Below are 72,089 nucleotides of genomic sequence, written 5' to 3' on the forward strand. Positions count from 1 at the left end.
CTTTGAGCATATAGAACAGAAATTATGTCTGTTACTGAGAAGCAGTTTGATGAAGTGGAGAGTGGATAGATTTTCTTTTGCCTGTGGTTATAATTAGTAAGTTGAGCAGGTCACTTATACTAAGTTTGATCATCTGTAGGATGGAGATTGTTGTGAAAATCAAATGAGCCAACACATGTGAAGTGTGTCTGGTATGGAATACCACTTCTGTTTACTACCTCTTTATATATGTTGTGCAGAGTGGTCCCAAACTGAGGTCTCATGAATTATCACAGTGAGTGTCATAAAATGTGAAGTATTAACATGAAGCATTAGCCTGATCATATACTCATACAAATATAAGTCCTTTGTTTAAATCTAGTGATGTCAAACTTAGCACAACGTGTTCTTTGTTTCCCTGAAGTTAAAATTGACTGAGAAGGTTAAAGATTTAATTTTTTTCCTTAAATTTCTTTTACTTAGTTAACTTGCAAATCTGGACATAATTTACAACAAAGTTGAACTCCGCTCAGTGAGCTTCAGAAACTAAATTGCCTCAGAGAGGAAGCACATGTGGAATGGGAGGTGACCACAGGAACAAATATGGGGAATTATGAGAGGCAGGCTTTTCTGTATCCTGAGCAACTTTAGGAGAGGAAGGTAGTTGTCAAAGGAAACCAGCGGGGCCCCAGAAGAAGCGATTCTGGAGAAAAAGGAAAGGGCTGATGGAGATTTACAAAAGAATAAAACTTTCCCTAATATTAACAGCAACAACCTTGAAGCCATACAACCATCTTTAGAGTGAACAGGTAGAGAGAAAAGTGCATGGTTAGAGCAATCATTTTGAACTGATACTGGATTTTTTCCTTGGGTATAGTGGCCAACTGGGGCTGCGATCAGCTTAATTATACCTACATCAAAAGGCGTAGCACAAAGGAAACAGGTGTATCTGAGAAAAATCTACCGTAAGTAGTTGCTCTGATGGAGCGGAATCTGAGAATTCTAGGTTTCCCCTGTGAAATTAAGTGGCTTACAAATTCTCCTGGCTCTTTCAAATGTAGCAAGGCTTTTAAAGAAAGTGGACAAAGGAGCTATTTTCTTCTTTGTTGCTATTATCCAAATTGAAATCTTCTGAAGCCTGTCTTAGGCACCCTGCTTCTGAGATGAGGCTCTGTACTTGGAACGCTTGGTACATGTGGACAGCAAGAAAGAATTCACAGAAGGGCAGTCAGAATGACTGAATGATATGACATTAAGAGGAGTGATGAGTAAGTTTGGCTGGACAGTGAGAAAGAGAAGGATAAGCATTTTGTTCTATATTTGGAAAGCAATAAACAGCAAGGGCCAAAGGGAATTATTTGCTGCGTTACTTGGGGCATAATGAAGCATAACGAGGTAAAATGAAAGTAAGGAGAATTTAGTGAGTATTTGAAATGCCTCCTGCCAGGAGCAACTACAGTTTAGCCTTAGAACAGGCCTCATTTAGCACAATGGGCTTTCTCTAGGATTGAATGCCATCCGCCACCCTGTAGAATCCTTTCTTCTAAAGAGGCACTGTGAGCACTTTTATTAGAGATTTAAGATTATTTTAGGCTACAACTAAAAATAATGTTGCAAGAAGCAATTCACCATTGCTTTGCATATTCAATAGTTTAAAACTGCTTGCTTTTTCTTCTTCATTAACAAACATTGCTTTGGTTTGGATACCCACAAAACCAGAGGTTGAAACAAGGATTTAGGTGCATATAGTTTATTTGGGAAGTGAGTTCAGGAAAGACTCCCTTCAAGAAGAGGAAGGGAGGGAGGAGAGTGAGATGGGAGAAGGAAAAGCCAATAAGCTGCATTATAAATGTTCTCGCCACTGTAGACAGTGGGGGCTTAACTCACAGAAGGCCTCCCAGAATTCTCTCTTTTAGGTATAGGAGGCAGGAGCATTTATTCACTGGCTCCCATTGCCATTGGTTGAGGGTTACTATCCAAGATGTTTACTTCCCAGCACTTCCAGGGCCTGGCTTCCCACAGATTTGTCAAAGGATCTGATCTTTGAAGAAAAGCAAAGGTTTCACGTGGTGGGAGTTTGTCAAGGTACATGGAACTGTCCAGCACAGATGTGGCTAAAATCAGGGGTGGTCCAAGGAGATGGGACTCAAGGCACCAGCAACATCTACTACAAGCCAGATTTACCTCTGTAAGCACCTAACTCATTGGCTTCAGACTTAGCTAGAAGGAGGGCAGAGCACTTTAATATGGCAACTTTGACTCTGCACTGTCAGAGATGGTGCCCTTCTTCAAAGCCTACATTTTTTCCATCCTTGCATCATCTGCATATTCTTTATTATGCCCCCTTGGGACTTCATTAACTTCCAGACCCTTTTCTTCAATTTTATGCAGAAATTATAATTTTCTATGTTGCCATTAACTTTTTCATACTTGTCTCATCCAATGCAATGCTAAACAAGCAGCCACTCCATGATTGTTTGTGCAACTGTGTACCTAGTAAAGTGATTTGCATTCAGTTTATATTCAATAAATGTGGGTTGATTTGTTTTTCATTTCTATCATTTTTTTTAAATGGAAAAGGCAATATGTTCCCATGATAAAAATTCAAGCAATGCAAAAGTTTATACAATGGAAGTCCATTCTTCCTCTTACCCTGGACTTCCAAGCTTTCTTCCTTGATATAGTACTTGTTAATAGTTCTGTATTGATTCCAGAAGTTGGATATGCAATCATACTTATATATCCATTAAAAATGCAAATGTGATTATGTTGTATACATGATCTGTACCTTACTTTTCATTGAATATGTCAAAAATGGTTCAGTAACAGCACATACAGACCTACCTCATTCATTTTAATGGCTATCTGGTATTCCACTGTACAGATGTGCTATTCATCAATCTGATTTTTCTCCTTTCCAAAATATTTCTACTACTATAATAATCATAACATAGTTAATATTTTTCCCGCTTTATTAACCAGGATAAACTCAGTTATACTGTGATGTATTCATTTTCTATTATAATAACAAATTACCACAAACTTAGCAGCTTAAAACAAGACAAATTTATTATCTCTCAGCTTCTGTGGGTCAGAATTACGGGTATGGGTTTGGTGGGTCCTGTGTTCAGAGCCTTACAATTCTGAAAATCGAGATGTCTGCTGGGGCTGCAGTCCCACCTGAGGCTTGAGGTTCCTTTCCAAGCTCACTGGCTGTTGGCAGAGATTGTTTCCTTGCAGCTGTATGACTGAGATCCTTATTTTCTTGCTAGTTGTCGGCTGGGGACTTCTTTCAGCTCCTAGAAACTGCCCTTGTCCATAAGCAATTAATAACATGACTGTTTGCTTCTTCTAGCCAGTAGGAATGTCTGCTTCTGCTGCTGTTTCTTTTTTAAAGGGCTCACCTAATTAGGTCAAGCTCACCCAGAACAAGTTCCCTTTTGATTAACTCAAAGCCAACTGATAAAGGATCTCAATATCTGTATTTTATTTTATTTTTTGCATATCATGAGAGGGATATCCTACCATATTCACAGGTCTTGCTCACACTCAAGAGGATAGGATCATGAAGGCCATTTAAAGAGTCTGCCTATCAAGTGTAGTAAGCCCCTCCAAAATATCATTGGTTTAAAACAATGAAGGCTTGTTTTGCACTTAAGCTGCATGTCCATCATGGCATCTCAAAGGACTTTTGCTCATTCATTGTCATCATGCAGGGACCTATACAGATGGAACACTTGCCCTTTGAACATTACTGTCAGCCATTGCAGTGGGAAAAAAGAGATCTGGAGGCTCTTGCCTTGTTCTTTGGTCAGAATTACATGACCCCCACCCAACCACATGATGACCAGGAAGTGCAATACCACGATATGCCTGAGAAACTGAAATATCCTGCCAACCATTTTTATTATTTATATACCTAGGTTGTCACAGGTGGACTAATTTGATTCTCAAATAGCTTCCTCAGAAAGGTTCTCTCAAGTATTCACATTTGACAGCCATTGCACTCCTTTTTGAGACCTCTCATGATTAACTAGTGGTAGATTTCAAAGGGTAGCTATAAGGAAGGTAAAATATTTTGAGTCTTTCTTCAAAGAGTAACCTGTTTTTATATGTGAAAGTGTCATGTTTGAGAAAGTTGTCAGTTGGAGGCTGTATGACAGCTTTGAGTTTCTCAGCAATAGGCTCACTATGTGAGTTTCTGCTGTGTAGTAATTGACCTTGTCAGCATCCAAATCTCCAGGGAGGAGATAGGTGATCAGAGAGCAAAAGAAGGTAGCAGATAGGAGACATGATGAGCAGGCAGCAAAAATCTGTCAGTAATAACAGAGGCTGGGTGGGGGTTATCTTCTCTGAATTACTTTACAATATTTTGCTAGCTTCCTTTGCAGAATCAGAATCTTAGAAAGATCCTTGAAGTCCAACATTCTGTTTACTCTGTGATATCTTTTCAAAGTAGACCTCTGGTCTCTGTGTGAACGTATCCAAAAACAGGGACCTCAGTAACCCCTGAGGCGACGTATTTCTTCTGTGTAAGTAAAAATTTCAATTACATGCAGATGTAGAAAGTACAGTACAAGTAATCTCTGAGTACTCAACATCTAGCTTAAGCAATGATGAATGTTTTGCTCTTCTCCCATCCACATTTTCTTATTTTTCTAATTTAAAACAAATCCTATACATCAATCTATTTAACTCATATATACTCCAGTGAGTGTGTCTAGTATGTAAAGACTTCTTTTACCCATTACTTATCAACCATTTAACTTTTAGGTAACTCTGCTTATGAGAAACTTCTTCCTTGAACATTGTGCTGAAAGTTGGCTTCCTATAAATTTGGCTCATTGATCCTGATTTGTCTTTTTGGAACAATGCAGAATAACCAGTCTATCTTTCATAAGACTGTCTTGTAATCAGCAAATATTTAAATTCTATTTCTGTGGATTATGGTACCTGCCTTTCCTCCCTGCCCATCCTAAAACTTTTGTCATCAAACATAATATATTTTATTTAACCATCAGGACTATGATGAAATTACTATCTTAGCAAGGCTTTTCTGAACACATTCCAAATGACCAAGGTCTGTCTTAAAATGAGATAGCAGAACACAATCATGTAGAGATGGTCTGACCACTGAAAGGTGCAGTACTGTCTCCCTTGATCTGGATATGCATGCAGGGTACATTTTTTTAATAGGAGCACTGCTGACTCATATTAAGCCTTTAGTCATCTGAAACAACTCGGTATTTTTTACATACATTTTTATAAAAGGTCTTCTTTTTATAGGTATGGAATTGGTTTTGCTGAATCTAAATGCAGGCTTAACATTTCTATCCTGTTTGAATTTGATCTTACTAGTTTCTGCTTGTCTCAGTTCTTTCATTCAACAAATTAGCCATTTCTCTTGGTTTTATGCCATATCTAAACTTAATAAGCCTGACTTCTAGATCTATGCGTAGTTGGTAGAGAGGCAGGGGAATGGGGTGAAAAGAAGCCTGGGTTGGAGTCAGACACCCTGGGAAAAATCCTGACTCTATGCACTAGCTGTGTATCTTGGGTGGATGCCCTTACCTTTTTCACCCTCAATTCCTCATCTTTTCAGTGGAGGATATAATAATACCTACTTCATAGAGTTTTTGTGAGGAATAAATCATTAACATATAAAGTGCTTAAAATTCTTAACCCTAGCCAAGAGTAAGGTTTAATATATGTTACCTATTATTATTAATTAGACATGTTAACAGAGCTGAGTCAAGGGTACAACTCGGAGGCCATGGACCAACACTATTTGGGAAGAGTCGTTCAACCAGCTAAGAATTCACCTAAATGTTTTGTTATCTAAATGTTTCTGTCTTTTATATAAGGTTGCCATATAAGACTTTGTAAAAATGCCTGTTGATGTCAAGATACACTATTTTTTTAGCCTTTTGATTAATTTTCACCTCAGTTAATTATTGCTTAACCGATATACGAGCCATAATAAAAAATCGAGTCAGTTTACTTCCTTTTTTTGAAAATGAGATTGTAAGCATCATATTGGTCCTGAAATAAACACAAATATCTCTTCAATCACTACCCTAGGCCCGAGGGCAGCACTGGGGCATGGAGTGGGGGAGAGGATGGTTGCTTTGAGAGTTTACACAGAAATATCCTGATATCAGTTGAGAGAAATTAGTTGGTAAAACCGTGGCTTAGGTGAGTTCATAAGCTGAAGTTGGTGATATTGGGGAGGGGAAAATTTCCCCCTATCCCTTTTGATTCTTCTGGCTGATCTAATAATTACATTGCCACAAGGCATATTAACAAGAGAAGAATAAAACAAATTTAATTTTGTACACATGGAGGCCTCATAGGACCCAAAGAAGTGACCAAAGCAGGCAGCTTTTATACATTTTAGACAAAGAAACAATATATTTGTGAATTGACAAGACAAAGGGGTTTGAGCTTGGGATAGTAAATTAGTAAAGGAGGTTTGTTTATACAGCCTTCTTGGCCTTGAATTTCCTATCTCTGATGATAAAGATGTCTCTTTACTTCCTGGTCCAGGGAGGGTGGCTTTCACATAGGAGATTTATTTCCTGCTTTCAGGAAGAGAAAGGAGGGTCAGACTGTCCTTCTTGCATTGGCTGTTTCTTAAGTAACTTTAATTCAAAGTATTCAGTAATATGCCAGAGTGGCATATTTGGGGGCAGCCTGCCCTGACCCGCATCAGTGAGTTTCTCTGAAAAGCAGTGCTCATCCCAAACTAAGAAAGTAATATCCTAAGACAGATGGTTTTAAAAAGAACAGTATAGTGTGGATGAAAATTGTTGCCTATCATATCAGTAAACAAAGGATGTTGCAGGCTTCAGGCCATCAGCCACTGCAGCCACGTCCCCCACCCACTGTGCACCCTGAGGGGATTCAGATGCAGAAAAACAGGATACTGGCCCTAGATAGCTAAGGTGCATATCAAAGGAATGCTTTCAATGAGCCCAGACTCTTGCATCTTCCCATTCACGGAATAGTGCTAAATTCATTAACTTGAGATGTTTGTTTTTTCTTTAATTAGCAGTAATCTTTTGATGCTCTGACTACCTTCTTTTCACTGCAGAAACTCCTGTACATCCTGGCTCCTCCCTTACCTCTTAGGAGAAGTCCCTCAGAGCTATCTGAGAGGCTGCCTCCCAGGCTTAAGTCCTTAGCAAGTCTGCCGAATAAAACGTAATTCTCAACTTGTAGGTTGTGCATCTTTTTCAGTTGGCAATAGGATGCATGGAAGTAAATCTGTAGAACATGTTCAATGGAAAGAAGAATCCAGACTATCCCAGAAAAGTAAGACTGCTAAAGGTTATCCCTACTTCCTTTGAGAAGAAGAAGTGTACATCTATACCAGAACTCCAGTGATATACTTTGCAGTTGGATAAGATTAGGTGTCTGTCGTCTGTTTCCACAGAATACCAAAAGACCTGAGTGGCTTTTCACAAAGTAGGGAGGATAACCATATAATAACCATCGTAAATATTGCAGTGGTTTGACTTAAAAGAGAGGCCAAATAGTATGCCAGAATTCACTTTTGGGAGAAACTGGGGGTGAGGAGAAGCTGGTAACTGATAATTAAGAGAGATGATTTTTTTTTTTTTTTTTTTTCGGTCCCGGGCCTCTCAACTCCGGAAGCACAAGCTCAGCGGCCATGGCTCCCGGGCCCAGCCGCTCCGCAGCATGTGGGATCTTCCCGGACCGGGGCACGAACCCGTGTCCCCTGCATCGGCAGGCGGACTCTCAACCACTGCGCCACCAGGGAAGCCTGAGAGACGATTTTTATTTTGCATAGACAGGTATCATAAAGTCCAGTTAGAGGGGTGTTTGGCTGCCAACTGATAAAGACACACTATATCTACTAAAAGATTTCGAAAAGAAAAACAAATGGTGAGCCCTACAATTATGCTATTCTGTTTCTGTGCTTTTCTTCCCCCCCACTGATGAGGTTTGAAATGTAAAGCTGGGTTTAAATGGACATACTGTTCCACTGGTAAAATCACATTGGAATAGAGTAACACATTAGAATACAATACATTGGAGATGAGAACAGAAATTATTAAGAGTGTAACATTTAGGATCCAGACAATTAAAAAAACCAAAGAACAATTACGGTGTATAGCCCTCTGCATTTCAGTGAGTTTTGGTGATGGCTTGGCTTTGGAGAACATCGATTCCACTGAACCTCTTTTCTTGCAAATATCTGTAGAACCTAGAGAGAATCTGCCTTATTATGACTATAAGGAAATCAAAGAGGCAGCTGCTTATACTGAATGTCCTCTTACAGGGGCAACTCTTTGTAGTATGGCCAGAGCAAGGCAGCACCATGAGCTTACTCATTTGTACACTGGACATAGAATGATAAATGGAGTGACCAAATTGAAAATTATTTCAACCCTACAGTAATTATTAAAATTACAGGAAATAACTGAAATGACAATATTAATTTTTAAGTATTTCTATTAAACATTATTTAAAAGAGATTAATGATTCTTGTAATCATGGCAGGTAATAGATCTAGTTTATGTATAATGAGATGCATATAGTTCTTATAGGTTAGTAAAGGAGTACCCATTTTCAGTTAACTTTTATAACATTTTAAATTTAGGGAGCTCTCTAGGTATTGATGTATATAGCTAAATAAAGTATGAATTCTCCTTTGCTGCTTAAGACAACTTTCTGGTGCAGAGTGGCAGAACCTTTTCATGAATTAACAGTGCTTATTCCAGTTGCTATGCAGTTTAAGAACAACTCTTATTTTCTAATACATTTCTCATTTCCCATGATTTCAAAAATTGCCATCAGACATTCTATAATTCTAGTTTTCAGTACCCTGTGTGATTTCACTCATTAGAACCCAGGGACTTTGTTTCATTATTATCACTCAAATGCAGTAGGTGAAAATAGCACTACACCAGGCTGGAGCCAGGAGTCTAGTTTTACCCAAGCATTGCCATGTACTTGTGACTGAGCAAGAAACTAAATTGCATTTTTTTAAAATGTGTAAACCAAAAACATTGGACTGTATGATTTTTTTGAGGCTCCTTTCAGTATCAAAATTCAATTCTAGTCTTTGCTTTTTTTTAATAGTATTTATTCTACCCTTTCCAAACTGACAATTATTATTCTTAATGGTATAAAAGGAAGCAAAATAGTTGAATATTTCTATTTCTTTTCTGTCATCAGGCAGTGTTATACCATCTGCTTTAAGATTTAGGCCAACCTCTGCTTATTTTTTTCTCTTTGCCCTAAGTCTAGCTTTAAAAACAAGGTCTTTCTGGGGCTGCCGAAACTTGTGCTAAGCCTTGCTCATAGAGTTTATGAAATCAGACAGAACCAAGGCTTGGATCTCAGTTCTGCTTTGTGCTAGTTGTGTGAAATTGGCAAGGCTATTGAATTCTCTAAAATTCAGTTTCCTCATTATTATACTGGGTTAACAGTGTTTATCTCATGCGATTGTTGTGGGATTACATGAAAAAAAAACATAAAAAGTGCTTAGAACAATACCTGGCCCAAAGAAAGCCTGCGAGAAATGTCATTTTCTTATTTTTGCTTCTTGGTGCCATCATCATTATCATCATCATCATTTTTATTATCACTTGGGAAGTTATTTTTGAAATATTATTCTGGTTTTTCATTGCTTCTTTCTACTAAAAAGCAACATCAACAATACCTCATATGTGTAGATAATTTCACAGTTTACAAGGTATTTTTACATGTCTTATCTGATCTTTACAATAATGCTCTGAGTTGAGAAGGATTAGTTTCTCCACATTACAGATCAGAGTCTCAGAGAGGTTTAATAACTTGTCCAAAGGATGAACCCAGGGGACTTGTGATCTTTACTTCCCTAGCCCCATAGTCCCTAGTACAGGAAGTGACTAAGGTAACCCACATGGTACTAGCAGGACGGTGATAAACAACATCAGGTGGCCTTGTGACAGAGTCATCTGCAATGAACATCAGCACTGAAAAGTTTAAAGCTTCTTTAAAGAAAACTTTACATGATTTGAGAGAACACTGCTATTTTATTATAGAGTGTGAATGTCTTGAAATAGAAACAGTATAAGGGTTTTTTTTTTCCCTTGTATACATTGGCTTGTAAACAAGGTTTATCTCTCAAAATTTATTTTTAATTTTGAATATCATAAGCATGCTACTTTTTAAAAAGACAGTATGGAATGTGGGGTTCTAGAGGCATTCAGAAGGGGGTCCTGAGGTGGATGTTGGGAGCAGTGAGTGGTCATTGGACATAGAAACGGTCTCTAGTTGTGCCTGGGTGTATTTGCTGGAGGACACAGACCAGTGTAACAAGTCACACTGATTCATTTGTCGCATTTCCCTCCTTATTTGTCTTCCTCCAATCAGGAGGAAAACAGCTGTTCTTGTCCTCTAGGGCACTTTACTGTGGGAAGGTTTCCACCAATTTGAAGAAAATGGAAAAAACAAGGACAGCAAAGTGAGCTTTTCATAATGCTAATTTTATGCTTCAATTTAAAAAAAATTTTTAGTTAAGAATTTCCTGTTGTTTTCCTATTAAAAAATGTCCTCTTCTGAATGATAGCAAATAGTAGTTGGCAGTTGATTTTAATTTGCTAATCAGGCCAAATAAAAAGTTGGTAAATACACATTGGCTTTTGAAATTGTATTGGTTTGTGGAATGCGAAGTCTGAGGTGGGAGACATCCCTGGCCGAAGGCACCTAAGACCAGATTTCTGTGTGGAAGCTCTTGGTCACTGGCTTGGCCAGCTCCCTCCACTGACCCAGCTCCCCTTGTGCTGAGCTCTGAATAAACATCCATCTCAGTGAATGAAATGTGATTTAGTTGAGTTCCTCTTGAAAGGCTGTCTGAGGGACTGTGAGATGTGACTGCTTTGACTGACGCCCCCATTTTCTCTCTCTCAAAATAAGTCAGATTGACAGGATTCAAAGGAGACATGAAATTAGTTCTTATTGGCTGATTTAGCAACAAAGCCAGGAAGCAGAATCTGCTAAGTGGAAAATATTCTAAGACTAGGAATGAGAGATTGTGAGTATAAGGCAAGTCTTAACTAGCTGAGGAAGTCTCTCCGTTCCTGCAGCTGATAAGCTACTTTTGTAACTGGATGAAATGTTGGTCCCAGTGAGGACCCCTTTGGCGCAGACACTTTCAGACTGACTGCCAGGTGCAAGAGCAGATAGCATTCAGCCATTACTCATGCACGCACCCTTCATAAAAGAGTTTTCCCAGTAGCTACTGAGGCATCAGCCATTCAGGAAGAATTCAGTGATAGTTTCTGCTTAATAACACGATAACCACTTCCATTACATAGTTATTTCAGACTTTAAAACAAAAATCAGGTGAGATAAAACTGTCTGAAAGGGAATATCCAGGTTCTTCTCTTCCATTTCCTTATGGTACTGCCGCTGGGCCAGGCTGAGTCTCTGATATTGCCAGTGCTACTCTGAAGATCTACAGAATGAGGAATAGGGATGTTCTCTTTATATTAATACAGATTAATTGGGGGGGGGGGAATCTGCCCTAATTTTCCCTGCTGCAGTTGAGCCCTTTTTCATTAAAGGAAAATAACTTAGACCTGCTTTCTCCTCTGGTAACTGGAATGGAGAGGATGAGGTGGAAAGAAGGTTTCAGGAATTACCACAGGGAAGTGAACTGGTGTCTATTCTGTCCCACTCCATTCCATATTGTAGGCATTTGCCCTCCCACCCCATCACTTAATAATGAAGTCAGGCAGTACAGCAAGGCCTCAGACAGAAGGCCCATTAGGCATGCCTGTGATTAAAGTTGATTAGCTAGAAGTCCAACATGAGTGGTGAATCAAATCCAATTTGCATGAACTACGAGGTACTTCATTAAGGCTAATCATTTTCTTCTGTCCTTTGGTAATAAATCATCCTTATGTGGGGTTCAGTTAGATCAAGCTTGAGGATTTTGCCTTTAGATTCCTCTGTTAGCTATGCTCTTTGGCTTCATTTTCTAGGATGGTACCTGTCTGGAGCCCCGCCTCAGAGCTTCATCCTTGAAAAAACTTCCTAGAAATTTAAGCAATGATTCATTTAGGTCCACGTGCCAGCACACAAGACTCACATGAAATGGTGTGCGTCTTTTAAAGCACCAGTAGAACAAATCATACTTATTTAAACTGATGAAGTACTCAGGCCACATAGTGCCCTGTGTTGAGCCCACTGATCATTAAATAATTTTACAAACCCTTCTTGAAATGAGTCTATTTAAATCCAGCAAAATTGACCACATTTAACCTTCCAGAGCTCATGTGTAGATCATTCTTTCTTTGCAGTCTCTTGGAGAATGATGAGATGCTGCTTGTTTTGCCCCAAAGAATTATTTCTGCATATCTCCTGTCATTTGTATACTCTGTTCTCTGTGCCTGAAGCACCCTTCCCATCCCCTCTCACAGTCCTCTGTGCTTGTGTCTGTTGAAACATTCATCACACTGCAATACAATTTCTTTTTTACTTATTTATCTCTTCTACTCCTTGGAAACAGGAATTTCATGCCTAGCCCACAGCTGATAATAAATATATATTGAATAAAATGTTGTGAATTATGAGATGGTAGCTATAATGGACTATTATGCAGCCCCTTAAAAGAATGATGTTGATCTCTGTATATTGGCAAGTAAAGATGCCCATATATTTCATAATATAGTTACTGAAAAAAAGAAAGCTAAAAAACATTATGCATAGGATGATGCCATTTTTATTTAAAAAAAGTGCTTATGCGTGTATCCATAGAAAAGGTAAAAGTGTAAATATGCAGGGGCAGGATCTGGGATGTAAAGGTAGGGCTTTTACTTTTACCTTTATAAATTTCTATGTTCTAATTTTACTTTTAACTATAATTTTCCATATTTTAATTTGTTAGACTGAGTCTGTATTACTATTATAAGTTAAAAGCCTAATAAATAGCTTTAAAAACTATAAATTACAGATTCTGGTTGCAAATTTTTATTTTGAAAAATACTATGTTATTTCTAGGGTTGCTTTAACAAATTACCACAAACTGGGTTGTTTAGTACAACAGAAATTTATTCTTTCATGGTTCTGGAGGTTAGAAGTCTGAAGCCACGCTCCCTCCAAAGGTTCTAGAAAAGAATCCTTCTTTACCTCTTCTAGCTTCTGGTAGTTGGCCGCAATCCTTGGCATTCCTTGGCTTTTGCACACATCACTCCAGTTTCTGCCTCTGTTTTCACATAGCCTTCTCCCCTGTGTGTCTCCATGTTTTCACATAGCCTTCTTAAAAGGACACCAGTCAGTGTAATTTAGGGTCCACGCTAATCCAGTATGACCTTACCTTAACTAATTACATCTGTAAAGATCCTATTTCTAGATAAGGTCATGTTCTGAGCTTCTGGGTGGACTTGAATTTGCAGCCGGGAGGAATAAATTTTCCCCAGTACAAACATTAAACAGCACTTACTAACAAGGGCCAGAACCAACAAGCTTTATGTGTCAGAATGTCTCTTCTGCAGACAGTTTTCTGAGCGTATCTTACCATTACAATTTGCATACCTCATTGGACTGGCACAGGATGGGAGCACCGGGTGATGTTACTGCTACTACAGGTTTGGAGAACCTAACAACCCTTGAGCTCATCCCTCCTCTAGCCTGAGACCCGAATTCACTTCACTCTACCCCTCCAGTTCTGGGATGAAGCAGCTTTTAGTTCCTCTTCTAATCTCTAGCTTTACTTTTGGTCTTAGGTTTTGTTTAATTTGCAAATTCAATTCCCTTATTTCTTACTTTTTTCTTCTTCTTTTAAGATTATTGTCTACTGTGTACAAGGCTCTGTAGGGTACACAAAATGGATTTCCTTGTAGTTTGTTAATACTTACATAATGTTAATGTTACCAACCAGGGTTCTTGGCCTTCCCCAGTCAATAGAAATTGACTAGAGGCCAGACAAGAAATTCAGTCAAGGCTTTATTGGGGCCCCTGCTGCAGCAGGGGGGAGCAAGAACAAACAACAGGCTCCCTTGCTTGCTTGCTCCCCAAGGGGAACCTTTTTCTTATATGGGGTGAGGGTAGGGATGCGTCCAGGGGTTGGGCCAGAGGGGTGGCTTAGGTGTTTTCCCCACCCCTTAGGTGGTGTTGTGTGGAGGGGACATATGTAGTACCCTGCTTTTGCTCCTGGCACCCTGTTTTTGCTCCAGGCTCCTCAAAAGTGACAGTTGGGTTTTTTGGTCTCTTTGTATCTTTTGGGTCCAGAATTTGCTTCAGCTGCCCATGCACACAGTTATTTTTAGTCCCATACAGTTTCTCTGTATTTTGTTGCTCGAGGAGAGGTATGTCCAGGTGCAAGCATTGTAGCGCTGCAGCAAAGGGTGCCAGGTCCCAGCCTGTCTCATTAATACTGTACTTACTGATTGAAAGATACACATCAACCTTTGTAAAATTGAGGTTCTTCGTATAGTTCAGGCATGGCATAGTTCAGCTGACAGCATTTAAAATTTCTTAGTGGTAAATAAATTACACATCTTACAGTTAATGTCTTCAGATTCAATGATATATGGTAGCAAAAGAAATTTGGGCAAATCTTCCTGCCATTACACTAGATAAGCACATGTTGTGAGTGATTGTGGGTTAAGAAATAGGAACCTATAGTTCTTTATTTTAATATAGTTTTTAAAATAAAATGTTTATTATTGTTACTATTTTTTAAATTGAGGTAAAATTGACATATAACATTTTATTAGTTTTAGATGTACAACATAATGATTCAATCTTTGTATCTATTGTGAAATGATAGCCCCTATAGGTCTAGTTAACATCCATCACCACATAGTTATAAATTATTTTGTGTGATGAGAAGTTTCAATATATATTGTCATAGCAACTTCCACATATGCAATACAGTAGTATTAACTATAGTCACCATGCTATACATTATATCTCCATGACTTATTTATTTTATAACTGGAAATTTGTACCTTTTGATCCACTTTACCCATTTTGCTCACTCCCCACTCCCTGCTTCTGTCAGTCACCAATCTGTTCATTTTTTTAAATTTGTTGTTGTTGTTTTGTTTTTAGATTTCACATGTAAATGAAATCATATGGTATTTGTCTTTCTCTGCCTGATATATTTCACTTAGCCCAATGCCCAAGGTCTATCCATTTTGTTGCAAACGGCAAGACTACATTCTTTTTATGGCTGAATAATTTTCCATTGTATATATACACCACATTTTCTTTATCCACTCATCTATCAGTGGACACTTAGGTTGTTTCTATATCTTGGCTATTGTAAATAATGCAGTGACCATGGACTTGCATATATCTGTTCTAATTAGTGTTTTTATTTTCTTCAGATAAATACCAAGGTGTGGAATTGCTGGATCATATGATAGTTCTATTTTTAATTTTTTGAGGAATCTCCATACTGTTTTCCATAGTGGCTGCACCAGCTACATTCCTACCAGTGGTGTGCTAGTGTTTCTTTTTTCCACATCCTCACCAACACTTGTTATTTCTAGTTCCCTCATTTCTTATATTCATTCCAGAAATATGATTTAACACCTACTATTTGCAAGGGATAGAACATATCTAAATGCTCTTATAGAAACAGTATTAGTACTTACATTTACCAAGCAGGAGGTCTGGATATCATTAAAAATTCTATAAGCCAAAAATATATGTGAACCAGGACAGGAGGCAAGCTATGGTCAATAGTGTACAAAGTTATCAACACTGTACCTTTCCCATTGGCAAGTTTCTTCCAATGAACTGGGTTCTCGAATTTTTTACTAGTGAAACCACAGTCTTTTAGGTGGAAAATTCATTGGTATCAACTTAGTATTTAGCTTTTTCCCAAGCCTGCAATCAGTTATCAATACTTACTGTTCATGGTGTTTGTACCAAGTATCCTTTTTGTAGTGTAGATTTCTGTCCCTCCCCCAAAGGGCTAAAATATCATATGGAGAAGGGAAAGAAAATGCAAGAGGAATTCTAATTCATGAGTTTTTTCTTTTATATAGTATTGGTACAGAAATAAGCCCAGCTAAAATTGATAATTCACCAGCTAAAAGAAAATGGTTTTATGTGGCAGACCTACTGCCCCAGAAAACAAGTAATTAAAGGACCTCTTAAAATAGCCATGAAATTGACATTCTGTGGGAGCCCATGTGTTCATTACTGTTCTTTTTAGTGAGGCTCCTCCCTGGGCACTATTCTGAGACCTGAGGTCTGTTGGCAAAATGAGCAAATCACCTAAGGACTTTGCATCCTCTTCTGGGGAAAGGGTTAGTGTATTTCTGGTGTAGGCAAGATAGTTATATCATGTCAGGTGGAAGTATGACCTTGTTATTGTTTTTATTTGGAGATTCAGTATGATTTGAGGAGATCTGTATGGGTGCCAAGTTGACAAGCGGTGGACTTGTGATGCTTAATTTTATGTGTCAACTTTGTTAGGCCATGGTAACCAAATATTCGACCAAACGTTAGTCTAGATGTTTCGGTGAAAATATTCTGTAGATGACATTAACATTTAAATTGGTAGACATTGAGTAAAGCAGACTGCCCTCCATAATGTGAGCAGACCTCATCTAATCAGTTGAAGATCTTAGTAGAAAAAGAACTGAAATCCCTGAAAGAAGAGGGAATTCTGCCAGCAGATGGCCTTCAGACTTGAAGTGCGATGTCGACTCTTTCCTGTGTCTCCAGCGTGCTGGCCCACCCTGCAGAGTTTGGACTTGTCAGTCTCCACGATCACATGAGCCAATTCCTTAAATAAATTATCTATCTATCTTTCCATCTACTTACTGAATCTATTATCTATCCATCCTATTTGTTCATTTTCTCTGTGATGATTCTTTGGCTAGGGAAAGTTGGGGGCGAACTTCTACTGAGGAGAAAATGGGTCTTCCTCTAGATTCCAAAGCTAATGCTAACAGAATGCCACATTTCCCTCAGTTTCCCCAAATGTGAGCCATTTATTGGTGTTAGTAATGAAACTTCGGTTGTGAGTACAAAGTTTACATTACACTTGCTTAAATGTCCTAGTGTTTAGACGCAGAGGGCTTATCATCATAATGTAAACAAGAAACAAATATGATGGCCCATGTCTTCTTTCCCCAAAGGTAAGACAGCATTACTACCTCAGAAAAAGGAAGCTTTGGACCAAAACCAATGGGGGAAGGAGACAGAGAGTGGCTGGCTGTATTCCAATAGGTCTTCTGCCTTTCTTTTTTTTTTAATTTAATTTTATTTTTTATTGGTGTATAGTTGTTTTACAATGTGTTAGTTTCTACTGTACAGCAAAGTGGAGTTCCTTGTGCTATACAGCATGTTCTCATTAGTTATCTATTTTATATATATTAGTGTATATATGTCAATCCCAATATCGCAATTCATCCTGTCCTCCCTTCCCCTGCTTGGTGTCCATATGTTTCTTCTCCACATCTGTGTCTCTGTTTCTGCCTTGCAAACCGGTTCATCTGTGCCATTTTACTAGATTCCACATATATGTGTTAATTAATATACGATATTTGTTTTTCTCTTTCTGACTTACTTCACTCTGTATGACAGTCTCTAGGTCCATCCACATCTCTACAAATGACCCAATTTCATTCCTCTTTATGGTTCCTTTAATATTCCATTGTATATATGTGCCACATCTTCTTTATCCATTCCTCTGTCGATGGACACTTAGGTTGCTTCCCTGTCCTGGCTATTGTAAACAGTGCTACAGTGAACACTGCGGTACATGTGTCTTTTTTGAATTATGGTTTTCTCAGGGTATATGCCCAGTAGTGGGATTGCTGGGTGATATGGTAGTTCTATTTTGTTTTTTAAGGAACCTCCATACTGTTCTCCATAGTGGCTGTATCAGTTTCCATTCCCATCAACAGTGCAAGAGGGTTCCCTTTTCTCCACACTCTCTCCAGCATTTATTGTTTGTAGATTTTCTGATGATGGCCATTCTAACCGGTATGAGGTGATACCTCATTGTAGTTTTGATTTGCCTTTCTCTAATAATTAGTGATGTTGAGGAGCTTTTCATGTGTTTGTTGGCTATCTGTATGTCTTCTTTGGAGAAACGTCCATTTAGGTCTTCTGCCTATTTTTTGATTGGGTTGTTTGTTTTCTTGATATTGAGCTGCATGAGCTGTTTGTATATTTTGGAGACTAATCTTTTGTCCTTTGATTCATTTGTAAATATTTTCTCCTATTCTGAGGATTGTCTTTTCATCTTGTTTATGGTTTCCTTTGCGGTGCAAAAGCTTTTAAGTTTCATTAGGTCCCATTTGTTTATATTTGTTTTTATTTCCATTACTCTAGGAGGTGGGTCAGAAAGGATCTTGCTGTGATTTATGTCAAAGAGTGTTCTTCCTATGTTTTCCTCTAAGAGTTTGATAGTGTCCAGCCTTACATTTAGGTCTTTAATCCATTTTGAGTTAATTTTTGTGTATGGTGTTAGGCAGTGTTCTAATTTCATTCTTTTACATGTAGCTGTCCAGTTTTCCCAGCACCACTTATTGAAGAGGCTGTCTTTTCTCCATTGTATATTCTTGTCTCCTTTATCAAAAATAAGGTGCCCATATGTGCAAAGGTTAATCTCTGGGCTTTCTATCCTATTCCATTGATCTGTTTTTGTGCCAGTACCATATTGTCTTGATTACTGTAGCTTTGTAGTATAGTGTGAAGTCACTTGCCTCCTTGCCTCCTTGCCTCCTTTGTCATAGATTAGTTGACCATTGGTGCGTGAGTTTATCTCTGAGCTTTCTGTCCTGTTCCATTGATCTATATTTCTGTTTTTGTGCCAGTATCATATTGTCTTGATTATTGTAGCTTTGTAGTATAGTCTGTATTCAGGGAGCCTGATTCCTCCAGCTCCGCTTTTCTTTTTCTCAAGATTGTTTTGGCTATTCGGGTCTTTTGTGTCTCCATACAAATATTAAGATTTTTTTTTTTCTAGTTCTGTGAAAAATGCAGGTCTTCTGTCTTTGCTCACACAGTCCTTCTCACCTGGTTTGGCTCAAGCCAAATATATGATGCTTTCTAAACTTGAATGGATTTTTCTTTCTATGCCAGATGCCCCTTAGAGACTGCTCATCTTTCTACCCCCTTTCATAGCAAAACTTCTTGAGTCAGTGTCTCCACATTCTCACCTCACTTTCTTCCATACCTGACTCCATTCAGACTTTTGTCCTTATCACATTGCAGAGACTACCCTAGTCGAGGCCCTTCGTGACCTCCACATTGCCCTCTAGCTTTGTTCAAGATTATCTCTGTGTCTTTGATTTTCTGTGATTTGAATATGGTATGCCTAGGGGAGTGTGTATGCATATGTATATATGTGGTATTTATCCTGCTTGGTATTCTCTGAGCTTCCTGGATTTGTGGTTTGTTATCATTAATTCTGGAATTCTTAGCCAATATTACTTCGGGTATTTATCCTGCTGTTTTTCTTTTCCTCCTGATATTTCAATTATTACATGTTACACCTTTTGAAATTATCCTACAGTTTTGGATGTTACATTCTTTTTTCTTTTTTATCCTCTTTTCTCTTTATATTTCAGTTTTGTAAGTTTCTATTGACCTATCTTCAAGCTCACTGATTCTTTTTTCAGCTGTGTCCAGTCTACTAATGAACCCATCAAAAGCATGCTTCATTTCTGTTACAGTGTTTTGTTTTGTTTTGTTTAACATCTTTATTGGAGTATAATTGCTTCACAATAGTCTGTTAGTTTCTGCTTTATAACAAAGTGAATCAGCCATACATGTACATACATCCCCATATCTCCTCCCTCTTGTATCTCCCTCCCACCCTCCCTATCCCACCCCTCTAGGTGGTCACAAAGCACCAAGCTGATCTCCCTGTGCCATGTGGCTGCCTCCCACTATCTATCTGTTTTACATTTAGTAGTGTATATATGTCCATGCCACTCTCTCACTTCATCCCAGCTTACCCATCCCCCTCCCTGTGTCCTCAAGTACATTCTGTACGTCTGCGTTTTTATTCCTGTCCTGCCCCTAGGTTCTTCAGAACCTTTTTTTTTTTTTTTCTTTAGATTCCCTATATATGTGTTAGCATACGGTATTTGTGTTTCTCTTTCTGACTTACTTCACTCTGTATGACAGACTCTGGGTCCATCCACCTCACTACAAATAACTCAATTTCATTTCTTTTTGTGGCTGAGTAATATTCCATTGTAAATATGTGCCACATCTTCTTTATCCATTCATCTGTTGATGGACACTTAGGTTGCTTCCATGTTCTGGCTATTGTAAATAGAGCTGAAATGAACATTGTGGTACATGATTCTTTTTGAATTATGGTTTTCTCAGGGTATATGCCCAGTAGTGGGATTGCTGGGTCATATGGTAGTTCTATTTGTAGTTTTTTAAGGAACCTCCATACTGTTCTCCATAATGGCTGTATCAATTTACATTCCCACCAACAGTGCAAGAGGATTCCCTTTTCTCCACACCCTCTCCAGCATTTATTGTTTGTAGATTTTTTGATGATGGCCATTCTGACTGGTATGAGTTGATGTTTCAGTGTTTCTGGTTTCTAGCAGTTCCTTTTGATTCTTTCTTAGTTTCCACCTCCCTGTTTATATTACCCATTTGTTCTTGCATGTTGTCTGCTTTTTCCATTAGTGCACTTAGCATATTAATCATAGTTATTTAAAATTCCAGACCAAGCCTGATAAAACCAACATCTGTGTCATACTGGAGTCTGATTCTGATGCTTGCTTTGTCTCTTCACACTGTGTTCTTTCTTACCTTGTATTTTTGTTGTTGAAAGCCGGACATGATGTATTGAGTAATAGGAAATGAGGTACGTAGACTTTAGTGTAAATTTTTATGTTAATTTGGCTAGCGGTTGGACTGTGTTTAATGTCATAGCTATAGATACCACAGGCTTCAATTCCTCTCGTATCTTAGTTTTGGTCTCCCCTGTTGTTCTTGGGTTTCACTAAAAATTTCTTCTTAAACAGACCTGAATTCACTATTATTGTACTAAAACCCTGTTGGTGTGGTGGTAAGGAATGCAGGAGGGGTAGCATTTTATAGTCTTATTATTAAATTTCAGTCTTTTAGTGGCCCTGTGTCTCTGGGCTATGACCCTCATGTGTGTTTCTTAGTTTCCCTCTCCCAACCTTCGAATGAGATGAAGGCTAGAAGGGGAGAAATGCCCTTTTTCCAGATGGGATAAAGCTCTGGAAAGTAGATCTTTGTTATGGAGAGCAATTCTGACGTATTTCACAAGGATTATGATTGCCTATCCCTCGCTATAGCCACAAGGTGATCTTTTTTGGCTCTTCACTGGTCGGAAGAAACTGGTTAGGTTCCTGGAGGTGAAATTCATGAACGTGTAAGGGTCCCCTAAGACCCTGCAGTCCCAGGATTCTCTCACTCTCAAGCTAGTCCATTTTCAGTCTCCAGCAATTCATCAAAATTACCACTTAAATGTTTCTACCAGTTTATGGCCCCAGTGCTTCTGCTTCAGATCTCAGCTGTGGCTCTCCAGAATCTGGCATGGTGGCTTGCCCTGAAACCTCAGTTCTCTGATGTTTCCAAGAAAAGTCACTGATTATCAGTTTGTTTAACATTTTCTTTTCCTAAGGATGGAAGTGATGATTTCCAAGCTTTTAACATGTTGAATCCCAAACTGGAAGTCTAGGTATCCTTTACAGTACCTAGCACTGTGCTAAACAGGAATTGGCACACCATGTCTTGGCTTGTGTTTTCACCAATGCTACTCAGCCCATTTCCCCAGCACTTCCACAGCTGCACAGGGCACTCTTTTTGCCAGGGGAAACTAGTTGGAGCTTTAGCATGTGTGTTTTAATGGCTGCCAATCCTTTAAATATAGGCACTAATTTCATACTTAGAGTGAGTGATGGATGACAGCAGAGATCAAGTGGGGTTGTCCCACTCAGCTTCCTGTTTTCTTCTCCCAGACATGTATATTTGCATTATTGCCAAAAAAAGAACAATAAATCCAAAAAAAATCCACACTTCTCTGTTGGGCTGGAGCCTTGGCCTACTCAGGAAGGGTCATTTCTGGTGTCTCAGGTGTATAGGATCTTCCCTGAGGCTTGATTTCTGAGATTTAGAGACACTCTGAAGACTTTAATTTTCTTATTTATGGTTTTGCTTTTTGCTGTGTGGGAATACATTTCTCTCACCCTTTCTTTCTTTATTTCCTTCCTTCCTTTTTTCCTTCCCTCCCTCCCTCCTTCCTTTTCCTTTTCAATATTAGTACTTAGCATGTTTATGTTAAGTTAAATGTTTTCCTCATTAATGTTAGCTTTTAGCAGAAAAGGAAAATTTAGCTGAAGACAATTGCCTGGTGAATCTTTTCAATACTGATTTGAAATGCAAATTAATATAAGCAATTACCAGATACTATACATAGTCTTAAAATGGAAGGCTTTAAATGACATTTTCCTGGCAATCTGTATAAATCTCAAAGATTAGGCATTCTCTTTATTCAACAAACTAAATATGCATCCAAAGCCCAATTTGAAGTTGCCATCCCATAATCATTCTTAATTGTAGCCAGCTCTGAAATAAAGATGACCTCATCAAATAAGTTACCTAAAGAATTACTCCCTATTTGGGAATGTATGTTTGGAAAGAGAGATACCTTATGTATTGGGGTTGGGTGCTGATGGCCTCAGAGGATGAAGACCAAGATGATATTTTAGGGAGATGGATTTTTTTTCTCAGTCAGAAGGAATTGAGTCTTCTCTGTGTTGAACACTTAATATTCATTCGTTATTCAATGAATATTCATTGGGTAGTACCATGTTTTGGCCATATATTTTAATTGCTGGGGATGCAATGGGAATAGGACAGACAAGGTCCCTTCTCTCATGAGTCATATCCTGGTTGGAAAATAAAATTAATCTAGAGAATGATAAGTACCCTGATGTAGGACTGAGAATGGCTGGGTGGGTGGGTGAGGAGAGGGTGCCCATAAGATAGGGTGGAACAAGCAAGACCGTTTTGAAAAGGTGACATTTGCATTGAGCTATTAAAGAGCCAGCCAACCACTCATTTTGTAATTTTCACAACTTGAGGAAAAGGTAACTTTAGTTCAACTGGTATAGGCAAAGAAATGAATTGCTTAACTAGGTTAAGTCATTTCTCTAAAGTTACACAGACTTCAAATCCTATTCCATTTGTCTCCAAAGCTGCCCACCCACCACAGCCCACAGGTCATTGCTCACCAGCTGCCTCAGTCTTGGGTAGAAACAAGAATTTTGTTTACCTGATCTAGGACTTTAGGTTTTCATGGAACAGAGAATTTTCTAATAAAACTAACCCCCAGTCATCTATTCTCTCAGTAAGAATATTAAAAATCAAAGAAGACAGCCACTTAATTTTCATAAAAAAAGATATTTTAATACCAAAAAAGTTAAAAGGATATTGTCTGACATTAAAGGACATGACTTTGAATTGAATAAATTAGCTTTATGAAAGACACATTATTTTGTCTCTGTTTTTACTTATTTCACAGAGAATCACTAGAACCACAACATAAGAAGACTCATTTGAGAACCGATAGACTCAATGACCTGCAGGTTTACCTCCAACCTTGAGAATCTTAGGTTGATGCAAACTTCCTAATCTTGATGTGTGGAGGGGCAATGCAGGGAGATGCTCTGCCCTGAGGATATAAACTTTCTTTTAATTCAATCAGTCCAGCAAAGGGCAGGCAGGTCATCTAGACCTAAGTATTTCCAATTTGAGTGTTGTCCTTTGAAATGTTTATCTGTTTAGGAAAGAGGACATGATGCATTCTCTGTTCATTAAAAAGTTCAAACACAACTTAAAGTTCTTTACAAAATAATACACAAACTGTTTTTCCGTAGGCAGTTGCTTACAATGGCTTGAATAAATTAGGAGATTAGATTCGTTGCTTTTCCTATTAATTAAATATATGGTTAGAGATGACCATTTGGACTTCTATTAATATCAGTAGAAGTGTGTATATATGTATGTATGTGTGTGTTTGTTTGTGTGTATCTTTGTCATGAATATTCAAGTATTGATCAATTTATGATAGTGATATATCTGTATTTCTTTTCCTAACCGTGAAACATAAGCACAAATAGGAAATGTAAAAGAATAAATACTATTTTAAATTATATGAAAACATAATGATAATTACAGAGGCAATAATTGTATACAAGAGCAGCAATAGCATCCTTGAGGCCGTTTCTACAGTGTTTCAAGTACCTAATTATATCAGTTTTATCAGAGTTCATCTCATAGAGAGATGAGGTAAGAAGTGTTGGGCTCAAGGATCAATTGAAATTTCAGTTCTGTACATGAGTAAAAATAGCAAATACACAAGCTGTTTGAATGCCTGGCTCTTCTCTTCTTTTGTCAATATAACTGTTATTACCTTCGCACTGTTTTATCTCCCTCTCTTAGGCTTAATAGCATGAGCTAAAAGCAGTTGATTTCAGAAAGCAATTGAAGGGATGAAGAGAAATACAAATTATTAAAAATGTACCAGATACAAGTGAATGCATTCTACAATATTAACAAAGTCCAAAAAGGCTTAGAATTAGTTTGAAGCTTTTCCTCTGATAGCTGTTTAATATGTATATTTTTAATTTCAAAAGAAGTCAAGGATGGTAGAAGGAAGGAGAAGTAGGAAACATATAAAAAAGCTAAATCACCTGTAATACCACTACCAGGGTCAGCACTGTTTGTGTTTTCCTGAAATCCTTCTGGTCTTTAAGATGTATATATTTATTATGTATTTATTAAATATGTAATTATTAAAACAATTATAATGTGTACATAATTTTCTACCCTTTCATTAACTAATATTATGAGGCATTTTCATAATAAGAAATATTTTTCATACACGTGCTTTGTATGATGGCCTAATATTTTATCACATAGAAATATTAAACTTTTTCTAGTTACTCTGCCACTCTTGGGCACTAAGGTTGTTTTCAGTTCTTCCTTCTTAAAAATAATGCTGCAATGAACATGATCAAATATGAATCTGTTTGCAATTTTGAAATACTTCCTTAGATTAGATTTCCATAAGTAGAATTGCTATGTTAAAGAATGCAAACCCTGCTTAGAGTCTTTACAGCAGAAATGTAGAAACAATCTACCAGTGTGGTTTAATAATTCCCACTTCACTGTACCTTCACCCCTACTGGTATTATCTCTGAAAAAAATGAGTTTGATAACTTGATAGATTAAAAAAACTCATTATATTAATTTGAATTTCTTTCCTTTTTTTCTTTTTTAGTGAGATTCATTTGTGCATTTCTTCACTAAAATTTCTACAAAGCATCATGTTGGCAGGACTGGCTTCAGTGGAGTGTGACCTGTACAGTTGCGTGAGACTCCAAAGCTCAGAAAGGTATTGTGCTTGGTTTAATGCTCTGCTGTCGCCATCTTGGAATTTTATCTTTGAACTTATGTTTTGTAAGTGAAGTTTGATGGGACAATGCAATGAATATATGTATGAGCAGAGCAGAAGAAATATATGCAATAGGCGTGTCCACTCTTCCTCATCACTCCATTCGCCCAGAGTTTGTGATGTTCCATGAGTACAGCATTCTGGAGGACCCAGGATGCATACAAGTTCAGGGAGACTCAAAGTGAGTACAAGGTAAGCATGATACATCTATAATTGAGTAAGTAGGGGGAGGTGACAGCTCCAAGCGGCCATGCTTTATGTTTGTGCCAGAACTTGCTTCCAATGAAGAAAGAAGGTAATTTTTTTTTTTTTTGCGGTACATGGGCCTCTCACAGTCGTGACCTCTCCCGTTGTGGAGCACAGGCTCCGGACACGCAGGCTCAGTGGCCATGGCTCACGGGCCCAGCCGCTCCGCGGCATGTGGGATCTTCCCGGACCGGGGCACGAACCCGTGTCCCCTGCATCGGCAGGTGGACTCTCAACCACTGTGCCACCAGGCAAGCCCAGAAGGTAATATTTTTCTGAGAAACGTGAACAACCAAGAAACCCTATCATATCCTTTTTCACTCATGTTACTTTCTTGTATTAGCCAACCACTTGCACTGAAAATAATGCCATAGAAGGAAAGAAAAAGATAAACCAACCTATAGTTCCTCTTCCCTTTAGTCCTTTCTTGCTCGTGATGAGGAAGAGAATATTGTGACCAAAAGCAGGAGAGTAAACAGAACCCTGGAGTGAAACCGTGAATGTAGAGTGTTGTTCGTCCGGTGGTCATAAGAACTGTTTCTGATTCTCCTGCCTGATGGGAATGAAGAAGAACATCTGTGAGCTCAGTTGGGGCATACCACCTGATACCACATCTGGTGCATTATCTGCAGTTGAGGCTTCTACTTAATTGTCACACACTGTGATCCAGACTGGTATTTGCAGGGGACAGACTAGTGAATTAAAGGGGAACAAAATGGGACCATCACCCCTGCATCCCTTAAGTCTTTGAGGGCGATGCTGATGTCTGCTGTTCTACTGAGGGTGCAATATATTTTTTATTTACTATCTTAGTTGCGACCAGGGAGTGGCAATTTCAGGGGTTTCTGCTTTGCCTTCACTAGTATAGTGGTTTTATTCATTAGGCTCAAAAGAGCCTACATTAGGGTCATGTCAGTGTCTGAGATGGCTAGTCCAATTATACATTTGGAAACTGGGAAAATACCACTGGATGTGTCTGTGGACTTAGTGGACTCACCGTAGATGACGTTAGTCCAGAAATCCATTTATTGCTCAATTTCCATATACCCCTACTCTAATAGGGAGGCCGTAATGGAGCTTTGAGCCCTCACATGTTAGTGCCTGGGTTTGGTATTTATGGATGTGGGAATATGGGAAGTATTCTCTCCTCCTCAATTTTCTAGAAGTTTGTGTAATATTGATATCATTTCTTCCTTAATTGTTTGATAGAATTTGCCAGTGAAACAACTGGTGAATGAATGAATTTAATTTCTTTAATTGATATGGGGTTATTCAGATAATGTGAAAGAGCTGAATGTCCCCTTTCTCCAGTGTACAGCCAACCAAGTAAATGGTCATAGGTCTGTTTGGCAGAAAGTCTGGGGGAGTCACTGCTTTGTATATTGGCTATGATGTTGCAGGGCCTTCAAGGGGAACCAGCTTTCTTTCAGTAGATTTGTTCTGGGTCAAAGAGCTGGCTTAGGTCTGGAAATGGGGAAAGGGCTCGTGACTTTTCTAGGAGGCCTGATCTCAGCCTTCTCCTCATCCTTTCTTAATCTCTGTTGATTATATTATGCAATACGCTTGTTGGATATTTGACTATCTTGCCTTTAGGGATACATAAGAAGTGAGTATGAGCGATATCCATAGGTCCCTTTGAGTCAGGCTTTCTTGGCTACCATTCCAACTTGTTCCCCATTTTGAATAATTACTTCTTCCTTGTCAATGATGGTTAAATGCTACCTTTTGGCTTTTCCTACTTTGGATTCCCTACTGTTGCTGAGGCGCCCAGTTCTGCAACAGTTTCTCTGACGATTAGTACTGGTCTCCAGAGAACCACCACACTTGAACTTTGACTTTTCAGTGATGCTGGTGACCCCTCACCTGAGCGTTCCTTATTGCCTTGGCAAGGGGAATGTTCCCTGGCTGTTTTCAGAAATGTAGTCAACTGGTGGATTTTATGACCTTATATGATAGTTCTATTCTATCCACTACTCTGAACCTGTTAATTTCTTCCTCCACAGACTGTCACAGAAATTCTGGCATACGTTTAAAGTGGGCCATCACCTTTTTCAAGATTTTAAGAGCCATCCCACAAGTGTATATAAGCCAACTCAAGAATCCCTTCCCATGGTATTAAACTGAGAAACAGGAAGAGAGTTGCACTAGTAAAAAAAAATTCTCCCTCAACCAACTTTATATTCTTCATCCCCGGTAGATCTACTCCTGGTACCAATGGTCTTTGGTAAGGTTTCTAGAAGCTTGAGATTTTTGTGGAAGTTATTTATAGAGGGAGTATTCTCTAGAGAAACCTGTAAGGGAATGAAGGAAGCATAATAGAGCAGAAGTCAAGCAAACATATGTTGCAAGAGAAATCTAGCCTTGGCCTCTTCCCACGGGGAGCTCTGGAGTGTGAATGTTGCTGCAGAAGTTGTCCTTCCCAAAGGCAAGGGGGTCTTTTTTACACCCTTACATCAGGTAGCCATCCTGATCCACAGGGTAAGGTGTAACCTCTTAGTTGCAGCAGGTGGGCTCCTTAGTTGTGACATGTGAACTCTTAGTTGCGGCATGCATGTGGGATCTAGTTCCCTGACAAGGCCCAGGCCCCCTGCATTGGGAGCCCCGAGTCTTAACCACCACACCACCAGGGAAGTCCGCTTCATAGGCTTCTGATACCCACCTACTATAGTTGGCACATATGATGAACCAACTCTCCATTCCATCTTAAGGTGTTCATAGGCTGCACATGCATGGAGCTACAAAGGGGTTAAACCTTTGGTGCAGAGCTATTCAATTCTTCATGCACCAAGTTGGAGTAAGGCAGAATAATATATGGTTGATGCCTCTTTAACAAAGAGTTGAACTTTGTGTCAGTCAAAATCTATGAGGAGGGAATAATGGCACATGTGCCATAAATTTGCAATTCTGGAGTTAAAGTATAAGCTCTTAGAGGGTGAGATTGTGCTTTATACATCTTTGTACCCTCTGTAGCTAGCACAGGACCCTGAATAAAGCAGATGCATAATAAATATTTGTTGATTGATTGTTTTGGCTACCTAACAATTTATGCAAATGAAGGAGCTAGTGTCAGTGAAAATTGTTGAACACTTAACACTGTGTGTGTGTGTGTGTGTGTGTGTGTGTGTGTGTGTGTGTGTATGGACAGGTACATTCCAGGTTAGCTTATGCTATTAATGAATAGCTTGGGGCTGGGCTATTTGCCACAATCAAAATTAAAAACTTAGAACTCTTGACACCTCTCATCAATTTGATCTTTTGGCTTTCTTCTTTGAGAACATTCTTTGACATTACAGGGTGAAATCAGAGCTGGAGAATGTGCAGCTAAAGGTTAACTCTGTCCTCAAAATATCATCTTTGGGGCTTCCCTGGTGGTGCAGTGGTTGAGAGTCCCCGCCTGCAGGGGACACGGGTTCGTGCCCTGGTCTGGGAAGATCCCACATGCCACGGAGCGGCTGGGCCCGTGAGCCATGGCCGCTGAGCCTGCGTGTCTGGAACCTGTGCTCCACAATGGGAGAGGCCACAGCAGTGAGAGGCCCTGCAAAAAAAAAAAAAAAAATCATCTTTGTAGTAGTAAAATAAAGCACTGATACTGAGGTCCTTATGCTTTTGTCCTGGTCTTTCTATAAAATATAAGGCCCATGTATTTTCTTTAGAAATCCCTTTTTGTCGTTATTCAATCTTATCTCCTTGCATGAATTACTCATTAGAATTTAGCTTCTTCCAGAGCCCCAGTAACATATTTTGGTTCCTGGAATGTTATTAAGAGTGATATTTTGTGGTCAGCAATAATCACTATTACTGTCTATTAATAGGTCCTGCTTGAGTCAAGGGAATTTTTTGTTGTTGTTGTTATTGGTATTGGTATTGGAGTGGGAAGGTGAATACCTCCAGGATTTGCATGTTTAGTCCTTGACCAAATCAATGATATAAAATCGGATTTTAGTGGGTTCAAAGGAGAATGTAATCTCGGTTTATTTATTGGAGAGCAGGTGTCTAGGGCCAAAGGACATTGCTATAGGATTAAGAATGTTGTTTATGTTACAATGACATTTGCTATGTTTTTAATGCTTTCCCAAAATGATTTCTTCTCAAGCAAAAAATGCTGAGAAGAATTCAAAAGGCTTGAATACTAGAGTGCCTGAGGGAAAATCCAAAACAACACCACAATCTCTCCCTCTCTCTCTCTCTCTCTCTCTCTCTCTCACACACACACACACACACACACTGTGTGTGTGTGTGTGTGTGTGTGTGTGTGTGTATGGACAGGTACATTCCAGGTTAGCTTATGCTATTAATGAATAGCATGGGGCTGGGCTATTTGCCACAATCAAAATTAAAAACTTAGAACTCTTGACACCTCTCATCAATTTGATCTTTCCAATTTCCTCAAGCTAATGAGGGTGATGGTTTTATTTGACACTAAAATATTTAGGAAATGCCTTAATCTAACAATGTGACAAGATAAATTGGGTTTAAATAGAAAATGAACATGGTCCTTTAATAGAAGCAAATGTATTTCTAAGGCAAACACAGTTGGTCTTGTTCCCCTGTGTGTTTCTATATGAGTGCCCTGTAATAATTAATGTTTTAAGAGCATAAAATAAGGAAGAAAATTTGAGCTCTAAAGCCTTAAGGAATTTTATGTTTCTGTGAAGTATTTCGTTATGTTACTCATCACTTGATTTGAATGTGAACTAATTTCAGTTCTCTAAAGCAAGGTATTTGCTAGCCTCAGTAGGGTGGATTGAGCATATAAAAATTATTAAGAAAAGCCATAAGCAGTGCAATTTGCAACTGTGAAGATTTGTGCAATGCATCTATAATATACCCACATATTGCTATCATCTAATTATCTTTTGGTGGCTAAAACCCAATGTTTGTCCTTGGGAACAAACTTGTAGTATAACCTTTGTCTAGGTCTGTAGACCTAGACCTTGAGTGTTCAGACTTAGCTGACGGTTCATACTGAGTATGTCAGTTCATACTGAGCTGACAACAATTCAAGATACTTAGGTTTGGGAGATAAGAATGTCAATTCATTTCTTTAGTAGTCTTGAGACAAGAATATCTTCCCAAGGAGTGAGTTACTAATACTAAATAATGATGATTCCTGGCCTGTTCCTTAGTTTAGTCAGAAATCTAATACTTTAAACCACATCTAGCCTTTCGAGCACGTATAGTTAGAATGATGTTTGATAGCAGTTGAATGACTTCGGGAATAAAATAAATTGCTTGTATCAGCATTTTTTTTTTTTTTTTTTTTTTTTTTAGCGATGGCCTTTCCCGTTGTGGAGCACAGGCTCCGGACGCGCAGGCTCAGCGGCCATGGCTCACGGGCCCAGCCGCTCCACAGCATGTGGGATCTTCCCGGACCGGGGCACAAACCCGTGTCCCCTGCATCGGCAGGCGGATTCTCAACCACTGCACTGCCAGGGAAGCCCTGTATCAGCATTTTTAATCTTACTTTTGGAAATCATAATTTCCATTTAAAATTTGAAATAGCATTATCATTGCTTTATAAACATTCATTCATTCATTTTTCAAATGGTTATTCAGAGCCTACTTCATGCTGGTTATTATGAGGCATTAAAGGAAGAAGAATAAGTTGTATTACTTCCTTTACAAATCTTATTAACTGACAAATAAAGATACACATGTATATATATACAAACATATTCATACACAGAAAGCCAAAAGTAATAAGGTACAGTGTGCTATGGTTATGAAAATGAAGAATTGATTATTTATAGCTGTGACAGATTATTTATTAAAATGTTACCATGTGGGGCTTCCCTGGTGGCGCAGTGGTTGAGAGTCTGCCTGCCGATGCAGGGGACACGGGTTCGTGCCCCGGTCCGGGAAGATCCCACATGCTGTGGAGCGGCTGGGCCCGTGAGCCATGGCCGCTGGGCCGGGCGTCTGGAGCCTGTGCTCTGCAATGGGAGAGGCCACAACAGTGAGAGGCCCATGTACCCCACCGCCCAAAGAAAAAACTTACTGAAATATTAAATGTTTTAACAGCCACTTTATAGTGTATTTTTGGGATATCAGGTCAGAATCCTAGTCATAGTCTTCAGAGAGCCAGATGGCCAGGAGAAAGGAGCAGGGAATATCATCAAAGTTATTTACCTTTATATCAGCTACTAATATGGTGCCTTAAGACTGAGAGTATGGGTCTTAAAATTGGAGATAATACTTCAAAAAGCAACTTAGAAGATGGCTACTTAGTCTTGAAGGGTGAATGTTTCTAAGATAGCCTTCTGAGAATCTATTGCTAGTAACATGGGAGTTAAGGCATGTTTTGGGTTTGAGAGACCAGAGAAGGACCATGACTGTAATCAAACATCACAAACTAGAAGAGAAGAGAGGGGAAGAAAGAGGATGGAACACTTATCAGGCTGCCCATGGATCCCTGGGTAGGGGAAGGCCTGAGTGCTTACATAGCAGATACCCTCCTGCTCTGTCCTGTAATGTAGGTGCCTGGAATCTGGGGCCTAGAGCCTGGGGAATGACTGATATGATGACCTAAGTCGTAGTTTACTTAGAACAGTCTGTTTATGCCTGTTGCCCAGCATAATTATATATAGCTCTTTCACTGTCCAAAGTGAGTTTGAATGATAATATGGGCATCCTTCCAAGTGATACCACAGAAAAAGTTAAAGATGTGGCTGGAGTCTGGGTAGAAGGGCAGCCCCCATGATTTGCCAGAACTGAATCTTCATAGTGTTGCTTTTGTCTAATCCCATGGTAAAGTAAGACCATTAAGCCTTATCCGGACTGGAGGATATTCTGTGGTCAGTGTTGGGAAAGCAAGAGATACCCAAGGAGGGGCAAGAAAATTGTCCATTTCACAGACTCATCAACTGGTCCCCTGGAAAACCTGGGGAAGATATCAGCATTTTTCTGTGTGTTGGAACTACTGCTGTGAAAATCCTACTCACATCATAGATAGGGTTCCCATCTAATTGATAAGTGAAAATACAGCAGGATATTTATGTTTTCCTTTTACTTATTCCTCAGACCTTCCAGTGCCTAAATTAGGGGGCCAAAAGCAAAAGGTGATTGTAAAACATTGTGTCTTCCCAGCTTTGCTTTCTCAAAGCCTGGATTTACTGAGATCATGCCAAGGACATTTGAGGATCGTGAAAACAGAGGGGAGCAATTTAGCTGACACTAATAAAAAATCTGGGGGGTAAAGAGGGTTCAGAGAAAAGGGGACTCCCAAACTGTTTGGTGGAAGCACCCTAAGGATATTTATCTGATCAACATTATAGAAAACTCCTGCATTGTGTGCATAGGGAGGCTGGGTTTCTATGAATTTCTAGATTTCTGAGGCACAGAAGTTGAGCTGTGTAGGAACGATGTAGTCAAGGCATTTAAACAGAAGCCACTGAGGACTGAGGACCACAGGAGCCCCTTTCTACCTTGGTGTGCCCAGTTTCAATGAACAGGGATCCCTAGATGGAGGGCACAGCACGTGAAGTTGGCTTTTTAGGATCAATCATATTTAGATACATGGGGAGGAGGGAACGCAGGGCACAAAAACCCAAAGCAGGAAATCTCATGATGTGAAAGAAAAATGGTCAAATATTTAAATTGTTTCACAAGTCCCCCATGATTGACTTATTCTTCAGACTTAACTGCTGATACTCTGCTCAACCACACCCATCCCTCAGCTTGGAACATTCCTTTTGTCCATTCTAATTTCACCTGACTAACATCTATTGAATCTTACAGTCCAGATTATACATGATTTTCACAAAGTTTAACGTCCAGTGGCTTGGTAAAGCACTCCTGTTGTTATACACTGTCATTGCGCACTTGTACAATATATTTGTGTTGTGCTTACCACAATTGTATTTAAATTTTTGAGTAATTAATTTTCTTAATATCTGTCTCTTGCTAGATTCTAATTTCCACTGGCTCAGAAACTGTGTCATCGATGCATCCTCAGTACCTAGTACAGGGTCTGGCTCAAAGTACGTGTTCAATAACTATGTCTTGGATGAATGAATTAATTAGGCTGAAACATGAGGTATGCTATAGGAGGTTCTGGGAGATTAGACTCGAGAGATAGGCTGGAATAAAATTTTGGAGTGTTCTGAATACAAGCCAGTGGAGTTTGGCCTTTTTCTAGGCCCTGAAGAACCTTTGAAAGTTTTCAGAGTACAGAGTGTCCTACCCACATTCAAACAGTTGGTTGGAAAGTTGCTCTTGGTAAACAGTTTCGAATTGTGCACAGAATACCCATGAGCTGTTGATAGTCATATGTTGATAAGGCAGGAAAACGGAGTGGAGGAAGAAAGGGAGGCATTGACTTTTACAGAATCATGTTTCTTTACCTCAAGCAACAGGTCCAGACCACCAGCAAAGGAAAAGGAAAAAAATGTCCCTAGAGAGTCTCTGTGAAAGAACTATTTTCCCTGAAGTTAGCTCAGTCTAAAACTGACAAATTTTGGCAAAATAGAAGTGACTTAGCAGTTGATTTCCTATAGTAGTGGTTCGGCTTTCAGTAGAGTGTATGGAATAGAAGGTGACTCTGATCTTTCCAAGCAGGTAGCAATGCTGCATCCTCAGTGCTACACAGCCTAGTCTCAGTTCTTTTGACCTTATCTGCTGGTGGCCGTCAGCAAGCTAATATCTTTGTTAACAAGGTCCTAACAGTACTCACCACGCATGAACTACTAGGATCTAATTATTGCAAGTATCCCATCCAGTGACTTTTTTGACAGTACTTAGTTGGTTCTGTAGACCCAGATTAAAGCAGGATAAGGGCCTGATTTTTCTAGTTCCAATAAAAGTCCAACTCTGAGTGTCATATCCTTTTACTGTCATGGTGTAAATGACCTCACTTCTTAGGGTTCAAAGAAATTGACAGAGAAATGTGGAGAGCAAAAGAAGGTGAGTTAGGCCCATTTGTCCACAGCTACACATGCCTCAGCCACCCTCACGTCTTCTTGGAAACTGTCTCCAGGCCTTTAAAAGTCGCATAGAATAAAAAACAAAAACAAGAAGGAGTGGTAATAATTTAAATATGAAAAATAATAATAGCTATTACTAAGTGCTTATGCTGCAGCAGATGCTTTAAATACCTTTTATAGATTTCTTATTTGATACTTACAATAATCCTTTGAGGTGGGTGCTGTCTCCATTTCATACATGAGGAAACTACAGCTCAGAGAAATGATTAGGCCTTGCTTGGAGCCAGACCTGGGCCTCTTTAGTTCATAACTCTGTGGATGGGCAGGAAAAAGAAAGGGTGGAGTGTGTGGCCCTTGATCCTCAATCATCTTTAGGGAAGATTGAGGCTATGATTAAGAGAATAACTTTCTTTTGAGGTCACCAAATATAAATTAAACACTGAAAAGGAAAACTCAGCAAGAGTTACGAATCTATTATCAAGTGATACTGAGTATGGGATATGCTGTGGGCTGTAGTGTTTGGATGGGTTGACAAGAGGGCACAAGGTGTCTGCTTCCCATGGGGGTGAGTTGGGATCAGAGAGAAGAGGAGGAATACATGAGAGAATAAATGTGTCCAGCTGAGATGGAAGGAACAGGCGTTGGGGGCGGGGGGCTGCAGTTGCTAAATAGGGGAGTTGGGTGTTAGGTCATGGGACTTGGAATGTGAAGCTAAGGAATTTGGGATATATAAAGTAGATAACCAGAGTTATTAAGATAATTTAAGCAAGGAAGTAACTGGTGAAAAAAATGTGTTTGGAAAAATAATTGGCAGCACAGGTTAAAGTGGGCAGAGGGACTTTAGGAAACAAGCGAGGTAGCTACTACAACCAACCATGAACAAAAGGGAGAAGATTGGAAAAAGATGCACACAGAGGAAATGAAAAGGAAGGGATAGGTAGAGAGATGTTATGAATCTTTATTTAGCTTGAGAATTCTACCAGTACTATATAATTACTACCTTAAATTAAGAATACTAGGGAACTAAGTAATTTATGGCACAAACAGCACCTTTGAATTACTAGTAAACTTTTCAACTTGTTACTTTCTTTAACATAAATCATTATTTAATTTTTATAGCTACAGTGTACTAAAAAGTTTCTAGGTACTCTACAAATCATACAATTCCATGTGATTGCTACTTGGATGGATTGCAAATTGGCCAAGCTTTTTGTTCTGTGTTTTGGGTTCTCTACTCTCAATCAATAAACCTTTGAGAGAGGGAAATTTATCTGGAGGACTCATGTCTTCCACAATATAGAGGCTTATTATGATGTTAAAAAGAATCAAAGTCTAAGTGATCATCTAAAAATAAAACAATTTCATTTTCTGCTTAAATGATGATTTGTTGAGAATTATGCTGCTGTTACTTGAAGCTGGCACAAGCAGCTGTATCACCATTTGCATCGTTTCTTGTGCAAAACGCTAGGGATCAAATTCTGGTTTAAATCTCAGCCTAGAGAAACACGTTTAGTTTATTAAACGTAAACAGAGGCCGAGTTATAGGGAAGCTGAAAGGAAAACAATAAGCTCAACTGGAACACATGCTGACTCCAGGAAGGATGAAAGGCTGCCTATGTTTCAGCAAATCTGGTCAGGGATGGCTTGGGAAGGGACAGTGTCTGGGTCACTTCAGAGTTCGCTTTTTCTGTTTATTTTTTAAGCAGTGCAAGTGCCGCTTCCTGTTTCGTACACTTCCTTGAAGTCCCTTTGAACTTTCACATGGCTTATATTCACTTACAAGGGTTCATTTACTCAACAAGAATTTTTGAGGCCACTGTTTGTAGAACCCTCTTAGGTGTAGGCATTGGAAGGGTTATGTGAGGAGTAGAAGAAACAGTTCCTGTGTATGGAAAACTCTCAGAAAGCAGGTTTCAAAAAAAACTTTAAAAGAGAGAATCAAAAATAACATGGACCATGACATGAAGGCAAATAAGGATAAAAGAAACCAAAGGGATACAGAGTACTTGATGAGGAGTCTGGGAACCTAGATCCTAGTTTCAGCTGTGAACTGGGATCCGCTGCCTACACTAGCTGGGCCTTAAAATTATCATCTAAACACTAGAGAATCTTAAAACTCCCATGGTTATGTAAAATTTGCAATTTGGGTTAATGGTCAGTGTAGAAATTGTTTTAACAAAATTTTTTTCTGAAGTTGGTGAAAATTCATGAGTTAGCATCATTTAGAGAAACTTTGAAGATTTTATACTGTTCATCTAAAGAACCAAGTTTAGTTATTTTTTTTTCCTGTTGCAACTGAAGTTCAGTAAATGAATGATATTGTTATATATATTATATATATATGCTATAAACCCCACAGGACAGTATTATAACTTTGTTTTAAATAGTCCTATATATTTTAAATAAGCTATAAAAATACTCTATTATATTTACCCAAGTATTTATAATTTACAGTGTTCTTTATTCATTTCTAAAGATTCAGTCTTCCTTTTGGTATCATTTCCCTTCAGCTTGATGAATTTCCATTAGCATTTTCTTTAGTGTAGTTCTGGTGGCAATGAATTGCTGTTTTTCATTCACCTAAAAGGTTATTTCATCTTCATTTTCACTTGATAATTCTTTTGGATATAGAATTTCAGGTTGACAGTTCTCTTTCTTCTATCAGTCATCTTGAATATTTGATATCTATAGGACTCTAATCCCAATCAAAATCCCAGCAAGTCATTTTGTGGATATCAACAATCTGATACTAAAGTTTATATGGAAAGGCAAAAGAACCAGAATACCCAGCACATATTGAAGGGGAAGAGCAAAGTCAGAGAACTGACCATGCCTGTCTTCACGACATACTATAAAGCTACAGTAATCAATATAGGGTGGTACTGGTGAAAGAATAGACAAGTATATCAATGGAACAGAACAGAAAACACAGAAATAGACCCTGACATATAGAATCAACTGATCTCTGACAAAGAGGCAAAGACAGTTCAATGGAGAAAGGGTAGTCGTCTCAACAAATGGTGCTAGAACAACTGGACGTACACATGCAAAAAAATGAATCTAGATACAGAACTTACCTTTTCCACAGGAATTAACTCAAAATGGATAGTAGACTTAAATGCAAAATGCAAGATTATAAAACTCCTAGAAGATAACATAGGAGAAACTCTAGGTGTCCTTAGGTCTGGCAGTGACCTATCTGATAATAGCAAAAGCATGATCCCTGAAAGAAAGAGTTGATAAGCTGGACATCATTAAAATAGGAAAATGTTTTGTCTGCAAAGACACTGTTAAGAGAATGAAAAGACAAACCAGAGACTGGAAGAAAATCTTTGCATCTTTGCAAAACATATATCTGATAAAGGACTGGTATCCAGAATACCCAAAGAGCTCTTAAAACTCAACACAAACAACCCACTTTAAAATGGGCAAAAGATCTGAGCAGACATCTTACAAAAGAAGATATACATTTGACAAATATGCATATGAAGAGATGCTCAGCATCATATGTTATTCGTTTCTGGTGGGAATGCAAATGGTACAGCCACTTTGGAAGACAGTTTGGTAGATTCTTGTAATACTAAACATACTCATAAGATGATCCAGCAGTTGTGCTCCTTAGCATTTACCCAAATGAGTTGAAAACTTACTTTCACACAAAAACCTGGATGTTTATAGCAACTTTACTCATAATTATCAAAACTTGGAAGCAACCAAGATGTCCTTCAATAGGTGAATAGGTAAACTGGTACATCAATCAAATGGAATATTAGTAAGCAATAAAAAGTGAGCTATTAAGCCATGAAACACATGGAAGAAACTTTAATGCATATTGCTAAGTAAAAGAAGCCAGTCTGAAAAGGTTACATACTGTATGATGTTCTGGAAAAGGCAAAAACAATAGAGACAGTAAAAAAGATCAGTGGTTGCAAACAGTTTAGAATGAGAGAGGGAGGGATGAATAGGTAGAGCACAGGAGAATTTTAGGGTATTAAAACTATTCTGTATGATACAGTAATGGTAGATACATGTCACTATACATTTATCAAAACCCATAGACTATAAAACACAAAGAATGAACCATAATGTAAGCTATGGACTTAAGTTAATAATGATGTCTCTATATTAGCTCATCAATTGCAACAAAAATGCTACATCAATGCAAGATGTTAATAATAGGGAAAACTGGAGGTGGGGGGTTTATAGAAACTCTGTACTTTCCACTCAGCTTTCTCTAAACCTAAAACTGCTCTAAAAAAAAAACCTAATACTGCTCTGAAAAATAAAGTCTAATGATAATAATAATAAAAAAAGAAATTGAAATATACCTAATAGGAATTACCAAGACAAAAAGAGAAAGAATATAAATCACAATATGAGGGGACCTTCAAGATGGTGGAGGAGTAAGACGTGGAGTTCAACTTCCTCACCAAAAATACATCAAAAATACATCTACACGTGGAACAAATCCTACAGAACACCTACTGCACACTGGCAGAAGAACTCAGACTTCCCAAAAGGCAAGAAAATCCCCACGTACCTGGGTAGGGCAAAAGAAAAAAGAAAAAACAGAGACAAAAGAATAGGGATGGGACCTGCACCTCTGGGAGGGAGCTGTGAAGGAGGAAAAGTTTCCACACACTAGGAAGCCCCTTCACTGGCAGAGATGGGGGTTGGGGGGTGGGGGAAGCTTCAGAGACATGGAGGAGAGCGCAGCAACAGGGGTGCAGAGGGCAAAGTGGAGAGATTCCCACACAGAGTATCGGTGCCGACCGGCATCCACCAGCCTGAGAGGCTTGTCTGCTCACCCACCAGGGTGGGTGGGGGCTGGGAGCTGAGGCTCAGCCTTCAGAGGTCAGAACCCAGGGAGAGGACTGGGGTTGGCTGCGTGAACACAGCCTGAAGGAGGCGAGTGCACCACAGCTAGCTGGGAGGGAGTCTGGGAAAAAGTCTGGACCTGCCTAACAGGCAAGAGACCATTGTTTTGGGGTGCGTGAGGAGAGGGAATTCCTTCCCTGACTGCCCACAGAAGGCAGAGCACCACCTAAACGAACTCCAGAGATGGGCATGAGCTGCAGCTATCAGCTTGGACACCAGAGACAGGCATGAAACCCTACCACCGCTGCTGCAGCCACCAAGAATCCTGTGTGCAAGCAGAGGTCACTATCCACATGTGGCCCCCACCCCGCTGCAAGCCTGTGCAGCCCGCCACTGCCAGGGTCCTGTGATCCAGGGACAACTTCCCTGGGAGAACACACGGCATGCCTCAGGCTGTTGCAAAGTCATGTTGGTCACTGCTGTTGCAGGCTTGCCCCGCATTCCAATTATAACTAGCATACCCCCTCCCTCCCCCTGGCATGAGTGAGCCAGAGCCCCCTAAACAGCCGCTGCTTTAACGATATCCTGTCTGAGCAGGAACAGATGCCTGAGGGCAACCTACATGCAGAGGTGGTGCCAAAGGCAAAGCTGAACCCCAAGAGCTGTATGAACAAAGAAGAGAAAGGGAATTTTCCCCGTGCAGCCTCAGGAGCAGTGGACTGAATCCCAACAGTCAACTTGAGGTACCATGCATCTGTGAAATACCTGATTAAACAACAAGTCAACCCAAAATTGAGGAGGTGGACTTTGGGAGCAACTGTAGACTTGGGACTGACTGGTCTGCGACTGACTGGTTTCTGATTTTTATATTTATCTTAGTATAGTTTTTAGTGCTTGTTATCACTGGTGGTTTGTTTATTGGTTTGGTTGATCTCTCCCTTTTTTATTATTACTTTTTTATTTTAATTATTTTATTTTATTGTTATTATTATTTTCTTTCTCTTTTTCTCCCTTTTCTTCTGAGCCATGCGGCTGACAGGGTCTTGCTGCTCCAGCCTTGTGTCAGGCATGAGCCTCTGAGGTGGGAGAGCCGAGTTCAGGATATTGGACCACCAGAGACCTCTCAGCCCCATGTAGTATCAATTGGCGAGACTTCCCCTAGATATCTCTGTCTCAATGCTAAGACCCAGCTCCACCCAAAGCCAGCAAGCTCCAGTGTTGGACGCCCCATGCCAAACAACTAGCAAGACAGGAACACAACACCACCCATTAGCAGAGAGGCTGCCTAAAATCATAATAAGTTCACAGACACCCCAAACACACCACAGGATGAGATCCTGCACAACAGAAAGACATGATCCAGCTCCATCCACAAAAACACAGGCCCCAGTGCCCTCCACCAAGAAACCTAAAAACCCACTAAACCAACCTTACCCACTGAGGGCAGACATCAAAAGCAATGGAAACTACGAACCTGCAGCCTGCGAAAAGGAGACCCCAAACACAGTAAGTTAAGCAAAATGAGAAGATGGAGAAATACGCAGCAGATGAAGGAAAAAGGTAAAAGCCCACCAGACCGAACAAATGAAGAGGAAATAGGCAGTCTACCTAAAAAAGAATTCAGAGCAATGATAGTAAAGATGATCCAAAATCTTGGAAAAAGAATGGGGAAAATACAAGAAATAAAAAGGACCTAGAAGAACTAAAGAGCAAACAAACAATCATGAACAACACAATAAGTGAAATTAAAAATTCTCTAGAAGGAATCAATAGCAGAATAACTGAAGAAGAATGGATATGTGACCTGGAAGATAAGATAGTGGAAATAACTACCACAGAGGAGAATAAAGATAAAAGAATGAAAAGAATTGAGGACAGTCTCAGAGACGTCTGGGACAATATTAGATGCACCAACATTTGAATTATAGGGGTCCCAGTAGAAGAGAAAAAGAAAGGGTCTGAGAAAATATTTGAAGAGATTATAGTTGAAATCTTCCCTAACATGGGAAAGGAAAGAATCAAGTCCAGGATGTGCAGAGAGTCCCATAAAGGATAAATCCAAGGAGAAACACGTCAAGACTCATATTAGTCAAGCTATCAAAAATTAAATACAAAGAAAAAATATTAAATGCAGCAAGGGAAAAGCAAAAAATAACATACAACAGAATCCCCATAAGAATAACAGCTGACCTTTCAGCAGAAACTCTGCAAGCCAGAAGGAGTGGCGGGACATATTTAAAGTGATGAAAGGGAAAAACCTACAACCAAGATTACTCTACCAGCAAGGATCTCATTCAGATTTGATGGAGAAATTAAAACTTTTACAGATAAGCAAAAGCTAAGAGAATTCAGCACTACCAAACCAGCTCTACAACAAACGCTGAAGGACCTCTCTAGGCAGGAAACACAAGAGAAGGAGAAGACCTACAAAAACAAAAACAAAACAAGAAAATAGTAAAAGGAACATAACATATTGATAATTACCTTAAATGAAAGTGGATTAAATGCTCCAACCAAAAGACATACACTGGCTGAATGGACAAAAAAATCAAGACTCATATACATGCTGCGTACAGGAGACCCACTTCAGACGTACGGACACATACAGACTGAAAGTGAGGGGATGGAAAAAGATATTCCATGCAAATGGGAATCAAGAGAAAGCTGGAGTAGCAATTCTCATATCAGACAAAATAGACTTTAAATAAAGACTATTACAAGAGACAAAGAAGGACACTACATAATGATCAAGGGATCAATCCAACAAAAAGGTATAACAATTGTAAATATTTATGAACCCAACGTAGAAGCACCTCAATACATAAGTCAAATGATAACAGCAATAAAAGGGGAAAGCAACAGTAATACAATCATACTAGCGGACTCTAACACCCTACTTTTACCAATGGACAGAGCATCCAAAATGAAAATAAATAATGATACAAAAGCTTTAAATGACACATTAAACAAGATGGACTTAATTGATATATATAGGACATTCCATCCAAAAACAACAGAATACACTTTCTTCTCAAGTGCTCATGAAACATTCTCGTGGATAGATCAAACCTTGGGTCACAAATCAAGGCTGGTAAATTTAAGAAAATTGAAATTGTATCAAGTATCTTTTCCGACCACAACTCTATGAGACTAGACATCAATTACAGGAAAAAAAACTGTAAAAAATACAAACACTTGGAGGCTAAACAATATGCTAGTAAATAACCAAGAGATCACACAGGAAATCAGAAAATACCTAGAAAACATGACGGTGAAAACATGATGACCCAAAACCTATGGGATGCAGCAAAAGCAGTTCTAAGCGGGAAGTTTATAGCAGTACAATCCTACCTCAAGAAACAAGAAAAATCTCAAAGAAACAACCTAACCTTACACCTAAAGCAATTAAAGAAAGAAGAAGAAAAACTCCCAAGTTCGCAGAAGGAAAGAAATCAGAAAGATCAGATCAGAAATAAATGAAACAGAAATGAAGGAAATAGTAGCAAAGATCAATAAAACTAAAAGCTGATTCTTTGAGAAGATAAACAAAACTGATAAACCATTAGCCAGACTCATGAAGAAAAAAGGGAGAAGACTCAAATCAACAGAATTAGAAATGAAAAAGGAGAAATAACAGCTGACACTGCAGAAATACAAAGGATCATGAGAGATTACTACAAGCAACTCTGTGCCAATAAAATGGACAACCTGGAAGAAATGGACACATTCTTAGAAAAGCACAACCTTCTGAGACTGAACCAGCAAGAAATAGAAAATATAAGCAGACCAATCACAAGCACTGAAATTGTGACTGTGATTAAAAATCTTCCAACAAACAAAAGCCCAGGACCTGATGGCTTCACAGGCAAAGTCTATCAAATATTTAGAGAAGAGCTAACACCTATCCTTCTCACACTCTTCAAAAATATAGCAGAGGGAGAGGAACACTGCCAAAACTCATTCTACAAGGCTACCATCACCCTGATACCAAAACCAGACAAAACTGTCACAAGAAAAGAAAACTAAAGACCAATATCACTGATGAAATGGATGCAAAAATCCTCAACACAGTACTAGCAAAGAAAATCCAACAGCACATTAGAAGGATCATACACCATGATCAAGTGAGGTTTATCCCAGGAATGCAAGGACTCTTCAAAATATGCAAATCAATTAGTGTGTGATACACCATATTAACAAACAAAGATAAAAACCATATGATCATCTCAATAGATGCAGAAAAAGCTTTCAGCAAAATTCAACACCCATTTATTAAAAACCCTCCAGAAAGTAGACATAAAGGGAAATTACCTCCACATAATAAAGGTCATATATGACAACCCCACAGCCAACATTGTTCTCAGTGGTGAAAAACTGAAACCATTTCCTCTAAAACCAGGAACAAGACAAGGTTGCCCCACTCACCACTATTATTCAATGTAGTTTTGGACATTCTGGCCACAGGAATCAGAGAAGAAAAAGAAATAAAAGGAATTCAAATCAGAAAAGAAGTAAAGCTGTCACTGTTTGCAGATGACATGATACTATACCTAGAGAATCCTAAGGATGCTACCAGGAAACTACAAAAGCTAATCAATGATTTGATAAAGTAGCAAGATACAGAATTAATGCACAGAAGTCTTTTGCATTCCAATACACTAATGATGAAAAATCTGAAAGCGAAATTAAGGAAACACTCCCATTTACCACTGCAACAAAAAGAATAAGCTTGTACTTTGTGGCTGTGAGGATCTTTTCCTCCACACTATTCACGGTGAAGAGTCTCAGCACGCGGACGTTGTTCTGCTGGCCGATGTGGTGGACGCGGTCTTGTGCTTGCAGGTCCTAATGAGGATTCCAGTCGCTGTCAAAATTGACCATGGTATCAGCTGCCTGGAGATTTAAGCCCAGGCCTCCAGCTCTTGTGCACAGCAAGAAAATGAAATACTGGGACAAAGGTTCATTGAATTTCTTCAGCAAAGCAGCATGATCTTCAGAATTGGTGGTGCCATCAAGGCACAGGTAAAGGAAGTTCCGAAAAGCAAAGTAATCCTCCATGATGGTCATGAGAGACGTCATCTGGCAGAAAAGCAGGACGCGGTGATTAGTCGTTCTCAGTGTTGGTAGGATACGATCAAGTTGGTCGCACTTTCCTGAGGCCTGATGCAGCTCAGACCCATTGATGACCCCATTTGAAAAACCCAGGTGTTCAGCAAAGGATTCCTCAATGTGCTGAAACATAGATGGATGATTGCAGATTTTTCTCAACTGCATGATAGCGTTCATAAATGTCTTAGCACCTCCTTTCCCCTTTTATCTTTCTCCGAACCATCTGTGAGAAGGATCTCTTTGACTTGCATATGGCGATACAGAATCTTCTGCAGAGCTGACAAGTCACACTTGATCACATATTCAACGTTTTCTGGAAGCTGGGATTCAACTTCTTTCTTCAGTCTCCTCAGTAAAAATGGTCTCAACACCGTATGCAGATGCCTGATGATCAGTATAGTTTCTTCTTCATTTAAGTCCACTCTCTCTCCAGTCATGGCAAATGGAGCATTAAACCACTGCTCAAACGCACTGCAGCTCTTGAAAATTGTAGGAAGGAGGAAGTTGAGGAGGGCCCAGAGTTCCGGGAACATATTCTGCAGGGGGATCCCAGTCAAGAGGATCCTTCTGGGGGCCACATAGTGAGTGTTCAGGACCTGAGTCAGCTTGCAGTGGTGATTCTTCATTTGGTGGCCTTCGTCCACTATCATGTATTTCCACCGAGTCTTTGCAAGAATGTGCTTGTCTTTAAAATGTACTCATAAGTAGTCAGGAGGGCATTGAATTTGCCACTCCGTAACTGGGGACAAGGGAGCGACGCGTGGCGAGGGTGCCCTTGTAAGAAATTTTCACCACAGAAGGAGCCCATTTGTCAAATTCATACGTCCAGTTAGAGTCGAAAGGGGGACAATGATGAGATAGGGGCCATTGAGTCTTTTGTGATCCATCAGATAAGTGATGAGTGCAATGGTCTGTATTGTCTTTCCCAGCCCCATTTCATCAGCAAAGATTCTGTTCAAATTGTTATTATACAGAGAAACCATCCATTCCAGGCCCTGATAATGCTTCAGGGTCCCATTGAAGAGGAGGGCCGACTGTTTCTCCACCCTTTCAGAGATGGCATGGGCCACTGTGAAGTAGGACTGGGAGCCCCTGGCACTGTATTGCATGCTGTACTCATCGTCCACGTAGCAGACATTAGTATTAAAGAAAAAAGAACTAGACAGGTAGCCCTCATGAACATATATACAGATGAATTCCTAAAAATTGAATCCAGTTGTATATTAAAAGGGTAATACAACAAGATCAAGTGAGGTTTATTCAAGGAATGCAAGGTTGATTTAACATTCAAAAATAAATGTTAATATAAAAAGGGGGAAATTCGTATGATACTTCAATAAATGAAGAGTGAACACTATACAAAATTTAACCCTTACTCATGATTTTAAAATAACTTTAAAACTGGAACAGTAGGGAATTACTTCAGTCTTAAAAAAAGACATCTATGGAAAATTTTTGGCTAATATTATATTTAATCATTAAATATTAAATGCTTTTCCCTTAAAATCAGGAACAATATGAATATGTCTACTCTTACTACTTGTTTCAACATTGTATTGGAGGTTCTAGCCGTTACAATAAGGCAAGATATTTTTTTAAATTGGAGTATAGCTGATAATGTTGTGTTAGTTTCTGTTGCATAGCAGTGAGTCAGTTATACATATACACATGTCCACTCTTTTTTAGATTCTATTCCCATACAAGGCAATTTCAAAAAAGGCATAAACTTAGGAATGGAAGAAGTAAAACTGTTGTGGTTTTTTTGGACAACATGACTGTTTATGTAGAAAATTCTTAGAAATCGATAAAACAGTTATTAAAAGTAATAAATGAAGTTATCAAGTTTGTAGGATAAAAGTTAACTGCATTTTTATATACTGACAGCAAACAATTGGAAACAATTAGAAAATGAGATTATTGAAGTTGAATTAATTATTCAGTATTAAAGAAATGTAATAACATTCATTTATGACCTTACACTAAAACTCACAAAATATTGCTTAGAGAAATTATAGATACTCTAAATAAATGGAACAATGTACTGTGCTCATGGACTGGAAAACTTCATATTGTTAAAATATCAATTCTTCCGACATTGATCTTTAAATTCTATGCAATTCCAACAAAATATAGCAAGAGTTTTTGGAAATTGATAAGCTAATTCTAAAATTTATATGAAAATTTAAATGACCTAGAATAGTCAAAATAATTTTTTTAAGGGCGAATTTGGAGATCTTATATTTTCTGATTTAAAGATATGCTGTAAACTACAGCAATTAAGACATTGGAGTATTGTCAAGAGGATAGGCACATAGATCAATGAAACAGTAGAAAGCACAGGAATAGTCCACAAATACATGGTCAATTGATTTTCAACAAAAATGTCAAGACAATTCAATGGGGGAAAAAAGTCTTTTCAAACAAATGATGCTGAATCAATTAGAAAGATATATTTTTAAATAGGAACATTATTACCCATTACTTCATGTCATACACAATAATTAACTTTAAAGGCATAATAAATCTAAATATAAATCTAGTGCTGTAAAACTATTTAAAAATTAGAAAATATTCATGAAAAATGTAAAAACGGATAAATTGGACCTTATAAAAATTCAGAACTTTTACTCTTCAAAAGGTATCCATTAAGAAAATGAGAAGACAAGACATAGAATGGGAGAAAATATTCCAATATGTATATTTGACAAGACTTGTATCCCGAAAAAGAACAATTACAACTCAGTTACAAGAAGATAAGCAACCCAATAGAAAATTTGACAAACTACTTGAATATTGACTTCACAAAATAAGATATACAAATTGTCAGTTTGTATATCTCTCATATCCTGGTGATGGAAATGTAAAATTGCAAATCACTTTGGAGAAACTGTAGGTCTCTCCACAAGTTAAATGTGCATATAGTGTTTAACCCAGCCATTCAGATCTTAGGTATTTATATCAAAGAGAAATGAAAATATATATCCACTCAAAGACAGCTGCTTGATACCCCTGTGTCTCAAATCACAACTGTTCTTTCTATCACAGGGCTATGAAGACATGTTTGTTGTTCTCTTAGTCATTGTTCCTGGGCTCAAGTTCCTGACTCCCTTCTGAAAATGGTCTCATTTTATAGCCAACATTGTGTTTGTTTAAAGGTCTTTAATAAATATGAGTGCAGGACCTATGGCCTGAGCATAGAGATGGTGAACAGGGCAGTTTAGGCATGGGGGCTGGATTTAGGTATAGACCTATTCAGTATAGGTATTAGATGGTAGTGGAGTACAGTGCTAGAGCATTGGAGTCGGTCAGACTTGAATTTGAATATTCCTCAATGTTTTTATCTGTCGACTGGGCTTTTGTGTGGATCAAATTAGATTAAAAGTGTTTTGCATAATTCCTGGCCTCCAAGTTCTCAAGAAATCATGACTCTTATTATAATGACACAGCATACTAAACCCATTCATCTCTTCTTGCTTAGGATAGGTTTTAAAATTAAATTTCTAGTATTACTTCTGATACTGATGAGACAAAAGTCCTTTGGGACCCTGATTATCAAAATGAGATATAAATAGGCACATACTGACCATAATAGGGTCTGGGCAGGAACATGAGTGAGGCTGAGAAAACATCAAAGATCACAGGGGTTTCTCTCAAGAGAGAAGGTGGCTAGAACAAAGTGATGATTCTGCATACTATGGACCATGGTTCTTGCCATTTTGAGATGTAATAGAAATTTAGTATGGTGGGAGAAGAATGTGATGCTGTGGGCTTTAAATTTTACTGTTTAAATTTCGGATATGCAGAAGTCCACTGTGGGACTAAGCTATTGAAAAAATCAAATTCACACATTTTTGCATTGTGACCTTCAATTTTAAGAACTCAAGTTGAGATGAGTTTTTCATTATTGGGTAGGTGGTAGCTTGGTAAAGGAGAGAAAGTTGGGCTGTGGTGATGGTGATAAAGGCAACATGAGAGAAAGAGAAGGACCTCTAGGGATCTTTCTTGAGACCATGATAATGACTTCTGGGAGTTATCTGGTGGTAGGGTTGTGTGTTCCCTGACACACAAGGTTCTGCATCCCTGTAGCTGCCTTTTGAGTGTTATGTCATGACAGATACCAAAATTTGCTTTAATGATTGCAGGAAGATTATTTTCCCCTATTCAATGGCATGAAGCAATAGATGAATATTCAAATCTAAATTGTATATCTAAATTGTATACATATGTGTGTGTATGTGTAACATATATATATATATATATAAATGTTTCATAAGTCTGATACTTAATTATTCATTTTTATGTATGCAAGACAACATTTTCAAATCTGTTGTCCTTTTACTTTCCTTTGTAGTTACAAAATCAAAGTAAAGTCAACATATGCATATTTCTAGGTAGACTGATGTTTTTTAAGCTGCATTAGCTTGAAATCCTTGGTGAAGATGTGCATATGCTTACTTTATACCAATAATGTCATGAAAGAGTTTGAAGGAACAATGCTTTGTATATAATTAGTAGCATGATGAACATAATTTGAATAACAAAAATATTTGCTCTTAACTGAAGGAAAATGAATCAAATTCATCAGCTGATAGCATTCACTGACTAAGAAGACATGGGGAAGTCAGATGAGAAATCTTAAATAGAGGATGCTTTAACAGGGGGATTTATGTTCCACAACTAGGTGTTTAAGAAATAAAAGACAGTTGATATTATGAATTCTCACAAGCATATCCATGAATATCTGTTAACGATGGAAACAACCATAGCTAAGTATGAAGATGTTAACTTTGTTCCTTTCAATTGAAATCATTATTACCAATATTGAAGAAGATATTAAAATAAATCATATCTAATCCCAGTACTCAATCACAGCTTTTCATCTTTTTGCAAGTTTCTTTCTAAGCCTTGTCTTTAACCGTTTGTATTTATGGTTGTGACACATTTTCTAATTCAGCTTTTTTTTTTTAACATCTATATTGGAGTATAATTTCTTTACATTGTTGTGTTAGTTTCTGCTGTATAACAAAGTGAATCTGCTATACGTATACATATATCCCCATATCCTCTCCCTCTTGCGTCTCCCTCCCACCCTCCCTATCCACCCTTCTAAGTGGTCACGAAGCACGGAGATGATCTCCCTGTGCGATGAAGCTACTTCCCACTAGCTATCTATTTTACATTTGCTAGTGTATATGTGTAAAGCTACACTTTCACTCTGTCCCAGTTTACCCTTCCCCCTCCCCATGTCCTCAAGTCCATTCTCTATGTCTGCGTCTTTATTCCTGTCCCGCACCTAGGTTCATTAGAACCTTGTTTTTTTTTTTTTTTAGATTCCATATATATGGAATTCATCCCATCCTCCCCTTTCCCACCCTTGGTATCAACATGTTTGTTCTCCTCATCTGTGTCTCTATTCCTGCCTTGCAAACTGGTTCATCTGTACCATTTTTCTAGATTCCACATATATGCGTTAATATACGATATTTGTTTATCTCTTTCTGACTTCACTCTGTATGACAGTCTCTAGGTCCATCCACATCTACAAATGACACAATTTCATTCCTTTTTATGGTTCCTTTAATATTCCATGCTATATATGTACCACGTCTTCTTTATCCATTAGTCTTTCGATGGACATGTAGGTTGCTTCCATGACCTGGCTATTGTAAATAGTGCTGCAGTGAATATTGAGGTGCATGTCCCTTTTTGAATTATGGTTTTCTCTGGGTATATGCCCAGTAGTGGGATTGCTGGGTAATATGGTAATTCTATTTGTAGTTTTTTTAAGGAACCTCCTTACTATTCTCCATAGTGGCTGTATCAATTTACATTGCCATCAACACTGCAGGAGGGTTCCCTTTTCTCCACACCTTCTCCAGCATTTAATGCTTCTAGATTTCTTGATGCCCATTCTCACCAGTTTTAGGTGATCCCTCATTGTAGTTTTGATTTGCATTTCTCTAATGATTAGTGATGTTGAGCATCCTTTCACGTGTTTATTGGCAATCTGTGTGTCTTCTTTGGAGAAATGTCTATTTAGGTCTTCTGCCCATTTTTGCATCAGGTTGTTTGTTTTTTTGCTGCTGACCTGCATGAGCTGCTTGTATATTTTGGAAATTAATCCTTTGTCAGTTGCTTTGTTTGCAAATATTTTCTCCCATTCTGAGGGTTGTCTTTTCATCTTGTTTATGGTTTCCTTTACTGTGAAAAAGCTTTTAAGTTTCATTAGGTCCCACATGTTTATTTTTGTTTTTATTTCCATTTCTCTAGGAGGTGAGTCAAAAAGAATCTTGCTGTGATTTATGTCATAGAGTGTTCTTCCTATGTTTTCCTCTAAGAGTTTTATAGTGTCTGGCCTTACATTTAGTTCTTTAATCCATTTTGAGTTTATTTTTGTGTATGGTGTTAGGGAGTGTTCTAATTTCATTTTATATGTAGCTGTCCAGCTTTCCCAGCTCCACCTATTGAAGAGGCTGTCTTTTCTCCATTGAATACTCTTGCCACCTTTATCAAAGGTAAGGTGACCATATGTGCATGGGTTTATCTCCGAGTTTTCTATCCTGTTCCATTGATCTATATTTCTGTTTTTGTGCCAGTACCATACTGTCTTGATTACCGTAGCTTTGTAGTATAGTCTGAAGTCAGGGAGCCTGATTCCTCCAGCTCCGTTTTTCGCTCTCAGGATTGCTTTGACTATTCGGGGTCTTTTGTGTTTCCATACAAATTGTGCAATTTTTTGTTCTAGTTCTGTGACAAAAGCCATTGGTAGTTTGATAGGGATTGCATTGAATCTGTAGATTGCTTTGGGTAGTATAGTCATTTTCACAATGTTGTCTCTTCTTATTGAAGAACATGGTGTATCTCTCCATCTGTTTGTATCATCTTTAATTTCTTTCATCAGTGTCTTATAGTTTTCTGTATGCAAGTCTTTCCCACTTTAGGTAGGTTTATTCCTAGGTATTTTATTCTTGTTACAGTGGTAAACGGAAGCATTTCCTTAATTTCTCTTTCAGATTTTTCATCATTAGGGTATAAGAATGCAAGAGATTTCTGTGCATTCCTTTTGTATCCTGCTACTATACCAAATTCATTGATTAGCTCTATTAGTTTTAAGGTAGCATATTTAGGATTCTCTAGGTATAGTATTATCATGTCATCTGCAAACAGTGAAAGCTTTACTTCTGCTTTTCCAATTTGGATTCATTTTATTTCTTCTTCTTCTCTGATTGCTGTGGCTAAAACTTCCAAAACTATGTTGAGTAATAGTGGTGAGAGTGGACCACCTTGGTTTGTTCCTTATTTTAGAGGAAATGGTTTCAGTTCTTCACCATTGAGAATGATGTTGGCTGTGAGTTTGTCATATATGGCCTTTATTTTGTTGAGGTAAGTTCCCTCTATGGCTACTTTCTGGAGAGTTTTTATCATAAATGGGGGTTGAATTTTGTCAAAAGCTTTTCCTGCATCTCTTGAGATGATCATATGGTTTTTCTCCTTCAGTTTGTTAATATGGTGTATCACATTGATTAATTTGCTTATATTGAAGAATCCTTGCATCCCTGGGAGAAACCCCACTGGATCATGGTATATGATCTGGTGAATGTGCTGTTGGATTCTGTTTGCTAGTATTTTGTTGAGGATTTTTGCATCTATGTTCATCAGTGATATTGGCCTGTAGTTTTCTTTCTTTGTGACATCTTTGTCTGGTTTTGGTATCAGGGTGATGGTGGCCTCGTAGAATGAGTTTTGGGAGTGTTCCTCCCTCTGCTATATTTTCGAAGAGTTTGGGAAGGACAAGTGTTAGCTCTTCTCTGAATGTTTGATAGACTTCGCCTGTGAAGCCATCAGGTCCTGGGCTTTTGTTTGTTGGAAGATTTTTAATCACAGTTTGAATTTCAGTGCTTGTGATTGGTTTGTTTATATTTTCTATTTCTTGCTGGTTCAGTCTCAGAAGGTTGTGTTTTTCTAAGAATGTGTCCATTTCTTCCAGATTGTCCATTTTATTGGCATGTAGTTGCTTGTAGTAATCTCTCATGATCCTTTGTATTTCTGCAGTGTCAATTGTTACTTCTTTTTCTTTTCTAATTCTATTGATTTGAGTCTTCTCCCTTTTTTTCGTGATGAGTCTGCCTAATGGTTTATCAATTTTGTTTACCTTATCAAAGAACCAGCTTTTAGTTTTATTGATCTTTGCTATCATTTCCTTCATTTCTGTTTCATTCATTTCTGATCTGATCTTTCTGATTTCTTTCCTTCTGCAAACTTCAGCGTTTTTTGCTCTTCCTTCTTTAATTGCTTTAGGTGTAAGGTTAGGTTGTTTCTTTGAGGTGTTTCTTGAGGTAGGATTGTATTGCTATAAATTCCCCTCTTAGAACTGCTTTTGCTGAATCCCATAGGTGTTGGGTCATGGTGTTTTCATTGTCATGTGTTTCTAGGTATTTTTTGATTTCCTGTTTGATTTTTTCAGTGCTCTCTTGGTTGTTTAGTAGTGTATTGTTTAGCCTCCATATGTTTGCATTTTTTTACAGTTTTTTTCCTGTAACTGATATCTAGTCTCATAACGCTGTGGTCGGGAAAGGTACATGATACAAGTTCAATTTTCTTAAATTTACCAAGGTGACTCAAGGTGATTTGTGACTCAAGATATGATCTATCCTGGAGAATGTTCCATGAGCACTTGAGAAAAAAGTGTATTCTGTTGTTTTTGGATGGAATATCCTATAAATATCAATTAAGTCCATGTTGTTTAGTGTATCATTTAAAGCTTGTGTTTTGTTATTTATTTTCACTCTGGTTGATCTGTCCATTGGTAAAAGTGGGGTGTTAATGTCCCCTACTATTATTGTGTTACTTTCGATTTCCCGTTTCATGGCTGTTAGCATTTGCCTTATGTATGGAGGTGCTCCTATGTTGGGTGCATAAATATTTACTATTGTTATATGTTCTTCTTGGATTGATCCCTTGATCATTATGTAGTGTCCTTCTTTGTCTCTTGTAATAGTCTTTATTTAAAAATCTATTTTGTCTGATATGAGAATTGCTACTCCAGCTTTCTTTTGTTTTCCATTTGTGTGGAATATGTTTTTCCATCCCCTCACTTTCAGTCTGTATGTGTCCCTAGGTCTGAAGTGGGTCTCTTGTAGACAACATATTTATGGGTCTTGGTTTTTGTATTCAGTCTGCCTGTCTGTGTCTTTTGGTTGGAGCATTTAATTCATTTACGCTTAAGGTAATTATCTGTATATATCTTCCTATTGCCATTTTCTTAATTGTTTGGGGTTTGTTTTTGTAGGTCTTAATTTTATTTATTTATTTATTTATTTATTTTTGGCTGTGTTGGGTCTTCGTTTCTTTGTGAGGGCTTTCTCTAGTTGCAGCAAGTGGGGGCCACTCTTCATCGCTGTGCGTGGGGCTCTCAATATTGCAGCCTCTCTTATTGCGGAGCACAGGTTCCAGACGCGCAGGCTCAGGAATTGTGTCTTATGGGCCTAGTTGCTCTGCAGCATGTGGGATCTTCCCAAACCAGGGCTTGAACCCGTGTCCCCTGCATTGGCAGGCAGATTGTCAACCACTGTGCCACCAGGGAAGCCCCTGTTTTTGTAGGTCTTTTTTTCTCTTGTGTTTCCTGCCTAGAGAAGTTCTTTTAGCATTTGTTGTAAAGCTGGTTTGGTGGTGCTGAATTCTTTTAGTTTTCGCTTGTCTGTAAAGGTTTTAATTTCTCTGTTGAATCTGAATGAGATCCTTGCTGGGTAGAATAATCTTGGTTGTAGGTTTTTCTCTTTCATCACTATAAATATGTCCTGCCTCTCCCTTCTGGCTTGCAGAGTTTCTGCTGAAAGATCAGCTGTTAACCTTATGGGCATTTCCTTGTATATTATTTGTTGCTTTTCCCTTGCTGCTTTTAATATTTTTTCTTTGTATTTAATTTTTGATAGTTTGATTAATATGTCTTGGCATGTTTCTCCTTGGATTTATCCTGTATGGGACTCTCTGCACTTCCTGGACTTGATTGACTATTTCCTTTTCCATATTAGGGAATTTTCAACTAGTGGAAATGTGGTAGTTATTTCCACTATTTTATCTTCCAGGTCATTATCCATTCTTCTCCCTCAGTCATTCTGCTATTGATTTCTTCTAGAGAATTTTTAATTTTACTTTTTGTGTTCATCATTGTTTGTTTTCTATTTAGTTCTTCTAGGTCCTTGTTAAACGTTTCTTGTATATTCTCCATTCTATTTCCAAGATTTTGGATCATCTTTACTATCATTACTCTGAATTCTTTTTCAGGTAGACTGCCTATTTCCTCTTCATTTGTTTGGTCTGGTGGGTTTTTACCTTGCTCCTTCATCTGCTGTTAATTTCTCTGTCTTCTCATTTTGCTTAACTTACTGTGTTTTGGGTCTCCTTTTCGCAGGCTGCAGGTTTGTAGTTCCCGTTGCTTTTGGTGTCTGCCCTCAGTGTGTAATGTTGATTCATTGTGTTGTGTAGGCTTCCTGATGGGGGGGACTGGTGCCTGTGTTCTGGTGGATGAGGCGGGATCTTGTCTTTCTGGTGGGCAGGACTGCATCTGGTGGTGTGTTTTGGGGTGCCTGTGAACTTATTATGATTTTAGGCAGCCTCTCTGCTAATGGTTGGGGTTGTGTTCCTGTCTTGCTAGTTGTTTGGTGTGGGGTGTCCAGCACTGGAGTTTGCTGGTCATTGAGTGGAGCTGGGTCTTAACGTTGAGACAGAGATCTCTGGGAGAGCTCTCACGTATTGATATTTCGTGGGGCTGGCTGGTCTCTGATGGTCCAGTGTCCTGAACTGGTGGCTCTCCCACCTCAGAGGCTCATGCCTGACACCCAGCTGGAGCACCAAGACCCTGTCAGCCCCATGGCTAACTCTGCTGGACCTCAGGGTCTCCTGAACATATCCATGGTCAGTAGCACAAGATGACATCAGGAACTGAATTGGCCAGCACTTTTCATCTTAGAGTTCCCATCCTCCAGAACTGGTCTTCCTAAAGCTGGGCCACCTGCAGCAGTAACTTCTTCCAGCCCCTCTTCCATAAAGCAACCTTCCAGATTTAAATATACCCACTAATTCAGCTTTTTTATCCATAAAATCATATCATAAACATTTTTATTATTTCTACATACCATTTTAAATGCCCTTTTTAATGGTTGCACACTGTACTGTTAGGTGCTTGCTATAATTTACTAAAGCAATCTTGCTTTAAAAGAAGCTTGTTATTTCTAAATTATGTCATTTTAAATTAAGTATTTTAACTGAGTACCTAAGCTACAGAAATGCAGCAGTCCTAGGTTTTGCACAATAATGCAAAATCCACAGTATCATTATTTTGGTGTGACAGACTACAGTGACTCCAAAGTGTAACTAAAAAGTTAACACTTTTCAGTTGCAGATAACAGAGAAGAGAGAACATTGGACAAATGATTAGAGAAATTAACTTCTCCTTTCTAGATTCTGATTTATGGGCTTCCCTGGTGGCTCAGTGGTTGAGCAGGGGACGTGGGTTCGTGCCCCGGTCCGGGAAGATCCCACATGCTGCGGAGCAGCTGGGCCCGTGAGCCATGGCCGCTGAGCCTGCGCGTCCAGAGCCTGTGCTCCACAACGGGAGAGGCCACAACAGTGAGAGGCCCGCGTACCGAAAAAAAAAAAAAAAAAAAAGATTCCGATTTATGTCCACTTCTGTGTTCCATGGAAAATTTTTCTGTTGTTAAAAAGAGAAATGTTACTGGAGGTGAGTTTTAATGTTCAAGTTTGACTTTTTGCTATTCCTGAAACAAAATAATTTCTTTGATTCTATTTTCATTGTGTCTCTCTAGAATAAAATCTAGATATATATATCTATGTAGATGTTTGAGTCAAATATGCACAGAGGAAGCAGTTTTTAATAATATGTGTATGTCTTAAGGTGTTGGCTTTTCATGTGATTTGAGTACCCTGAAATCCACATTTTACATATATATGATTTTGCATACTAATGTGCTAAGGTGATGAAATTTTCATCCATTTATTTTGGTTAAGATATTGACTTAGACAAATAAAAGCACTGTCTTCCCCAAAGGAAAAGAAAAAAACTGTTACAAAACATAAAAAATATATTAAGAGGCAAAATGAACCACATTTTTGAATTATTTATTTTAACCTTAGCATCGTTGATTTATTCTGATCCCTTCCAGAAGCAGGACCTGAAGAAATCGAACTGGCTGAAGGCAGGGTGGGGTGGGGGTCATGGGTGCAACATTAGAATTTGACTGAAGGAAAGTAGTCAAGGAAGAGGTGTCCTAGTATTCAGGATAAGCGAGATGTAGATCTGCTTGTTTAGTTCATTGTGGCCTAAAAATAAAAATAGTTAACGTTGTTAATTATACTGTTAGTTGCAAATTTATTGCACATTTACAGGAGTCTTATTTTACGGTTCTTGTACAGTGAGAAATCTTCTTAACTCCTTTTGAGAGCTGAACAGTGCACTTTGGTCTTGGGGGAAATCTCATACAGTATGTGGCTTTGGATCAAAAATACATTTTCAAAGTTAGTATCGTTATGGTGGACTCATTACATCATAGATTTGATTTTGGTACACCAGATTTTCCCAAATTTATAATTAACTTTATCCTTTTGTTTGTCTCAAAGTTTATGTGGAAGGTCTATACTTAGAAGCATCATTTAACCCTGCAAATAAGTGTGGCATGTAAAACACAAGAAATAACCAAGTCATCTCTGTAGAACAAAGATATACACCACTGTGTCCAGGATCTTTTGTTAGCACATCAAGAACATTTTAAATCAAGTTTTCTCATGTCAGGCTGTCTAGTAGCTTTCATGCAAAAATTATTTTTAGCAGAATGAAGAACAGCCTAGATCAAATGAAGTCTTAATTTTTAGTATAATGCTTAGAAAACTGAGGTAGATCTAAGATCTCATTTCACCAGAACTGAGTGTAACAGACAGGTTCAAAGGTGGTAATGTCATATATTGTCCAAAAGAAGAGCCAATCAGAACTTCTGCTCCTCCTTATTTGTTCTCTTTTTATGAATAATTTTCTGATTATAAAGGTATCACATAGTCATTGTAGAAAATTCAGAATATATAGGAAAAATATGGAGAAGAAAATCAAAATCAACTACAATCCCTCCAAAAAGGCACAACTGGGTCCTTGGCATGGTCAATGCAATACCACACTTCCCCTGGAAAAACTGGTTAGTTTAGGAGTAAGTATATGACTTAAGATCAGTAAATTAGGTCCAATAAAACTCAGTCTTCATTTTTATTCCTGAAACTATTAAGGGAGTTTAGAACTGCCAGGATTACCATGTAGGGTCACTAAGGGGAGCTGAACTGAGTGATGGATAGAAAAGGCCTAAGTCCTGTGACATGATTTTAAGCCCCAAATCTAGCCATACAAGAAGCCAACAACTCCTGGACTTCTCAATCATGTAAGTCAGTAAGTTTCACCTTTTTTTTCCCTCTGTAAGTTAGTTTAAGGTGAGTGTTTGTCACTTGCATCTAAGAGGCTTCTGGTTTATAAGCCCATTGAGTAAACTCCCAAGCTATGGAGCTACCACAAATAATAAAACAATCACAATTCTTTATTAAACAATTCTGTGTAATTAGCACTTTGCTGAGAAACATAAAAAAAAAAAGAAAGAAAAGAGGTAATTCTTACCTGTCCAAAACTATAGTTAGATCTCACTTCTATTGTCTCTATCAATTTATTGACTCCTTGAGTGATGGGGTGTCAAATATGGAATGAAGGTAGGAGATTCTCTCATCCAAGGGTGTCATATAGGTGGCTCTAGTGCTGCAGCACCCCCCTCTCTTGTCCAGGGAAGACATTGCTAATTGCTCATGGCACTCAGTCGACTGAACTTAAATTTGGCCTTAGGGCTATTGTCAGCATAGCATTACAGAAAGTCCCAACAATTAACTGAAGTCAGTTCTCAAGACAGACCTATTTACTACCACTGCTGAGTCCATTCCCCTCATTTTAAAGATGGGAAAACAGAGTACCTGGGGGGTTAAGTGACTAGTTCATGATCATCCAGGTAGTGACAGTAAACTGTTTTTCTGGTTATCACTAACATCTTCCAGGTAGCTAAAATCATCATCTGTAAAAATTACTCAGTAGTTACCTATAGTATTGATTGCACTTTATTGATTTAGACAAATAATGTGACATGCCTTATATTTCCCATTTTAAAACAGTTCACACCTGTTATAAGTTGTATCAGTCAGTTATTGCTAACAGATAATTACAAAAATCTCTGACACATATACAGCAAAAACCATTAATTTTCACATGGCTTTGGCATGGGTTGGTGGCTCTGCTGGGCTCAGTTGAAGAGGATTAAGCTGCAGGTTGTGTTTGCTCCACATGTCTCATCCTTCTTGGACCAGTGGGCTAACCATGATATGTTCTTTTAACAGTGGGGGCAATCTAACCACAAACGACGTTTTCATGTCCTAGCTTACTGGCTGGCTGTTAATATCTCAATGGCTAAAGCAAATTACATGGTTAAGCCCAAAGGAAGTAGAGATGTACACATTCTTCTGTAGCAGGAGCTATAAAATTACATGGCAAAGTGTTTGGACATAGGGAAGAGTGAAAAATTGGAGTCCAAAATGCAATGTATCATATAAATCAGGAAGGAGATTTATAGGATACCATAAAAATATATAAATGGTTTAATCAAGTTGGGGGTAGGGTTTTCATTACCAAGGCTTTCTTTAGGGAAGCCATATTTGGTTACCAGGTAAAGAGGTAAAGGAGCTTCCTTGCAGAGGTAACAGCTTGCATAAATATTCTCTGTTGGAACAGAGAGAAGGTCAGAGTGTCAGAAGCATTGAAGGCATAGGGTAAAATAGCGAGAGATGAGATTGGAGAAGTGGGTAGGGACAGACCATTTGAATAGTCCTGGTAGTTCTATCATCCTATGAAAAGTGGAATGTCATTGATTGGTATTAAGTAGAGAAGTGACATATGTAATTTGCATTTGGAAAAGATCACTGACTACAGTGCAGAGAATCAATTGTATGGAGCAAAAGGGAATTAAAAGCAGATAGTAGACAGATCCATTATTGTAGGAGAGACCTGTATTTGATTCTACTTTCAAGTAGGGTGGTAGGAGTGAGAACAGAGGGAGATGAACACAATAGTTTGAGGGTAGAATCAACAAGACTTAGCTTCTTCCACTAACATCCCTCTTGTTCTCTTTGCTTCAGCTTCACTTACTTTTTCAATCCCTGTACTCACCAGGCACCCGTCTACCACAGGGTCTTTGTTATACCATTTGTTATACCTAGTATGCTCATTTCTCCACTCTGCCTAGTTTAACTCTTAATCATCCTTCAGATTTAAGTTCTAACATCAATTCCTCAGGGAAGAATGATCTAATCTTTCAAAAAATATTATGATGGTTTCTCACAGAATGATATGCCTCTTTTACATAATACTTGATGTAGTAGAAATTTCACATTTGTTTTATGATTATTTGATTAGGGTTTATATCTCTCCACTAAGCCTTGAACTGCATAAAGAAAAATGTTTTATTTGGTTTTAATTATCATGATGTTCCCAATTCTGAGCTCATTGTCTGTGTATGCAGTAACTACTTAATGTATGTGATTTGAATGAATGCTTCTGAATGGAATATTTGGTTACATACTGGTTATATAAATGTTTACGTTGATCAGTTATTATAGGTGACAATATTTTTGAAGTTAATTTCAGGCTAGTAACAATCAAGATGAAACCAAAAAAAGCTGAAAATTGAAATCAGGAAGTAATTTTCAGAGAGAGAAGAATGAAATAACGAATTTAAGCAGAAACTGAATATGCTACTCTATAAAAGCCTTGATGCCTGCAGCAAGGGCACCTCTATGACCTGATGAATATGATCAATACCCTCAAAAGATTGAAGATTAAAAGTAAGCCACTGAGTTTCAATAAGAATCATATTAAAATTCATAGTGCTGCTAAGTGACAAGAAGTCTTTTAGAGCAGAACCCAGGTAAAATTTACATTTGCTCTGGGGCATCATCTTGGTGTCATGTTTCCTCTACACAGTCAGTGAACAGAGGCCCCAAAGCCCTTGAAAACGGGTCACTCCTGAGCCTTGAGAGTGCAAGAGAGAGATTAGGCTCTGAAGTAATCATGGAGCAGAAAACAAATTGCAATACTTTGCCATCAACAAAAAGAAATCACAGTAAACTAGTCCGTCCTAGAGGCCATTTAAATTGCCATAAACTTTTGCTTCATCCTAATCACTATACCCTAAACACTTGTGAGTTTTTCTTTATGGTTTATAGTTTCCTATTCCATAAAACTCCAAAAGAAAACATGAAATGGCAGGAAAGAAGAAACAGGCTTAGAAAGTAAATGTTATTTTTTTTGTTTGTTTTTCCACCCCTCCCCCACCCCCCGCTTTCCCCCCTTGGTGTCCATACATTTGTTCTCTACATCTGTGTCTCTATTTCTGCCTTGAAAACTGGTTCAGATTCCACATATATGCGTTAATATATGGTATTTGTTATTTGTAATTTAGGATTTTTTAATGACGTTTTTTGTTTATATGTGTTAATTTTGCTGCGAGAAGCAAAGAGTAGAAAGATCTCTCATATAGATGCTGAATGCTCTGTGCCCACTCTCTTGGATCACCAGTTACTGCTACTACTATTATTGCTATTATTATGATTATTACTATTATTTGGACTTATAGTTGGTACTGTTACTGGACTGCAGCCAATATCTTTAGGTCACAATGAATCTTTCAGAATATTTTCTTGGATAGCACAATTGTAGGCAAATAGCCTAGACTGATGCATCCTTGTGGTCTGCTATTCCTTCTGCCTTGACTACATTATTCTTAGACTGGCATGGGGAGTTTGCTTTCTCTCTGAAGGGTAACCATGCAATTTGGAGTCCTGAGAACTTCAGACTAAGCATTTAGACTCATTGCAAGTAAGATCTTTTCTTGCAATTGAGATGGAGAAACTTGTAAAGTTATTCACAGTGGCCTTTTCAAACAAGACAATGCTTATGGCAGTTTTCATCCTTGGATATTTTTAAGTTTCCAGACTCTTAACTCTTACCTGTTCTTTTTTCTTTTTTTGATGAATATTTCCAAGTGTGTGTATATGTATTGCCTTAAGGTTTTATATTTCATTTGAATTCAAGTTCTAAATTACTTTTGTGGTTGTTTGCAATAAAGTCTTTGTTTTTAGATTTGGAGACCAGAAAAAAAATGATTAAAAAAACTCAATATGATTTTTGAGACATATTGAATAAGTATTAAGAAAATGAACATTCTGGCAAAGATGAAAACTTACTGAATGTGAAATATGCCATTTCTAAGTTACTCTACCTAGAATGACAAATTAGAGGTGATTTAAGGTATGAAAGTGAAGGCTTTTTGAGCTACAAACTTCTGTAGAATATTCTTCTTCATCAGTTGTGCTCAGTCCCCCGAATTTCTAGATTCTAGTCCGTGCTAAGGCTTTGGGGGCATAATCAAAAATGTAGTTTCGTGAGTCTGCCATGGTAACAGAGACTCTATCATTGTTTTATGAACAAGGATTCTGGTTGCTGATAGTAATTTACTTATGAAGCCTAGAAATCAAAGCTACCTGTATTTGTTAAGTTTTTGCTGTGTGCCCAGTGTGTTCTAGAAAGCAGAAGTAATGTGCTCTGCTATGGGGGAGCTTCAAGTCAATGATTAAATAGTTTAAGATAATAGAGAATCAAGAGGCAGCTTCTGTGTTAAAACTTACAAGGGTAATGGGATACAGAAAAGGGGAAGATTACGGCTTTGGAGTTGGAGGAGGTGGAGGTAGAACTTGAGGCAGCTGTGAAAGATGTATAATCCATGAAGGCATTTATGAGAAGGAAGAGGGAAATGCTTATAGGGAATGAGGAGGGGAGCATCTCAGTTACAGCAAACTATAGCTACGAGTGAGGCATGTGTGAAGGGGATTAAGGTATAGGGGATTCGAAGTATAGGCATTGAGGAAGGAAGTTGCGGTGTGCGGCTTAAAGGTTGTACACCACTGCTCCCTTCTTTAACGTCTGTACTTCTTACTTTTTGTTGTAACAGAGACTTTGACTTCCAGGGAAAGGAGTTTGATTTTATACTGAGCAAAGGAATTCATGAGGAAAATGAAATGTGTTTGAGGAGGCATAGCAAGGCCATTACCCAAAGGTGCAGGAGAGAGGAACTAGAATTACTGTGACCACGTAGGAAGTTACTGCAGCAATTTAGTGTAAAATAGTGAAGACCTAAACCAGGGATTGGTCATTTTTTTCTGTAAAGGATAAAATAGTAAACATTTGAGACTTTTTAGACCATATGGTCTCTGTGGACGCTCTTCGACACAATATGCAAATGAATGAGCATGGCTGCATTCCAACAAAACTTTATTTAGAAAAAAACCAAACGGCAGAGGGCTGTATTTGGCCTGCAGGCTGTAGTTTACTGACTTTTGGTCTAAACCATAGTGGTGACATGGAAATGAAAAGAAAGAAACAATTTGAGATGTTGAAAAAATACTATCACATTTTCATATCTGCTTGAATAAGAGGGGTTAGGAGAGGAAGGAGCAAAATATTTCAAACAATACATCAGTCCTTGAAATAGCAATGTGGGATTTATCAATATGGACATGGTGAATGAATTTGCAAAAGTTAACTTGTTGAAGGAGAAGAATGGAAGTTAAGGACTGACTGTTAGGATAGCTGGGGATGGAGTAGTGACTGGCCTCTGAGATGGTGTCAATACCTTGTTTCTTGATCTAGATGCTAGTTTCACTGGAGTGTATAATTTGTGAAAATATATGAAGCTGCACAATTATGCTTTTTGTCTTTTGTTTATTTTTGTTATACTTTAATAACTGTTTAAAGGGGATTGAAAGAGGAAGTAAAACCAGTGAGAAGACAAAGAAATCATGATCAGAGAAGTAGGAGAAGAACCAGAAGAATAAAATATCATGGAAACCAAGAGAGGGTAGAAGAGAAGGGACCGATTGGTCGGATCAGAGAAAGAAGCAAGGTTAAGATGAGGACGGAGAAATGGGTTTAAATTTACCTAGGAGGTAAGAGATGACCTCCAAATGGTAGCTTCAGTGGAGCATTAGATTGAAAATTAAATTTCAGGTTTTTAAGCAGAAAAGAGGAGGTAAGGAAATGGAGCAGTTTATTTAAAAACTCAAGGACAGTGGTTGTAAAGGAAAACACAAAAGTAACATGTAGTGAAAGGAATAGTAGAATAAAGTGAGGGTTTTATTTCTGATTTTTTTAATGGGGAGTGTTATGTATGTTTGAGAAAAAGGACAATTAAATGAGTGTAAAAGACTGATGATGTGAATAAAAGATGGAGAATATATGGGACTAAGTAAGCTAGATCAGAAGAATGTATACCTCTAAAAAACAAAAGGGTAAAAATCAGAAAGAAAGGCAAGATAAATTCAGATAAGAAGTTACTCTGAAGAAGGGCAGATCTATCCATGGTGGTGAAGCCATCTGCCCAGTTTTGTTTGCATGTATGTAGGAGAGTTGATTTGGGGGTTGAAGGAAAGAGGAAAATCTCTGTAACTTTAGGAGCAAGTTAGTAAAAACTGGTTAGGTATGGTTGTTAAAGAATAAGATGCAATCCCAGGATATTCCCCAAAGCATCTCCTTGAATAATTGGCTGGTGTCTGACAACTATGACTATGAATGTGGTTGACTAGCACATCAAGTTACAAATTCCCATAAGCAATATCATTATTGTATTATAGGGGAAATCCCACGTATTTGAAGATCCATCTTGATACCACAATTTTTCCTTTTAGTACATACTTTATTTTATGGAATTGGTATAATGAAGTTGAAAAAGGAATCTGGCATAACTAATTTATAAAACAAAACTTCTAATATTAAGATCAAAACTCTAAATGGTTAAAATTTAGAGTTTAAATTTACAGAAGTATTTAGTAAATGAACAAATATGGTATGCACACCCACAACCTTAAAAATTCAGTGATTCTTCTCTATATAATCTTAAAGTGGGTTGTGTTGCACACATACACACAATACCAATAAAATCAGACTCCTAATTTTAAGGACTCTGGATGTTTATTTAAGTGTTTTTATAACTTGTAATTCACTTTGTGAATATGCCAAACTCCATCAAATCCAGTAAAATCAAGGCTGTGAAGTAATAAATAAAAATCAAATCACTTTGTGAAACTGCATTATATGGGTATAATTGGATACACCTAGCTGCCTCATACTGATAATTAATAAACATTTTTTCACATTGAAATATAATTATCAGTTCCCTCTGAACTATGTATGCAAGATTGATGAAATAGTTGAGCCTTAATGAACAGAGACATTTGCATTTCATTACCAAGTTGTGTAATTCTGCTCATAAACTTTATGAAATATTTTTAATGCTTAATTCATTGCAGATAAAAGTGAAAATATTTTAAAAATCTGTGCTAAAGTGTTTTATTCCTCAGCAATGTGCTTTTACTTAATATTCTTTCATTTCAATAAAGTGGATTGAACCAAAGTGAGATTACAAATTTAAAGTTCCATAACTTTATCAATTACTCTCTAAGGTCCATGAAATATTTATCAGTCAGTTGGATCGAGGCAGCATTTTAAAACATGCACATATTTAAGTAACTTCTAAGGGTAGTGGACCTTAACTTATTTTGATTGGTATTAACTCTTCTAATAAAGACTGACATTATTTACAACTTCTAAGTCTTACAGTTCCATACCAATACTGCTGAATATTGAAAGATAAATGACTACTATTATAGTAATTTAATTTTTTTTTCTGTTGAATTTTTTTCTGTTGTTACTCTAGTTTTTTACTCCAGGGAGATCTCAAACTTCCTCTTTGTTCTCATGATACTCTCAAAGGAAGAGATGTATCAAGATACTCTGATTAGACCTTATTTTCTGGGGATAGAAATCCTTTTCCCAAATGTCAGCACGTTTGTAATTAAGTCCCTTTTCTGCCTCTACTCCCAAAGAGAAGTGGGTAATTCCTATTTTTGGATAATCCCTACCCCAAAATAGACTTGGATGATCAGCATAGTCAAGCAGAGTTCTAGAAACTGGGACAAATTTTTATTTCTCAGTCCTTTGTCTTTAGAGTGGAAGACATGCTTTCAATGGGTTTTTTCTTGGTCTGGAGTCATAACTACCAACTAGGGGTAGTATGAAAGGAGCAGATATACAATTTCTTCATGCTTTAAGTGTAATTATGATTGGAAAAAGTGAGTCTTCCTCGAGGTCTGAACTCAATCAGAGCATCTTTCATTGGAATATGAGGCCAAACTTTCTCTATATATACTCCCATCCTTTCTTGTCTTACTATACTTCCTTCACAGCACTTATTACATCTTAATATAGATATTATATAAACATATAAATATTACATAAACACATATAATGTAAATATATAAGTATTACATAAATATGTATATATATTTATTTATTTATCCTTTATTTGTCTCCCATAACTAAACATAATCTATGTAAGCTCAAGGACTTCGTTCTGTCTTGATCACCCGGAACAGAATGGGCACTCAATAAATATTCATTGAACAAGGACATGCATGGTGGGTATACCCTAAAGTGACCTCCAATGAGTTATATTCTTGCATAATTTCCTCTCGTTGAGTGTACACAGAACTTGAGATTTGCTTCTAGCCAATAGAATATGGCAAAGATGAAAAGATTTTTCAGATTTGGTTAAGGTCCTAAATCAGTTGACTTTGAGTTAATCAAAAGGAAGATTATCCTGGATGGATCTGACTTAATCAGGTGAAATTCTTAAGAATCTCAGTGCCTTATTTTTTTATATAAATTTATTTTATTCTATTTTTGGCTGTTTGGGGTCTTCGTTGCAGTGCGTGGGCTTCTCATTGCGGTGGCTCCTCTTGTTGTAGAGCATGGGCTCTAGGTGAGTGGGCTTCAGTAGTTGTGGCACGTGGGCTCTAGAGTGCAGGCTTAGTAGTTGTGATGCACAGGCTTAGTTGCTCCACGGCCTGTGGGATCTTCTTAGACCAGGGCTCGAGCCCATGTCCCCTGCATTGGCAGGCAGATTCTTAACCACTGCACCACCAGGGAAGCCCCTCAGTGCCTTATTAGTATCACTGTTTAATAGCATACTATTTCATTACTCCCAACCAGATATTTATGGATGTAAAACAAAGAAATACGGTTATCAGAGCCACTTTATATATGCATTTACACTTTTAAGGTTTAATTTATGGTTATTGTAAAGTTCTTCAAGAGATGACTGTCTAATTAGTGTAGTAAAACTTTTGAATAAGACTTAAAGACACTTTCAAAGCTGCATGTGAACAAATACCAGAGTATAGTGCAAATTGAGTTGATGAGGATAGATTGAGCAGTTTAAGGTACAAATTAAAGTTAAAATATGAAAATTTTACCTTCTTTTTGGCGTCTTCTTGCCTCTACAGAATTATTTCTACTACGTTTTATCTTCGGTATATACTATTTATAAATATTACATTTTATATAATGTACAGTTTCATTCAAACCCTTGACTACAACTGCTGTGTATATACATACAACTTCTAAATTTCTTTTTTTTTTTTTTAAGGGCTTCAGATGCTTGGCTTTTTATTTATTTATTTATTTATGGCTGTGTTGGGTCTTCATTTCTGTGCGAGGGCTTTCTCTAGTTGTGGCAAGCGGGAGCCACTCTTCATCGTGGTGTGCGGGCCTCTCACTATTGTGGCCTCTCTTCTTGTGGAGCACAGGCTCCAGATGCGCAGGCTCAGTAGTTGTAGCTCACGGGCCTAGTTGCTCCGCGGCATGTGGGATCTTCCCAGACCAGGGCTCGAACCCGTGTCCCCTGTATTAACAGGCAGATTCTCAATGACTGCGCCACCAGGGAAGCCCTAAATTTCTTTTTTTAATCCCAGATCTTTTTCCTGAGCCCTAGTCTTATGTATATAACTATTTACAGGACTCATATCCTTGGGTACCTGGTGATATCAGAGAGCTTTTCCTATAGCATAAGTCAGCTCACATTCAAATTCTTTAGCACCTACAAGGCTATCCTTCCATTATCTGTTGTTTCCTAATGTTCCAATCTCATCTCTCATGTCTACCCTGTGCTCCAGCTGCATCTAATTTCTTGCAGTCCTGAGTGCAGCAGGCAATTTCATTCTCTATCTTGTGCCCATCTTTGTGCATGGAAATTATCTCCATGTCTTTCGCTGCCTAGCTCAAGTTTGGCCTTCTCCTTGATGACTTACAGAAATGATAACATCTTTTTTGATGTCCCAACTTACATATTTTCTACAAATGTATGAGCTAATAGCTGTCACAATAGGTTTCACGTCTGTACCCTCCACTTGACTCTAAGTACCTTTAGAGTAGAAACTGTCTGGACATCTCTGTAACCTCAGCGCATACCATCTTACACATGACACTTACTGATAAGTGCTCATTAAATACGTGATGAACGAATGATTGAATAAGGAAGATGCGCCCTTCTCATTAGTATTTTACTTCTATAACTTTGAAGAATTTATCAGTTTATTAATTTTATCAGTTTATTAATTAATCAGTTTATTAAAATTATTTATTAATTTTTATAAATTTTAATTTATCAGTTTATTAATTTTTTATTAATTTTGATTTATAAAATCAAACAATTTTTTTCAACTAAAAATTGTGATCGTTGACTGGTACAGCCATTCTAGGAAAACATCTGGGTATACTTAGTCAAATGAGTAGATGTTTACCGTGGGTTCCAGCAGCCTGTTTCCTGGTTACACATCACAGGGACATTCGCACACAGGCCCATGAGGGGACATGTAGTAGAATCTTTATTACAGTCTTATTTGTGGTAATGAGAAGCTGGAGACCAGGTAGTTGTCCATCACTGGGGGAATGGATAAGTAGCATAATGTAGATGCACATTACAGACTATTATGCAGCACTCAGAAGCAATGGATAGATGTCCAGAAATATGGTCATATCTTTAAAAATATAGGGCTGAGTTTAAAAGTAATACTCAGAATGGTATCTACAGAATGATGCTATTATAAATCAAAATACATGCACATAACAATAGAAGACTCACAATAATTCATACATATAAAGGATATACATCAAACATATTATTTTCCTATGAGAGAGAGAGAAAATGGGAAGGAAGTGAATGAATGCAGTGGATTAAATAAATCAATAAATTAAAGGAATGGACCAATAACTGTAATACACCATGAAATTAGTTTATGATTAACTCAATATTCTGAATCTGAGGTACTTTCACCCACAAGCACAAAAAGAAACTTAGAAAACAGGAAAGTCCTATAAAGCAGTGGTCCCCAACATTTTTGGCACCAGGGATTGGTTCCACGGAAGACAATTTTACCATGGACTGAGGGGCGCAGTGGGGAGGTGCAGGGATGATTCAGGCGGTAATGGGAGCAATGGGGGAGATGGTTCATGAAGTAATGCGAGTGATGGGGAGCGGCACATGAAGCTTCCCTCGCTCGCTGCTCACCTCCTGTTGTGTGGCCCGGTTCTTCACAGGCTGTGGACCAGTACCGATCCCTGGTACAGGGGTTGGGGCCCCCTGGTATAAAGGAAATTTTAAATTGTTTTTCAAATATAAGTGACCTAAATAGAATAATCTGGAATATATAACATAATAAAAATTGACCCTTTCTTCTCTCAAGTCATCTTGGACTGGCACTGGGGCCAGCCTTGCTCTCCCCAAGAGCCTAATAAATCTTTTCATGCTGTCTTGTTGCACATGTGACATCATCAGTCTCTTGTTATCGGAACGAATTTTAGGCGGGGGATTGATCCTACCCTTTGCAGGGCAACTACAAAACAATTGGCATTGTGAGACCTGGGGGTCTTCTCTTGCTTAAGGCTTGCCAATTGCCTCGACTGCCTACTGGTGAGCATGTGTTTTGAGTTGTGTTGCTGTGTGCCAGGAAGCTTACATTTTGTTGGATTTTGAGTTGTGCTGTGCTTTGATGCATTTGCTGAGTCCTACCAAATGTCTCATAGATTAAACTAATCAAGTTAGAAGTTTCAATAATAAGCATTTAGGGACAGGAGTATGGGGTTTGAGGCCGTCCGTAAAGTGGCCCTGGGTTGTGGACTTTGGCCTGGACCTATCCATGTGTCTCATTTGCAGCATAAGCCATGACTGCCTCTAGGCTCAGGGGAGCAACTCTTATACTGTGATCCCTGGTTGCATGTCTGAACCAGACGTTGACCTCCTGTGCAATATATGGGCCCAGGTTGGTTGCTGTGTGAGGAAGAGCGGTCACCATGTTGCATGCCCAAGTCCACATTCCTAAATTCAGAGAGCTCACTAGGATGCATTAAAGCCTTACAATGCCTCTGCTGCTGCTGCCTATGCCTCTATTGTTACAAAGATCTTGATCTTTAAGATTATAGGGTAAAAATTCCCAGTGTACCCCACGGTGTGGACCAGAGGATACCATCGCTCTATTGATTAACTGTAATACAAACTGACAAAGACTGTGGGTTAAACTGAGTACGGAACTTACCAACTTCATGTGGTTAATTCAAACCCAACTTAATCTTAAGGTCCCTAAACCCAAAAAACCAACATTCATCCTGGGAGAGGACCCTAGCCTCAATGTTACTGATTTGGAACTCTCTGGAGATGGGAGACTTATGAATACTATTAGGATAGAGAGGACTCCCCTCTCCCATATAGTGTATCCAGTAACCAAAAACCAAAGCAAAACAAGATAAAAGAAAATGATCTCTACATGTAGTGGAAGGAAATAGGAACTGTAGCAGGGGTCTGTGATTTGACCTATTTGGAAGTTCAAAATTTACTGAAAGAATTTATGCAAGAAAAGATAAAACACTGGCTATTGTGTTTAGAACCTACAATATAGGTTCTAACTTAACTTTAACATCAGCTGAGATGTACCAATTGGCAAACATTCATGGTCTAAATTGATACTGTGGTTTGAATTACAGTTAGACCTTGGGATTCTACTAAATTTAAACAAGGTACCCCCTATATTTTTAGGGGAGTTACTGAACATAAAATAGGGGGCAAACAGGTATGCCTTATCCTAACCATCAGAAATATTACCTTGTCTAAATTCCTCATGATCATGGTACCCAGTATCTGAAAATATCCCACAGTAGGCAAGGATGTTCTGACCCAAAAAGTCATAAAATAAAATTCTTTGTCATTTACATTTGGCCTGATAAAATAGAACTCCTTAGATTCTCTCTTGTGACCAATGCCCTCCCAGGTTAAAAAGTTAAAACAGTTCAATATAGATTTTAAAAAGGCCTACAGAAATTAAGACCCACCATATAAGACTTACTGAAGGAAGGGGTCATTGTTCTATTGCCTGATTTTGATAATGCTATTCCTGATAAAAATGAATGGCATCGAATACTGGATCACCTCAAGCATCTCATTTTAGTGGAATGAAAATAGATTATGTAATAAGGAGAAAAAAGTTAGATCTCACGTTCTACACCAAAATAAATTCCAAATGAATTGAAAAGTTTGTTATAAAAAGGAAATAATAGAAGTTTTAGAAGGCCATATAGGTAAATATTTAGATAGTCTTGCTTTGAGGAAGAACCTTTTTAGAAAGACACTAAACCAGAAACTAAAATGGGGAAAAATGCTGACTTAGCATACCTAAGTAGTTTCTTATACAATAATAAAATATAAACGGAATTACAGGAAAAAAAAAACTGAGAACATTTGTGGTATATTTAGTGTATGTGACAAAAAAAATAATATCTGTGACTTATAAAGCTTCTTTTTTTTTTAAACATCTTTATTGGAGTGTAATTGCTTACAATGGTGTGTTAGTTTCTGCTTTATAACAAAGTGAATCAGCTATACATACACATACATCCCCATATCTCCTCCCTCTTGCATCTCCCTCTCACCCTCCCTGTCCCACGCCTTCAGATGGACACAAACCACCGAGCTGATCTACCTGGGCTATGTGGCTGCTTCCCGCTAGCTATCTATTTTACATTTGGTAGTATATATATGTCCATGCCACTCTCTCACTTTGTCCCAGCTTACACTTCCCCCTCCCTGTATCCTCAAGTACATTCTCTATGTCTGCGTCCTTATTCCTGTTGTGCCCCTGGGTTCTTCAGAGCCTCTTTTTTTTTTTTTTTAGATTCTGTATATATGTGTTAGCCTATGGCATTTGTTTTTCTCTTTCTGAATTACTTAATTCTGTATGACAGTCTCTAGGTCCATCCACCTCACTACAAATAACTCAATTTCATTTCTTTTTATGGTTGAATAATATTCCATTGTATGTATGTGCCACATCTTCTTTATCCATTCATCTGTCGATGGACACTTAGGTTGCTTCCGTGTCCTGGCTATTGTAAATAGAGTTGCAATGAACATTGTGGTACATGAATCTTTCTGAACTATTGTTTTCTCAGGGTATATGCCCAGTAGTGGGATTCCTGAGTCGTATGGTAGTTCTATTTTTAGTTTTTTAAGGAACCTCCATACTGTTCTCCATAGTAGCTG

At 38.2% G+C, this 72,089-nt stretch overlaps 1 pseudogene; it reads right to left on the reverse strand.

The window, feature by feature from the left end:
* Positions 1–27,840: 27,840 nt before the first annotated feature.
* On the reverse strand, positions 27,841–45,644 carry LOC112411155 (probable global transcription activator SNF2L2 pseudogene; annotated as a pseudogene).
* Between the last annotated feature and the right edge of the window lie 26,445 nt (positions 45,645–72,089).

The sequence above is a fragment of the Neophocaena asiaeorientalis genome, unplaced genomic scaffold, assembly GCF_003031525.2.
Source record: "Neophocaena asiaeorientalis asiaeorientalis breed wild unplaced genomic scaffold, Neophocaena_asiaeorientalis_V1.1 scaffold190, whole genome shotgun sequence".
Taxonomy (NCBI): Eukaryota; Metazoa; Chordata; class Mammalia; order Artiodactyla; family Phocoenidae; genus Neophocaena; species Neophocaena asiaeorientalis.